General features: G+C 45.0%; 4 protein-coding genes across 5 annotated transcripts in view; 3 read left to right on the plus strand and 1 right to left on the minus strand.

The window, feature by feature from the left end:
- The window catches only part of LOC124648840, a 3,549-nt gene extending 2,431 nt beyond the window's left edge, over positions 1-1,118 (minus strand). Inside the window, exon 1 of the mRNA XM_047188535.1 lies at positions 936-1,118. Coding sequence (XP_047044491.1) covers positions 936-1,118 — 183 coding nt within the window. The remainder of the gene's footprint in view (positions 1-935) is intronic.
- Positions 1,119-17,169: 16,051 nt separating this feature from the next.
- Positions 17,170-51,929, plus strand: LOC124707823 (pyruvate, phosphate dikinase 2). The gene is made up of 19 exons (XM_047239516.1): positions 17,170-17,389; positions 43,863-43,919; positions 44,023-44,394; positions 46,079-46,241; positions 46,359-46,594; positions 46,759-46,887; positions 47,294-47,473; positions 47,870-48,013; positions 48,296-48,460; positions 48,612-48,773; positions 48,915-49,004; positions 49,170-49,308; positions 49,743-49,920; positions 50,167-50,296; positions 50,588-50,716; positions 50,956-51,093; positions 51,287-51,364; positions 51,446-51,537; positions 51,627-51,929. Exons 1-19 carry the CDS (start codon positions 17,180-17,182, stop codon positions 51,667-51,669), a joined length of 2,835 nt encoding a protein of 944 aa, XP_047095472.1. The 5' UTR covers positions 17,170-17,179; the 3' UTR covers positions 51,670-51,929.
- Positions 51,930-57,899: 5,970 nt separating this feature from the next.
- LOC124707825 (methyl-CpG-binding domain-containing protein 1-like) lies at positions 57,900-60,826 on the plus strand. Of its 2 annotated transcripts, XR_007005003.1 has the most exons (3): positions 57,900-58,003; positions 58,954-59,522; positions 60,520-60,826. XR_007005003.1 is itself a non-coding variant. In XM_047239518.1 (2 exons), exons 1-2 carry the CDS (start codon positions 57,950-57,952, stop codon positions 59,455-59,457), a joined length of 558 nt encoding a protein of 185 aa, XP_047095474.1. In that variant the 5' UTR covers positions 57,900-57,949; the 3' UTR covers positions 59,458-59,681. The 2 variants fall into 2 exon arrangements, 1 of the variants encoding a protein (XP_047095474.1); XM_047239518.1 differs by lacking the exon at positions 60,520-60,826 and having other exon boundaries at positions 58,954-59,681.
- Positions 60,827-69,056: 8,230 nt separating this feature from the next.
- Positions 69,057-72,089, plus strand: part of LOC124648841 (methyl-CpG-binding domain-containing protein 4-like) — a 6,272-nt gene continuing 3,239 nt past the window's right edge. The window contains exon 1 of the mRNA XM_047188536.1: positions 69,057-69,076. The gene's annotated coding sequence lies outside the window, so the exon portion shown is untranslated. The remainder of the gene's footprint in view (positions 69,077-72,089) is intronic.

Here is a 72,089-nt window from a genome sequence, read left to right on the forward strand (position 1 = left end):
TGCATGTGGCCATGATACCATGTGCCCACTTATGAGCATTTCTGACTTGTATATATAGTCGTATCACGATGATAATATGCTCAGGGACGACTTACCCTTCTTGCAATGTAGTGGCGTTGTTATGGTCTTAGGGAATCCTTCTGTATCCTTATAAAATTGTTATATCTACTTATAAGGATTTCAGAAACTCCAAAAAGAGCTGGAAATCCAGGGAGCTCGATTTTTAAAAATTTCAAAACTCACCCTTTCCGTTTCAAACTATTTTGAAAAAAATCTCGAAGTTACATAGTCCACCTGCCTCATTACACGAAATTAATCCAAGTTGATGCAAACCCCAACTTAGTCATTATAGTTATCAGGTAGTCCCATTCAACTCTATCATAAGCTTACATCCTGTCCAACTTAAGAATACAAAATTTGCTCTTCTTTGATTTGATGCACTTCATAAAGTGTAGGCATTCATAAGCATATATTATATTATGAGTACTAACTATTAAGGCGTCTAAGGGCCAAAGTTGACAGCTCCTCAGAAATGATATCCTACAAATTGAGTTTAGCCGATTTGCTACCGTTTTTAGGCTATTTTATATAACACATTGCAAAGACTAGTTGGTCTGCATTGTCAAAGATACGAAGGATCGGTTACATTGGGAAGCAAAACCAGATTTGTCGCATTGATAATATGCACTTTCTTCCCCTCGAAGAATACGGGGGACTATAATAGTGTTAAATATAAAAAAAAAACACATTACCATATGTTTTAATCCGAAATAACATGAGATATATCATTATCATAAAACCATTAATTAAATAATTCATGCAAACTAACATAATAGATGAACATATTATATCTAAACATGATAAACCGATCACATCTACTCCAAACGCTAGAACTAGGACTCTAGCAAGGTCTGACAAAGAGAGGACACAATTACATATAGTGCAGCTTGAGTAGCGGCAGAAGCAACAACATTGTCGGTGTTGTCTCCCATGTTGAGGTTGCCGAAGATGTTGTTGACGTCTCGGAAGAAGTCGTCGTTAGGGAATTCGTCATTAGACGAAGCCGTGTTGACAGTAGTCGCGCTAGAGCGCTCCCTAAAAACCGGATCGCTCCTCATCCGTACAGGTCCGTGAGAGGCGGGGTTTCAGAGGTCTATTGTCCCATCCTTCGGTGTAGGATGGAAGACTAGATAGGGAAGACGTGAGCGACGGTGCAAAGCTCTAGAAGACTTTGAAAACACGAAATAACTGATGAGAGAAGTGGAACGAAATCGGTATGACAACATGTCGGGTAGGTCATGGGATGCAGCCGACGTCCGAGTCAACATAGCAATCCGCAATCAAGAAAACGTGGGGTAACATGTCCGTTGATGACTCACAAATTAATTCATTAATATATTTTTTCACGAACAATAAAAATTATAAGCATCATGCATGGGTATGAGCTCGGCTCAATCGTGCAACCCGTGGTTGTTGCGTGTCGTGATGAGATAAGCAAGCGGTGGAGGAGGAGTGTGCGAGGGCTGCTCCTCTTCTCAAATACTTGTTGAAGTAGAAAAGCTCAGCCATACTTAAATGGGCCATATGAGAATTTTTAGAATTTTGTATTGGTCTATGGGCCAAGTCCTAAGTGACAAATTCCAACCAGTAGTAACCTCCCTACCACAAATGTCCCCGTTGAAAGAACAAGGATGCCGCCTACAGAGTGGGGCGGGGGATTGAATAGACAATTTTAAACTTTTTACGTTAGGGGCTTGATCAAGTGAGGAATGAAACTAATGTTATCTTGTCAAGAACGAAACCTACAAACTAGGGTTCACCTATGTGTACCAATGACTTACGGTAAGCAAGACAAACAACAAGGTGATAGCATGATATTTAACTTCAAACACGAAGTCTATCACAAAATAAAGTGCATAAGTAAAGGAGCTCGGGTTAAAAAATAAACAAGACATGCGAAGACGATGATGTATCCCGAAGTTCACACTCTTGCGGGTGCTAATCTCCATTTGAGAGGTGTGGAGGCACAAGAAACTCCAAATGCAACAACGGATCACCGTATTCTCCTCAATCCTTCATAACAAAAGGGAGAACCACAAATCCACTATGGAACCCTTGAGGGTTGTCACCGAACCTGTACAAGCTTAGGACGAGCTCCACAACCTAATTCGAGGTTCCCAAGTAATCTCCATGAAGGTCAGAAACTTGAGGAAAACTCCGCAACTCCACAAAATGCCTTAAGAACACAAAAGCCACAGAATGGAGGCTCCCAAGTAATCCGTCACAAAAGGCCTGAAGAACACCACTAAGTTCACAACACCACAAAAGGCCAACTACCTTTCTACGGTTCAAGGACCCAAGAAGAACAAGCTATGGGTACAAGCACCCAAAGAAAGCCAACTCACAAACTCTCACTTCCACATATCACCGTGGAGAACTCAAACCGATACACGAAACGCATTAGCAAGTCTCAATACGTTGCAAATGTATCTATAATTTTTGATGCTCCATGCTTGTTTTACACCAATCAATATATGTTTTATTTACACTTCGTTGCACTTTTATACTTTTTCCGGCACTAACCTATTGTGAAGATGCCACAGTGCGAGTTCCCTGTTTTCTGCTATTTTGTATTTCAGAAAAGTTGTACAGAAAATATTATCGGAATTGGACAAAACAAAAGCCGAAGATCTTATTTTTTCGTAACAAAGACGAAGTCCGGAGGAGAGACGAAGGGGCCCACAGGATGGCCAGACCATGCCTAGGCACAGCCTGGCCCTGGCCCGCATCTAGGGGTGGTGTGGGCCCCCCGGCCTCCACCGACCTCGCCTTTCTGCCTATAAGAAGCCTCCCGACGCGTGAACCCTAAATTAATCAGCCTCCGCCCACGAAAAGTTCTGTAGCTCCGCCGCCGTCGCAGACAAGATTCAGGGGACAAAAGTCTCTGTTTCGGCACCCTGCCGGGGCGGGAAATCCCCCCCCCCCCCCGAGCCATCCATCGACTCCACCGCCATCTTCATCGCCGTTTCTGACTCCCATGATGAGGAGTGAGTAGTTCTCCCCCGAGACTGGGGGCCTAACCGGTAGCTATGTGGTCTATCTATCTCTCCATGTATGATCTTTATGTGATCATGAGCTTTGTAATCTAGTTGAATAAGTAGATGTTATTCTTTAACTGTTGTGCTACTCAAGTGGTTTTATTATGTGATCTCCGGGGACACCTTGTCCAACAGTGTGAAGGTGACAGTGTGCACACCGTGTTTGTTTCTTACGCTTAATTTACAGAAATACTTATGAATTATGGTGACTAGTTAGTACCATCTTTGTATGCTTAAAGTGACAGCGTGGGGTGTCCATACATTGGAAATGCGAACTTTAAGGAATGCTTATGCAGACCTACACAATGAATTTGTGTTTATTATCAAACCGGAGAGTGGTTCAGAGTAGCATATTGAAGTGATAATATCTATGCATTCAATTATGGTATCATTGTTGAGAGTGTCCACTAGTGAAAGTATGATCCCTAGGCCTTGTTTCCAAGCATTAAAACACTGTTTACAACCAGTTATGCTACTTGTTTGCTTGCTGCCATTTTTATTTCAGATTGCAATTAATACTTACAATCATCCATATTACTTGTATTTCACTATCTCTTCGTCGAACTAGTGCACCTATGCACCTGACAAGTGTATTGGGTGTGTTGGGGATATAAGAGACTTATTGTATCGTAATTGCAGTGTTGCTTGAGAGGGATATCTTTGATCTCTACCTCCCTGAGTTCGATAAACCTTGGGTGATCCACTTAAGGGCACGTGCTGCTGTTCTACAAATCTCTGCATTTGGAGACCCAACGTTGTCTACAAGAATAGAAGCGTGCGTAGACATCAAGCTCTTTTCTGGCGCCGTTGCCAGGGACGTAAGGTAACAGGTACTCACATCCTCTTGCTACTAAGTCTTTTAGTTCCTGGTGAGTGCTCGAAGTTATTTCATTTAGATTCTGCAATTACATCTTTTTGTTTTTTATTTTTATTTTCACTGGTTAGACTTAATGGAAAACAACAACAAAATTAGAGAGCTTTATAGTATTTATCTTGAGTTAGGACATGATGTGTTTGAAGAGAAAAATAAAAAGCCTATGAAACTTTACTTGCATGCTAGTAGCACTGGTATTAGTATGAATTCTTTGAACACCATTATTTCTAATGTTATGGAAAAGTCTAAACTTGGGGAAGCTAGTTTTTATGAGAATGATCTTTTTTAGTTCCCCAGCTTTAGAGGACGAAAATTGCTATGATGATACTATGCCTCCAATATATGATGATTACAATGATGATTATATTATTTTCAGTCCACCTACTATTGAGGAGAAAATTAATTATGATTACAATATGCCTCCTATATTTGATGATTATGGTGATGAGAATAATAATGATAGCTATTTTGTTGAATTTTATCCCACTACAATTATTAAGAATGACTATGCTTATGTGGAGAGTAATAATTATTTTATGCATGTGACTCATGATAAGAATGTTTTATGTGATAGATATATTGTTAAGTTTATTCATGATGCTACTGAAAGTTATTTTGAGAGAGAAAAATATGGTTGTAGAAGTTTTCATGGTACTAAAACAACTCTCTATATGCTGAAAGTTTTGAAGTTACTCCTATTTTATCTTCCTATGCTTGTTACTTTGTTTTTTATGGATTTAATTGTGTACAAGATTCCTATGCATAGGAAGTGGGTTAGACTTAAATATTTTTCATATTTGCTCTTTGATGCTCTCTTTTACTTCAGTTCATATTTTTTATGTGAGCATCTTCTCAAACTACTGCGTCTAGCTGAAAGGCATTAAAGAAAAACGCTTATGGGAGACAAACCATTGTTTTATTTCTGTAATTTTTCTTTTATGTTGATTCTTGGAATTTGTTGCCTCTGTAATAACCTCTCCTTATCTTTTTATTTCCTTTTGGTGCCAAGAATAGCCTCTAATAGGAAGAAAGTAAGATTTGCGGAAGTTGCTGTCCTGAAAACAAATTCTGTGCTGCCACCATAAAAATTCGTAAAAATAGCCAGAGAGGAATTTTGAGCTGCCATTGTTTATTCATATGTCCCACGTTATTATCTAACTTTCATTAGTTGACCACTTTTCGAGATGAAAAATATAATATTTTCAAAAAAATCGATCTTTACCTATTGTTCTGTTTTGACAGATTTCTGCTACTATTTGCATTTGCTTCTTAATGTCTTTCTTTTTAAGTTCTTTTGAGCAAACAGATTTTTCAAGAGGTTGCTACAGTAGTTAAATTTTTTAGGTGTTTGATATATGTTAGAACTGAACCCAAGTGAATTTGTTATTTCGATTGTACTAATGCTGCTAATAAGAATTGGGTGAAGTTTTGTATGAAGAAAGTTTTAAATTGTAGGGAGAAAAGAATGATGTGATGAGATGAAGAACGGACAAAAGCTAAATCTTGGGGTGCCCCTACACCCCAAGAAATATCCAAGAGGTACAAGCGTCAAATCTTGGGATGCCCAAGGCATCACCTCTTCATCAACAAAGCAACATGTCATCTCTCTATGCGCTATATTTTTATTGCTTCATACACTATGTGTTGTTCTTGGAGCGTCTTTATTTATTTTTTAGTTTTATTTTGTTTTGTTTGCTGTAGTATATGGTTGGATCCCGGAATATTTGTTTTGGAGAGAGAGACGCTCCATTTTAATTGCATAGAACGCTCTAGTTTTCGTTGTTATTGTTCTACGAGTGTTCTAGTTTTCTAGTACTGTGTTTAGCTCTTGGTATTTCACTCGAATTTTGTTCAGAGCTCATTAATATTATTTATTTGTGTATGATTAGCTCTCTGGTCCATAATGTATTTAATCTCTGAGAGCTATTTCAAATAAGTTGATTGGTGTTGGATACGAGTAAAATGTTTCATGACTATAGTGATGCAAAAGGAAGGTTATCGAGACTGTGGCATAGACTTTGGCATGTCATGTTGGATGTTATTCTTGTCATATGCTTAGTATTTATTGTTGTAGCATGACTTATTGTATCGTAATTGCATGGTTGCTTGAGAGATATATCTTTGACCTCTACCTCCCCGAGTTCGATAAACCTTCGGTCATCCACTTAAGGGAAACTTGATGTTGTTCTACAAACTTCTGCACTTGGAGGCCCAACACTGTTTATAAGAATAGAAGCGTGCGTAGACATCAATTCCCTTAATCTTAAATTCCACCAAAGCTACAAAAGATATTGGAAAAATAAGAGAGGAAGAACAAAGGAGGATAACACCAAATTTCTCGAATATCTAGATCTAGGGATTCCCTCACGAAGATGATATTTTAACTGGTAGGATTGTAGATCTAGATCTCCTCTTTTTTTTCCTCAAATAGGTGCACAAATCATGGAGGGATTGTGGAGATATGAAGCTCAAGGGGGTCAACAATGGAGAAGAAAAACTTGCTCAAAAACTTGCCAAAGATGGGGAACTATTGGGGAAGAAGGGTGTCTTAAATAGGTCCTCCAAAAAACATACCACTATGAGGGCAACCAGGTGACCTTGGTGCACCGCGTAGATCCCATGCCGGAGATAGGCCGGAATCTCTAGCCCCCAAGGTTGGAATTTCCAGCCCCAAGTCTGTAGATTCCGCCCCCGAAAACTGACAGAAACATCAAAACAAAAACGATCATAACTTGAGCATCCAGACTCCTATTTTGATGATCTTGTGCTCATTTCGAAGCTAGAAACGAAATATAAAAGATCATGTAGAGAACCATCATAATATAGAAAGGTAGGATGAAATCAAATGATGAATTTTTTTACCTCTCTAAAGAGACTAATTGGTAAAATCTCCAATAGCAAAAACGTAACAAGTTTTCTATGCAAAATCTGTTTTTCATAAACTAAAGCTTGTCATGAGAATAATGGCAATATCTAAATAATCACATTGATAAGATCTAAATAAAAATGAATAAATATGATGTCAATGATGCAAAGGTTTGAGCTCTCCACGAATGATAAGATCAACTTACTCATTCAAGAGCTCTCTTGATAGTACTGCCAGCTATCCTATAAACCGATCTCCCAACTACACCACGAGACCGGTAAGAATGAAACTCTATGAAGAAAAAATCTTAACCTTGCGCGTTATACTTGAGCTAGATGATGAAGATCTTGACCACTTCAAGATGGAACACCTTTCTTGATTGTGCTTGCATTATGAAATCTTGCGGATTTCTCCCCCATAATCCACCGTGAGCGAGATTCTTCTTTAACATGCCTTCATGTATCCATAATCACCATATAGATGCCAAGCTTCAAGCTCATGATCTATTCGAGATGATTTATCTTGAACTTGAACTTGCACTTCATTTTGTTCTTTCTTCACCATGTTGATATATATCTTGAAGATACACATGAGAGCCCAGTCAATTTTCTCCTTCAAGACGTACACGCCCTAGGATCAAATGCTCTCATGACCAATCTTTGGATCACTCCTTGAATAATTCCTTGGTCATCACTTTATCATCTTATTTCATCCTTGAAGCCAACATATGATTCAAGGAATAGCTATGGATAAATCCTACAAATATAACTCAAGGCAACCATGTCTATTGGGATTGCCATTAGTTACAAAAACCACACATGAGGGTTCCATGCACTTTCACCACTTCACTTCCGATTGATTGGCTCATGTTAGTTGGTCCGAGAATTCTTATTAGGTTGTCGGTTAGCAACTTAGAGTAGTGGGCTTTAAATATTTTTTGGTTTGATCCAGTAGATCGGTACCGTGGTCTAGTGCTCGAATTTACCAAAATTAATACGGGTCATTACTGTTGCTACTCGACTTTTTGGGCATCCGTTAGTACAGGTTTGGATTCGGATTTTTCAGGTTGGGGCTTTGATTATCGTGTTTTATGCCTACCCTTACCGACAAACGCTGAAAACTTCACCCTTAAGAGGAGTGCAAACTCTGCCCTAGATCTTTCTAAGGTCACATTGCCATGAAATTTATTTATTTATGGAAGAAAAAAAGAATAGTGTGTATATTTAAAATATGGGAAAAATTGCTACAAGATACCGTTATTTTTTGGTCTTTGCTTAGTACCATTATAATTTTAAGGTACATTTGCCAAAACAGACTGTATGGCCCAAAATGGAAATATTATCGCTAAACTATTTGATTACCTAAAATGAAACCGGTTTTTCTTCCAACTAAAAAACAGAAACCAAATCAAACTTGGTTTTCTTTTGTACAACTATCGACGAAGGAAAGAAGCTCTGCATCTATCAATAATAAGCCCTTGCGGGATTTCGGAACCACCTTCCTCCATCTCGCTGGCTCCCGCTGTTCCGCTCTTGCTGCCGGCGAGCACGCATTGTCATCTCCCACGATGGTTCTCTCCCTGCATCGTTCCTCTTTGCGCCCGCACCATTGGTTACCGGCAGCAGGAACACAAGGTTCCACCCCGCCCAGGAGGGGTCGGCGCCCTTCGCCAGTGCCCTCGGCCGCTCTCGCCGGTGCCCTCACGCTGGACCACGATCTGCCGTCGGACATGGATGGCGACAGGGCTGAGTGCCCGAAGGAAAAAATTTCTGCCCATATTACTTCGCAGTTACATTACATGTAAACTGTACTACCTGTATCAGCTCTGGTTGCATATTGATCCAAGTTGAGTCTGAGCACTAGTCCTTTGCACACAAATGCTGAATATATGATCTAGTGATGCCTGCCCCTTTATGTACTTTATCAACATCGAAATTCGTATGTACAGATTATCAGGGACCCAAAAAGAAACAGTTCCAAGCAATCGATACGTACAGAGGACCGCCAGCCAAAATTTTAACTGGAAAAAACGTTCTAAACCGGACATGGATGGGTCATACTAAGAATAAAAAATAAAATTTCCGTTTTGGCCATACGGTGTGTTTTGGCAAACGTACCACAAAATTATAGTGGTACTGAGCAAAGACACGTTTTAGCGGTATGTTTTGGCAAAGACCAGAAAATAACGGTGTCCCACGACAAATTTTCCCTTAAAATATATGCATGTCCACAAGTTTTCACTATTAAGAAAAAATAAAAGGAAAGGAAAATAAAGATAGAGAAAATTTGTGTATGTATGTATAACAAATGCATAAAATGAAACTAAAAAATAAACCAAAAATAAGAGTAAAAGAAGGAAACAAAGAAAAAACATACAAAGGTATGGCAAAAATGTAGGGTTCGTAGCGTAGAAAACAAAAAAAAATCCTACCGCGAGAACGAATAAACCAAGATCCAATCGAGGAGAAAAACAAAGATCTAATCTACTAGATGGTAGCAACGAGATCAGATCTACATACCCTTGTAGATCGCTAAGCATTTACGAGGTTATACTCGTGGTTTATGTAGTCGATCACTTGCCGCTCTCAAGAGTCAGAAGAAGATCCTTTCAGTGCTACAATGAGGCAGCACCTCTGCACTTGGTCACACGTACGGTGTTAAATACGACGTCCTTCTCCCCGTTCCAGCGGGCAGCGCAAGTAGTAGATCCTCCTCGGAATCCCGGGAGCACGACGGTGTGGTGGCGGTAGTGGTGGAGAAATCTTGCAGGGCTCCGTCGAAGCCGTGCAAGAGGGAGGAGGAGGAAGGGGCAGCTAGGGTTTGGGGAGAGGGGGCTTGGGCTGCGACTTGTACTACTCTTGGGGCTCCCCTTGCCCTCCTTTTACAGGTGGAAAAGGCCCTTGGTCGTCCAAAACCTTACCTCAAAGTTTGGGAGAGTTCCGGTAGTTTTTTGTCGGCCGAAACCTACTAGAACTAGGACTTTTTTTTGCCAAATCCGAATTTGCCTTAGGAAAAAACTCCTTAGCCTTTAAGGAAAACGTGGATACACCTATTATGGAACCCTCTGGACTTCCTTAGACAGCCCGGGTCGTCCCGGACACTTCTGAAATCTTCCATAATATTCCGTACCCTTTTGGTCTTTCTAGAACCTTCTAGAAGCTTCGATCAAAACACCGAAATTTTTCCGAACCCAGGAAAATGACTTCCTATATATGAATCTTATTCTCCGGACCATTCAGAACCTCGTCATGATGTCATGTATCCCATATGAGACTCCGAACAACATTCGAGCTCTGTACCATATTCCATATCTACTTAAATGACATCAATCCTTAAGTGTGTCACCCTACGGTTCGCGAATGATGCAGACATGATTGAGACACCTCTTCGACCAATAACCAATAGCGGGTCCTGGAGATCCATAATGGTTCTTACATATTCAACGATGACTTCGTGATCGAGAGAACCATGTGCATTCGTTACTGAGTCCCTTTGTCGCGCGATATTTCACTTATCCGAGATTTGATCATCGGTATCACTATACCTAGTTTAATCTCGTTCCTGGTAAATGCTCTTTACTCGTACCATGATATGATATCTCTTGTGACCCCGTCACATGCTTGCAAGCTAATTAGATATCATTTCACCGAGAGGGCCCAAAGAATATCTATCCGTCATTTGGATGGACAGATTCCACTCTTGATCCTTGAGCTTCAATTTCCACTTTCAGAATACCCAATGCCACCTTTATAACCACCCAGTTACAAAGTGGTGTTTGATGTCATCAAAGTATTCCTCCGGTGTTAGAGATTAACATGATCTCATGGTCGAAGGATTTAGGTTACAATGCATTTGATAGCTACATCAAAATGAACTTCAATGTCTTGATCTTATTGCTACGCTTACTATGGGTGTGTGTCCATCATATCATTCTCCTAATGATATGATCTTGTTATTAACAATATCCAATGTTCATGATCGGGAAACCTTGATCATCAATTAATCAACAAGCTAGTTAAACTAGAGACTTACTGATGAGGACATCTCTATGATAGATACAACCAATACTCCTACAACCACATCTGAGGTACATTCGTTACTAGGAATCCTTCCTGATATATATGAGAATATGATGCTGCCTAAATCAAATGTATTTATATTATTTAGGAATGGATCTAGCATGGACGCCAAGCATTGGATTAGGAACGTGCATGGAGATGTTAGCAGACCTGCAAGGATTCAGGATGGTGTTGCAAGCGAGGATTTCAGAACATTGAAGCCACCATAGTGAAGCAACGATGCTTGGATGAATTATACAAGTTACTCCATCATAAAATTCGTCCAAAGAGTTATTTTTGGTGCTTGCGTCACCTTATTTAATGGGCCAGACCCATGTATTTTCGGATTAGGTATTATAGGGGATTTTAAGAGGCCATATAAGTGGAGGAAGGCCCATTTAGGGGTGTTTTTGGCCAACCCTAGCTGGTTGGACGAAAATCCCTTGACTTCCCCCATATATATCCCTCTATAGCCATCATTAGAACTTGGATTTTGATTAGACTAAAAGTTAGCCATTGCTGCAACTCTCGTGTACTTCTTTTGAGGCCAACGCCCAGAACAAGACCGACTATTTGGAATCCCACCATTATCAATCAAGCTTTCATCTCTATTCGTAATATTCTGATTGCATCTTTAGTTCTTACTTGTTCTCGATTTCAGGTAGGAATTAAGACCCTTGTCGAGTCGGCTGATCGTGCTCCCGCAAGATCGGTAACTCCGGAGATTGTCCTAGCGATTTCATTGGCGCACGAGCTTTGCACGTGTAGTCGGATCGTCAAGCACGAACTCCACCAACAAATCGATTTATCCCCATCTCATCGAAAGATCGGACACCTTTGCCCTATCAAGTGGTATCAGATTTCAGGTTGCTCGGTGAGATTTTACAGTTTTCCTAGTGTAGATTTGTTTTTACCTATAACCCAGAAAAAGCCCCACAAAAAGAAGTTAGATTAGTTCATCCTCGTCTAAAACCAGTCTTAGCCTGTTTGCTATCACCACTTTGTTTTTTGTTTTGTTGACTTTTCGTTGCATCGTCTGTCGATTTGCTGGTTTTAAAGTCTAGTCTTTTAGAGTTTCGAGTTCTAGTCACGTTTTCTCGTGCCACTGAATCTCATCCATCTTTTGTTTCCGCCTTGTCATCCTCATTGCTTCCGCCTTCTACCGCGTCCCATATTTATTTCTTGTCGCCATCTTATTCATCCACCACGCCACATACTTCCATATCTGTTCGGTCTTGTGTGCCGTCATCGCCCGCCATCTCACAATCCTATCAGATCTTCGTTCTTTTGATTCGGATAGACAACAAGCAATACCTAGTTGTTTAGATCTCACGGAAACAGCATATTTTTCCGTCGTCCTGTTTGGATACTAAAAAGGCCTGGTTCAAGTTTCCATAAAAGACAATTGTGTCGTAGTTTTGGAAAGTTATATTGTGAGAGCCTACTTGTTTTGCTGTCGGCTCAGTTTGGAAAGAAAATTCGTGGGTCTGGTTGGTGTAAAAGAAAGAGAAAAAAAAAGAGTCCGATCAGATCTCAAGGAAGGACAAGCCGTGTCTCTGCTTTGGAGTTTGGAAAGCTTTGTACGGAAACGAAAGGTGCCAGTTTTTGGTTCGTGATTAAACTGGCTTATTTATTTATTCATGCTCTGTCAAGCTTGATAGCTAGCGCGTACAGTTCATCCAACATATATTGACCACCCTTACACGTGTAGAGAAATCCACTGTTACTTCTTCAGGACATCTTCTCGGCATTAGCAAAGCACATATCTCCACGTTCTGTAATTCTTCGGTCAGTCTTTGCCAGGAAGTTACCAACACAACTGAAATCGTGTGCCTGCTTTCGCATATCTACTCAACGCTCGTTGAACCTTCCATGCCACCAGTGCGCGTATTTTTGTGCTACGGCGACAAATCATACGTAATCAGATATTCATCTTTGCAAAACTTGCGCTGTTTATTGGTGTCTTAGGCTCGCGTCTCTAGTACGGTCTAGCCTAGAACCAGCAATTGATAACTTTGAACGTATATTCAGCTTTACATTGATTATCGTGGTGGTAGTTCCACATATTTTGAGCCTACCTACAACTATACATATTTCTACATCGTGCAGTATACGTGTGCTTGGCAATCGCTTCGCTCAATCTTTGGAGTTACTTGATACTGTTGGTCGATCGCCGTCTCCTGTTTGGTAAGAACTTGTAAGAGCTTTGTATTTTGCTTGACGAATTGCGCGTGATACCACCATATTTGCGTAGCTTCTAGGCATATACACTTGCGATTTTTGGGTACTAACCATGACAGGAATTGAGGACCAATCCATCGACCCGAGTACCATGAAGACTACGGAGATACATGTGCGACCATTTACAGGAGATCATGATAAGGTTATTTCTTTACCAGTTTATGCGGGTAGATATAATACTGATGTTTATTTTGATTGGGAGTTTGAGGTCGACCATATTTTTGGATGCCATGATTTTACTGAACATGAGAAAGTAAGAACTGCTGCTAGAGTTTTTACGGGTCTTGCTTCCATTTGGTGGGATATGACTTATAAAGACACCGTTGATAATAAACCTACTACTTGGGGGGATTTAAAATCTGCTTTGCGACATAGATTTGTGCCTCTTTTTCATCAACGTGAAATGATCCGAAAATTTAAACGGTTCGAACAAGGTCGTAACACCGTGCATGTTTACTATCAGGAATTTAAATCTTACATGTACCGTTGCGATATAAAAGAATTTGAGGAAAATACTAGAAATATGTTTTTTAATGGCTTGAACCCTGATATAAAGGGTATGTTTAAATATATTTCTTGCTCTATTGTTGGTATGTATGTTCGTGCATGTTCTTTTGAGAAACACATACAGGTGAAAGTGTTGGACCATTACGACCCCTTCGGCTCATGCACACCAGTACCGGTTGTTTCCTCCAACGTCCCGAGCATGAATATTGTTGTGCGGATCGCACATCCGCACACTTGTGACCCGTCGCTGCCGACATATTTTGAGCCGGATTCACAAGGTAAAAGTAAAGGTACTGATTTTATATCTCCACATGAGATTGATGAATGCAATGTTGACTTAAATGTCGTCCAACCAGCTAGGGTTGCCAAAAACACCCCTAAATGGGCCTTCCTCCACTTATATGGCCTCTTAAAATACCCTATAATACCTAATCCGAAAATACATGGGCCTGGCCCATTAAATAAGGTGACGCAGCACCAAAAATAACTCTTTGGACGAATTTTATGATGGAGTAACTTGTATAATTCATCCAAGCATCGTTGCTTCACTATGGTGACTTCAATGTTCTGAAATCCTCGCTTGCAACACCATCCTGAATCCTTGCAGGTCTGCTACCATCTCCATGCACGTTCCTAATCCAATGCTTGGCGTCCATGCTAGATCCATTCCTAAATAATATAAATATATTTGATTTAGGCATCATCATATTCTCATATATATCAGGAAGGATTCCTAGTAACGAATGTACCTCAGATGTGGTTGTAGGAGTATTGGTTGTATCTATCATAGAGATGTCCTCATCATCCTCCCCTACTTGAATTGAAGTCGTCCTCGACGTAGTCTCATCTTTTTCACCAAGATATGCCTTCAAATTGGAGGTTGGGATGTCCTCATCACTTACTAGGGACTCTGGTTTGTTTATAAAACACACATGCATTAATGTTTTCTGTTAATGCAATTATAGCATGAGATATAAACATCCATCATAAACATTAAGATAGAATAACAACCACTTTATTATTGCCTCTCGGGCATATCTCCAACAGTCTCTGACTTGCACTAGAGTCAATAATCTAGATTAACATTTGGCAAAGATCCAACATCCATGGACTTTTGGTGATGATCATGTTTAGCTCGTGGAAGAGGTTTCCGTCAATAGATCTGTAACATTAGATCCATATGTATTTGCTAATCACTTTGCGTCTTTACGCAACACTCATCTCGAATGAGTTAGTATGGCACTGTGTAAGTTTGGTCTTACTCATTCAACAGCTCTCCACAAATGATAAGATCGACTTACTCATTCAAAAGCTCTCTTGATAGTACTTCCAGCTATCCTATGAACCGGTCTCCCAACTACACCACGAGACCGGTAAGAATGAAATCCTATGAAGAAAAAACCTTAACCTTGCGTATTAAACTTGAGCTAGATGATGAAGATGTTGACCACTTCAAGATGGAACACATTTCTTGATTGTTCTTGCTTGATGAAGTCTTGATGATTTCTCCCCCATAATCCACCGTGGGAGAGATTCTTATTCGACATGCCTTCATGTATCCATAATCACCATATAGATGCCAAGCTTCAAGCTCATGATCTATTCGAGATGATTTATCTTGAACTTGAACTTGCACTTCATTTTGTTCTTTCTTCATCATGTTGATATATATCTTGAAGATACACACGAGAGCTCACTCAATTTTCTCCTTCAAGACGCCCTAGGATCAAATTCTCTCATGATCAATCTTCGGATCACTCCTTGAATAATGCCTTGGTCATCACTTTATTATCTTATTTCATCCTTGAAGCCAACATATGGTTCAAGGAATAGCTATGGATAAATCCTACAAATATAACTCAAGGCAACCATGTTCATAGGGATTGCCATTAGTTGCCAAAACCACACATGAGGGTTTCATGCACTTTCACCAGTGCACTTTCTTCTCCTATCCGATTGATTGGTTCATGTTAGTTGGTCCGAGAATTCTTATTGGGTTGTCGGTTTGCAACTTAGAGTAGTGGGCTTTAAATATATTTTGGGTTGATCCAGCAGATCAGTACCGTGGTCTAGTGCTCGAATTTCCAAAATTAATACGGGCTAATACTGTTGCTACCCGACTTTTTAGGCTTCTGTTAATACAGGTTTGGGTTCAGATTTTTCAGGTTGGGGCTTCGGTTATCGGGGTTTATGCCTACCCTTACTGACAGACGCTAAAAACTTCACCCTTAAGAGGAGTGCAAACTCTGCCCTGGATTTTTCTAACGTCACATTTCCATGAAATTGATTTATTTATGGAAGAAAAAAAAGAATAGTGTGTGTATTTGAAATATATGCATTACACAAGTTTTCACTATTAAGATAAAATAAGAGAAAAGGAAAATAAAGAGATAGAAAATTTGTGTATGTATGTATAACAAATATATAAAATGAAACAAAAAATAAAATAAACCAAAAATAAGAGTAAAAGAAGGAAACGAAGAAAAAACATACAAAGGCATGGCAAAGAAGCGTCAGCCGGTTCACCGCGTGGCAGGACGTGGTTGTTGCTGCCCTCCGAAGTTTAAAACTTAGATATGTTCATTTGTGATTTTTACAACAATGAAAATATGCATTTTATGGAGTAAGTTTCAAACTTTATAACGTTTTCCAAAAAAAAAGGATACTATAAAAACGAAATAAGTAGCCCAGAAGTTAGGTTGGATGTGTCTGGCCATAAATTTGGTTAACCACTCTTGAAGTGGCCGACGTGAAGGGAGCGATACACATCACCGGAATTGAATAGTCGAGATAAAGGTTATTAAAAAACTGGGAATGAATTGCAAACGTGTGTTCATACGAGCCAATGCTGATCGGAACATGTGTTTAGCACGGATATCTTCCCATTTCCCTTAACGACTTCAAGCATTTGTCAATGTTTTGATCTTGGCTATTCCGGAAGGATTGAGCTTAGCTGTTCAAACGTTGATTCTCGTAAAGAGGAGTCCAAACACTAGCATGAATTACTTTTTCGAACGTCACATCGGCATGTGAGAGTGGTCCTCCTAGAGGGCCTAGGACCGATGCTGCCGAGGGGCCGTGAGGTTGATGAACCACTTGCCGGAACCGGGGCTCTGGAATTTCCTGGAGCCGGGGGTTTTGGCGTCTGGAGCCACTCGTGGCGACCACAAGGAGCAGGACGGGTCCAAGGCCGGGATAAGGTGAGCGCCCGCCGCGATTGGCTCACCTGTGACCACCGTCGCGCCACGTGTCATGTACGGTATATTCCAAGGCAGCCTGGTTCCAAAGCCGCCCGATTCACCCGTTCGTCTCCTCTTTCTCCCCGCGATCTCACCTCAGTCACACACACGCGCTGCCGCCCATACGCACTGACACACGCGTCCACGCGCTTCCTCCTCCACGCTTGTTGGAGGTACCTCGCCGGCGCAGCAAGCTCCGATCAGGTACGCTGATTAATTCCTCTCCGGCGATCACGCGGCCAGTGAAGAAGTAGCATATGAACTGAGGGATGTGATTGTGGCCTTGTGGGTGCAGGATGCCGTCGGTTTCCAGGGCTGTGTGCCTGCAGAGGCCGAGCACGAGCGGCGGCAGGAGGAACAGGGAGGCGGCCCGATCAGTGGCCGCGCCGAGAGCCCGGCAGGCGAAGCCGAAGGTGATCCACTCGGGATCGGGCTCGGCTCGGGGCCAGCATTGTTCGCCGGTCAGAGCAGTCGCGGCGCCGCCGCCGATACCGGCGACGAAGAAGGTACGTAGCAGCTCGCGACTCGTGTGTGCGCGCCAATAGATCGTTATCGCTTCCGGTTGACTTGTGCGGGCGACGTTGCTCTTCGATCAGTCGATTGACGTTCGTAGTTCCGTACGATCACACGGATTTTAGCGACTGTTACCCAGGTTCTTGCGTATAGCTTGCCAAGTCGAAGATGCATCAAATCGAAAAACGAGTTGGCCAAATGTAGTCTACCGATCGCGCCTTACGCACCTCGCCGGAGCTACGGCTGGCCTTTCACACAGACATGAACGCGCCTCCAGATTGCCAGTGGCAGTGTTTCTTTTTTCTGCAAACTAAAAGTGAAAGGCGATGGAACACTACTCCACCATATATGCCTTCGTTTTTATTGGCGCAGTTTTGTAAGTAGTGGAATTAATGCTGAGTTCCAGCTAAGTGGTAAGGCAAGGCGAGTGCGCAGTCAGCCCACCCGGGTTTGAATCCCCATCTCACGGTAATTTCGCGGGAGGGGCGAACTTTAATCAGGTTATCATCCTAGCGTCCATCCGCGGGGAGAGTCTCGTTTCTACCTAACAACGTATAGCCAAGGGAGGGATCATTCCCCCGTTGGTCAACGTTTTAACGGAGAAACAGAGAAAATAGTGCGTTGTTCTGCGCTTCCAAATGGATGAATCATAACTTAGAAAGAAGGGTGTGACAAATTTCTAATCGTTCGAAAATTAGCTTAATTCTCAGCCAAAGTGATATCATCCCATAATTCTCAGTACAATTTAAAAATCTCAGTTGCAACACCACTTGCAAAGGGAAGTATCGATCCCAGTTGCAACTTTACTTGCAACTAAAAATTCTACTTGCAATAGAATTTTTTTCATGAGTTGCTAACCCATTATAACTGAAAATCTTAGTTGCAACTTCACTTGCAATTTATGAAGCATACAAATCACGATGCAAATCTGTTGGTCATGAACTTGACTGAGCACTAAGTTAAATCTCAGCTAGTTGAGAAATAGTAATCCCGTATAAAAAAATGGTGTGTCGTGTCTCAATCGATTCAAAACTCTCAATCAATTTAGATAAGTAAATATTCTATTTTGCACTTTTATTATACTGAAATTGCACCACCAAGACTCAGAAAATCATCTAGTCCCTCCGTCCACAAATAAATAACTAAGATTTGTCTGAATTTGCATGTAACTACATGCTGAAACGCGTCTAATAAAATACATACATATCTAGATAAATCAATCTAAGTCACGGAAAGAGCAAATCGATTGAGATATATGATACCCGTTAAAGAAAACTAGGAAATATGCCCGCGCGTTGCGGCGGACTGAGTTTTACTATATATTGTTTACGAAAATGCAATTAGCATCCTAACCATTTGAGAATATATTTTGTCAGTTTTTAGCTGTCTAACACTGTCCATAAATCTCACCTAAAATGAGAGATCAATGGTCTTCATATTTGTTAGAAATAATATGTTTTGATTGAAAGTCGTGGCCATATCTATCACAAATTTTCTTGAGAATCAGTGTCAAGTTGCAACCTGGCACGGGGGGGGGGGGGTGTTTTTTGGTGACACTGATCCAGTAATCCTCCATCGACCGATCGGATTCTTGATGAAACAACCAACCCGACTTGAGTACATGTTGACTTTTTTTTATCTCGCTGTTACCCTGATCTAGCGCCATGTGTTTTTTTCTACGGAATAGCTAGATGTTTTTCTTACCTCGGCCAATCCGATTGATATGAAACTCTCGGCGACAACTTGGAATTCCTTCCGGGTTCGATGGAGATGTGGGAAAAATAGATTATGTTAATTGTCATGACTTGCCTACTCTAACACACGTATTGACTTCTTAAACGTCTATTGAGCAGCAAAGGCTCGTCCAGGTTTTTTGCTTTTCTGATTTTGTCGCTGCTGGCTAAAGCACGCACCGGTTATTTTCTTTGCAAATGCATGTAAAATGCAAGGATCTTTATGTAAAATGACCGAAGTGAAAACTATGCATTGACGGCCATCTGATTCTGCGTGCACTTCCAGATCGGGGGAATAGCTGGCCGCTCTCTGCCTCTCGATGTTCTCCGCTCGCGTGCAGCTCAGAGCGCGGTCCTCATCTGTACGCACCGCCCCACCCGGCCGTCCTCCTCTCTCCTATTCAACCCACGCACCTTCTTTCCAGCGGCAGTCGCCACGCCGCCAAATCCTCCACCTCACCCCTCTCGGAAGAAATCAATCCGGCCTGTATCTTGCTCCTCGCGCCTCCCGACTCCTGAGGCCCGCTTCTACTCGAGAAATGGGAACGGCTGCCTAGCGAGCCACACGCACGGGCAAAGGTACACGCGGAGCACGCCGCGGACGGCGAAGCGGGAGACACCATCGTTGCCGGTGGGTCTTGGTTCTGCTCGGAGCCGCAGCCGCGCAGCTTGGAGGAGCCACGCATCGCTAGTCCGGTCGAAGAAACCAGCCGCGCGGGGCAGGGAATGGGACGTATCGGGCCGCCTAGGGACGAATCGGGGTGGAGAAGGCCGGCAAGGGACGGATCGGAGCGGATCTCGCCTGCGAGAAACAGATCGTGGACGTAGCGCGCCAGCGAGCAGAGGTCGAGCGGATGGGGTTGGTGAGGATGAGGAGCTCCAGTCGGAAGGAATAAAACGCGAACCGGTACCGTGGCATTTTGATGTATTATGCAATTTGGTGGGAGGGCAAAACGGTCCAAATAAAAGTTGGACGAAAATTTTGGCAGAAACCTTAGCTCCTTTATTATTAGGTATAGATAACCATATCAAAACGTGTGCTGAAGCTCGTGTAGTGGCACTCCTGCTAGTCACCTTTTTTTTTTTTGAGAACCCTACCTACTCTTTATTTAGAAACTGACAAGTTCACAGGAATATATAAATCGGCAGGAGGCTGTAGAAGCCAGATCCTAGTTTAATATTACTACGAGCAAGATGGTGTGCCTCGCCATTGGAGATTCTAGATTCATGTTTGAACGACGCTGCTGAGAAGAGGCCAAGAAATGTTGCCCTTCATCCCCAACTTTAGATCATAAACGGCCCATTGGGCCCACCGTCTATCAATCTGGCCTGCCATTGACAGCCTGACCGATCATCAGGGAAATAACAGAACAAAATATAGGAATCTTGCTTCAGCGCATCTCCAGCGGCGCGACGCAAACGGACGCTGAGCGACCGTTTGTGTCCGCCATGACCGAAAATGCGTCGTGCACCCTCTCCAGCGGCGCGACGCAAAGTGACCGGGCCGTCCGCAGAGACGCAAACCTGGCCCAAATATGCGCCAGGTTTGCGTCTCGGCGGACGCTGCGCGGACGCGCAAAGTGACCGCTTGGTCCTGGCACGGGCCCGCCTGGAAGCGTCACAACTGCTTCGTCTTCGGCGGCATTACTTGCGGGCGGCGCGCCACGGCCTTTGCAGGGCCGCGTTAATGGCGTGCCTCGGCTTCCGCGAGCGTGCGCAGCTAGTAGACGTGCGCAGCTAGCAGACGTAGCGTCGATGCGTCTTCTCCGCCGCATCGTGCAGCGAGGCGTCGCTTCGGCGATCTGCGGCCGCCTCGCGTGCCGCGCGTAGTAATGGCGATGCCCCGCGTGGCGCGACCGTCGCCCGCCTCCGACCTATATAAACAGGGGCGCCAGCATCTCATCTCCTCCGCACTGAACCCTAGCCGCCGCTGCCGTAGCGCCACCCATTAGATCCACCATGAGCAGCGCCGGGCGCGGCCAGGCTGCCGCGCCTCCACCTCCACCTTCACCTCTCACTCCACCTCCCCCGGCCTCGAGCTCCGACGACGGGTTCGACTCCGACGACAGCACCGACCTCCTCCGCCCGGTCGGGGACGCCGCGGACTCGGGCCGAAGCGGAGAAGGAAGCGAGGAGGAGCGGGCGGCCCATGCGGCTGCCGACGCCGAGCTGGAACAGCGAAGGCTGGCGGCCGCCGCTGCAGCCGAGGACTCGACTCGGAGATTTCATGGTCATCCGATGACCCCGATGCGCCGACGCCGGAGGAGAAGGCGGCGGAGCAGCCGGGCCCTCGTCGAGTCTTTCGAGACGCTCAAGGACGAGGCCGCCAACGCGAGGCCGGAGCGAGCACTGCAAGAGGACGCGGCGGCGCACCGAGCCATAGAGGCCGCGCGGGAGGCGGCGGAGAAGCAGGCCACGGAACGACGCAACGACGGTGCCGGCCCGTCAGGAACCAAGTAGTCTAGGTCTTGTATAGTTTTTATGTACTTTCTATGTTTGGTTTTCATATGAATCAATCGCTCGTGGTAGAAAACCAAAGAAATTGTATGAAGATCAAACTATGTTGCAATTCAAAAATGGGTCGGCCCGGTGGGAGCACACCCAGACGCAAACGGACGCGCGGTCAAAATATGTCCGCTGGGCGACGCAAACGGACGCTGCCGACCACTTTTGGGCGTCCGAAATGCGTCGCGCCGCTGGAGATGCCCTCAGTTAGAAACACAAACCAAGTAGACTTCTATCATTTGAAGTAGGAGTATATATATATGATAGAACTGAGATTGGACAAATGGAGGCAGAGCTCAATGGAGCTCTTTATTTTTAAAATTTAAAAGTCATATTTACATGTTCTAAAAAATTCTGAAAAAAGTACGAATGTAACCCATGATGTGTCCTACAAGCGTCCAAAATCCTAATCTGGAATTATTTGTATTCTGGGATCAACAAAAATAAATCAAAATCTGACAAATTTTATAGTTTTAAAATGTGCACTATTTCTATAGTCAGTTCTACACTTTTGACATTTTTACGTAGCCTCAAATTTAGAGAGTTTCGCATTGAGATTTTCCATGCTTGAAGTATACATCATGGACTACATGCATACATGTTTTTAGGATTTTTAAACTTTAAAATAGAATATTGAAACATTGAAAATAAAAGGCTCCCTAAAGTTTGGCTTCCATTTGGAGTTTCTGAGACGCTGCTGCATAGCTTGCAATGTAGAGACTGACAACCATATTGCTCTGCGGTTAGAAAAGTATAGGGAATTTATTTTTGCAGCAGAGGCGTATAGGCAGCACTTTGCTACTCGGATTGCAGTCCAAGCCCATTGTATCACCAAAACCAGAATAACAAGGATAACTTTGCCCCAGAGAAAGAACTAAGTTCCTTTCCATGTTACAAGAGAAGAACAGAACAAAATGTAAGAACCTTTTCTTTTGCTGTAATAATGTAAGAATTTTTGTTCAATAGGGACACAAAAGCTGCCACAATTCCGTTTGATAAAATTGAAATAAGGCGCACTGCTGAATAACTCACTTGTGGACAGTAGAGTGCTACAGAACATTTTGCTGTGCACTGGGCAAACAAGTAAATATTCTCATGCTGCACACAGAGGATAAACACAGTGATCTCTGTTCGGATTGCACCTTAACAAGCCCATGGTTTCACCAAAACCGGAAAAACAGGCATGACTTGCCCCAGGCAAAGAGCTAATTTCCTTCCATGGTTCAATACATCAGGAATGTGAAAGGAATCGAGCGAGGAATCCACAGTTAGACAGGGCCAAATGCATTTTGGCAATCTAGCAATTTGCTTAAGCCATCATGCATGACCAGCAGGCAAGTGTCCAAGGCTGTGATCACGCAAGTAAAACCAAGAATTGTGTGGCCTAGTACAAGAAACCACTTCTCCCGAAGAAAAAGTACACGAAACCACGGGCAATTCGACAACAGCAGCCAATTAGCCCCATGTTTTAGCAGTGAATGCATGAATGTCATTTATCCCTGTTGCCGAGGTTTATTTAGCAGGCAGCATCACGAAATAGCCGCATATATATATCGGTTATGCTATGAGAATTCCTTAAGTCTCAGTCACTCACAAAAATGCACTTGAGTTGCATTTTTCTGTCAGAAAAGTGCAACTGATCTGAGTTGCACATTTTTTTGAACTGCAGTTGCACTTTTCTAAGGTGACTGAGACTTAAAAAATTCTCAGTTGACTGAGACATAGACACACCCCATATATATAGGGGTGTATATGTAGATCATATTCCTAGCGTCTCGGTTTGTTCGCCTGTTTATCTTTCTGATGACAAAATGCAACAGGAGTAGCACTAAACCGTTACTCCCTCCACTATAAAATAAGCAAGTTTAACCATGTTTATTTTCTTTAAATAATGTTCAATTTACAACATACTACAGTTTACATAGTATGAAAATTCAAATATCTGATGAATCTAATACTTCATCAACTTAAATATAACATATAATTTACATAGTACTTCATCAATATCTGGGTAACATTAAATTGGCGTTCTAGATTTTTGTATAAATATGGCTATAACTTAAAGTAGCTCGATTAAAAAGTTCTCAACGTAAATATTCAAAACAGTATTACCAGTCAAAGTACGACATCTGTTCATGAACGGAAACCAATTTCTGATCCGACTCATCCGTATCAATTGTTGTTTGATGGGCGAGAAAACCACCAGTGTTGCTTAGAAAACCAGAGTGTTCAGTTACCCACAGGTTCAGTGAATTATTACTAGTAGTTCTATAGATAGTTAATTCACTTCTGTCAAACTTTAGCGACTGACACGTTAGTGATGCAGCCAATGTCCCCACTGTCTCACTTCTGTCAAACTTTTGTCACACGGGGCTGGTACAGTATTTGCAAACTACACGGGTATATGTCTCGTTGGATTTGCAACTACACATTCAAAGTTGAAAGTCCTGCACAGGACGCCGTGAAAATCAACAGTTTTGAAATGGCCGATTAGCTGAAAAACATGTAACACGTTAGGGAATTTCCAACGCCGCGACGCATTTCGGACGCCCAAAATATCCGCGGGCGTTCGTTTGCGTCGCCTGACGGACGCTGAAATGGTCACGCGTCCGTTTACGTCTGGGTCTGGCTCCAGCGGGGCGCAGACCAGATTTTTAAAAATAGATTGTAGCCTCAAATTTGCATGAAATTACAGCCGCAAATTGAGGTCTGCAATATGTTCATCACACTTTGCACAAGGTACAGCGCAAAGTGGAGCAAAAGGGGCACAACAAGGTCTGAACAGCAATAAAAAAAAAGTCCAAAAGGAGACCAAGGTGCTGGGCGCATGGCGATGGCGATCAGGCGTCTCGCGCGCGATTTCGGTGCGCCTCTTCATGAACCATGCCCTGGTGTCGTTGTCGACACCGCTCAAGTCGACAAGCATGATCCTTGTATCTTCTGCACGCAATTTGGCCTCGACGTCTGCCTTTTTGGCCTCGACGTCCATCCTTTGGACCTCAATGACCTCCTTCGCGAGGTTGTGGTGGATGGCAGATGCGGTCTCTTTTTCCAGACGCCTCTTCTCGTCCCTAGCAGCCAAGGCGGCAAGATTCCCGGCCATTAGCTTCTCCATGCTCTGGGTGAACGCAATGGCCTGCGCCTCCCAGGCTAGATCGGCCTTGGTAGCCTTATGGCCTCGGGGACGAGGTGGAAGGGTTGGACGGCCTTGATCGTCGTCTTCGCCGTCGAGGTTGATCGCTGTCCCATTCCTCACAGCTTCGTTGTAGGACGCAAAGCTTGTCATCCACTTGTTGGCGTCCTTGAGCACGTCCCAGCAATGGACCATATGGAAGCCCTTCTTATCCGTCGCCCTGAACTTCTCCAAGGCGCGGGATACCTGCAATCATAGCCGCCAATGATGTACATAGAATGATGCAAATAGTGTAGAATGATGATGGTTGTATCGTGTTTACCACTGTCATGACGCCAGCGCCGCTTACGGGGTTGTTAATAGCATGTTCGACAGCCGAGCAGAACTTGCTTGTCTCTTGTTTGATGTAGTTCCATCTTTTTCGGAGGGACTCTTCCGTCCGAGGGCTTGTGATATGGTAGGGCGGGTGCATCTTGGTATCGTTGTACTCCTACAAGACCTTGGCCCAATAAACCTTGCCCTTTTTCTGCACGCCATTAATACAGTCATGGCTCGTTGCCAGCCACGCTTCGCACAAACACTTGTCCTCGTCGTCCATGAAGCCTTGTGTCCTGCGGCTCACCCCCTTCTTCTTGGTAGCAATGTCCGTGGGGACATGTTGTGTTGACGCGTCGTCGAAGTCATCGACGCAGCGTCTGCTGACGATCAGCCGTGCGGCTTCGATGTCCTCCGCATCTTGCGTCGGTGCCCACCCATCATGCGGTCCTGTCCCGGGCCCGGCGTCGCCAACGAAGCCACCGCCGAAGATCATGGCCTCGATGTCTTTTTCATGCTGGTCAATCCAATAGGCCTGCGAATTACCAGACATCAGACGCATGATACACGGCAGTCGCACACACTGAGAGAGCTCACGTACCGGGTCGTCCATCGTCGGGGCAGGCGGCGCCATTTCGTCGAACATGATGCGGGGCTGTGTCATGCTCTCCTCCGGCACCTGGCGTGTCTTGTGTGTCGCGCCCGGGCAGGAGTCACCGCTTCTCGGCGTCCGGTTGAGGTCGGGAACCGCCGCCCCCATTGAACTGCTCCGGCGGCACGCCGGAGGCGAACCGCGACGCCGGGTGGACCTGCAAGGGAGCGGGAGTTCCAGGACGCAGCTGGGAACTTACCGAGCTCACCGACGAGGCCGGAGGAGCGACGCCAGCGATCCCCTCTCTCTTGACGAGCATGTAGCCCTCCGCAAAGGTCGGATGGAGGGCTACTTGCGCGACGCCGACTTTGATCTGCATCTGCGAGGCCTGCTGGTTGGCGGCTGCGACAGTCTTGATCTTCTGGTTCTTGCGCCGGCCGCGACGCTTCGCGGCCTCGATGATTTTCTCCTTCGGGGAGAGCACCTTCTTTGCCGCCTTCGGCTTTGCCTCCCGGCCGCCGCCGGTGGCCGCCCGCTTTGCTTCCGCCGGAGCTGCAGCCTCCATTGTGGCTATGGTCGTGGCTACGGGGGAGTGTGGGGCGGCGGCGGGTGCGAGGGTTTGCTCCGCATCCATGGCGGTGGCTGCGGCGGCGAGGACGTCCATCGCTTCTGGACTGCTCGCGCCGGTCTAGTTTGATATTTCTCGCGGGGAATGGCCACTGGCGGGAATAATATCGGCCTCCCTGCCACTGACGCGCGGGTCCTACATCTTTTTCGGCGGACACTCGCCGCGACCACGGAGACGCAAACCTGGCGCATATTTGGGCCAGGTTTGCGTCTCCACAGACGGTTCAATCACTTTGTGTCGCCCAGCTGGAGCAGGGTCGAGACGTATTTCCGGTCACGGCGGACGCAAACGGTCGCTCATCGCGCCGCTGGAGATGGCCTTATGCAGATAAGTTTCGCTAGGTAGGATTAACGCGCACATACTACATAAATTCAGACATTCTGGCTGGCATTAGTTAACTGACAAGTGGTCTGCATTTGTTCCTTCAAATGAAAAAAAAATACTGTACTGTATCGTTGTACTACTTGTCTTGTGTTCTCTGTATCCATGCGGCATCCTCGGCCGGCACTGGAACGCTGTGCTCTGCTCCCACTGCACTGCACACCGACGCGCCGCGCTGTACGTGACACAGAGAGCAGAATACCAGGGAGCCTGAGAAGACCCGCCGCCGGTGGCCGGTGGGTTTTTTTTTTTTTTTGCGAATTCAGGGAGCTTTATTACTTACTCGACAGGATTGTTTGCTTGCGTGGCGCGCGCGCGTGATCCGCACAGACTGGGTCGTGCACGACAGCACGGAACCGCGGCGGCGTACGTGCCGATACTATCCGCAACCACCGTAAGATCGAGCAGCGATCCAAAACTACAAGTGCTTTGATCGATCGAGGCCACCGTCGTGCCTTATCCTCGTTTCGTTTGACCTTCGCTTGCTATATCCCACGATTCTTGGCTTGATCCTTTTCGTGGGCGTCCATATATTTTTCTTGCGCGTACGCGTGCCGTAATTGCCAGCGATCACGCACATGTTTGTTTGCGACCAAGCACGTTCTTCAGGGTAGAAGATTAATCAATTTTTTAGACAGCACGATGGTATCATGGTAAAGACCTGTGACGCAAATCATATTCGCGCCATTTTCCTCATAGCTTCGACCAGAGGCATAGCTAAGCAATTCATCCACCGCTGCAGATCGAATACGTGGCAAAAAAAATTACGACAGCCTTTACCTCGAAAAGAAAAAACCTACCAACCGAACATTTTTACTGGATTGTATGCATTTTCTTCTGACCACCAGACGCTTGAAACGCGACGATATCCTTACCTAAACGAAGAGATCGGTTGCTGCTTGATAACTGACGTCGTAGTCACGACTAGTAGATGGTCATTGCCGGCATGTAAACTCCTCAGAAAAAAATGCAGATATCAGGGGAGCGTGTGTAGCTGAGCTTGCGATCGAATCCATCCTCTGACGGACGCGCACCCAACCCATCCTGCCACGACGGACACCGCTATCCCTTCTCCCCCCGTACTAGTCGCGAGCTGGCCGTGTCGATCGGTTCTCCGTTCCTTTTTTTTTTTGCGAATCAGGATTTCATTCATTCATCAGCATTTGCACAATCATGCTGGATGCAGTTAGCCAGGAAGGCCGGCACCTGGGAGACCCAGATACACTCCGGCATTGCACTAGACATGTTTTTTGCAGTTAAATGAGCTGCCATATTTGCCTTACGGCTTACAAAACGAAAATCAAAGGAGATAAATTCCTTGCTTAAAGCCTCAATATGATTTAGGATCGGCCAGATCGCAGCACGATTCTTTTTCCTGGTCTTCCAAAGCTCCACCAAAGTCATGCAATCAGATTCCAGGATAATCTTCATGTCAGTCCCTCCCGGGCAAAGTTTCACTCCTTCACAGCAAGCTATAGCTTCAGCAGTGAGAGCATCGGGAACAGACTCCAACCAGGAAGAAGCAGCCCGGAGGAAAACGCCATCAGCATTACGAACTACACACCCAGAAGCACCAACAAGATTGATAGCATCAAAGGCTGCATCAGTGTTAATCTTCAGAAAACCAGCAGGAGGCGGAATCCATCTCGCAGGCCTCTGCCTTGTCTTGGCGCCCGGAGGAGGTTTTGTAAGCAGCAACAAGTCAGAGGCGGTGTCGAGAGCCCACTTGCAGGCCTTCCCAATATTGAGAGGGGTCTTGCCGTGGCGTCGATTGTTCCTAGCAGTCCAGATCGACCACATGCCGCAGAGGATGGCAGTCACCTCATTAGCTGGGCAGATTTCTTTGATCAGGATGTCACTGGCCCATGTCAAAGGATGCAGATTAGGCAGCTTAATGTGGCAAAGGTCCTTGAAAACCTCCCAGAATTGTCTCGCCAAAGTACACTCAGTAAGGGCATGAAAAATGGTCTCATCTTTTGCACCACACTCAAGACAGGTGCTATGAACCTCCATATGTCGATTATATAAGACCTCACGGACCGGAATAAAGCCATTTAGCACCCTCCACCAGAAGCACTTGATTTTAGGTGGGACAGTAAGTTTCCAGAGGATCTTCCAAATCGGATTCGCCTCGCCAAAAGAGGGACAGGAGAAATTACTTTCATACCGCGAGAGGGTTCTATCAGAGGAGGCAAGAATCCTATAAGCAGAGCGGACCGAGTATAGACCATTTTTCTCCTCACTCCAGGCCCAAGTGTCCTCATCCAAAAAACCCCTTGGAATACGCTTCACAGCCAGGGCATCAGGAAGGAGAAGGTTTGCATGCAGGGCATCATCATCCCATGCGCCCGACTCCACCTCAATGAGCTCCGCCACAGAGGAGGCAGTGGCACCTGGCTTCATACACATCGGCTTAAGACCAGGGACTCCAAGGATTCATCTATCCAACCAGATATTGGTGGAAGAGCCATTGCCAATCCTTTTGATGAGGCCCAGCTCAAGAGCAGACCTACCCCTAAAAATTGCCCTCCAAGTGTGAGAACAGTTCTTTTTCTTTCGAGCACGCATAAAATCTTCCCCATGGTAGTATTTGCCTTTCAGAACCCTAGCACATAAAGAGTCCGGGTTAGAGATCAGCCTCCGGCCACCGCTTGCCAAGCATCGCAGTGTTGAAGAGTTGAAGGTCACGGAAGCCCATGCCGCCATGGCATTTAGGTTGAGTCAAAGCGGGCCAATTTCTCCAGTGCATTCTCCTAGCCTGACTGTTTCCTCCCCACCAGAAAGAGGCTTCAGCCGCCGCAATTTTCTTGCAAGTGGTCTTAGAGAGGGCGAAGCAGCTCATCGCATAGGAAGGGATGGCTTGGACAATGGATTTAATGAGAACTTCTCTGCCAGGGGCCCCAAGGTTCTTCTCACACCGACCACCCATAAAATCTCTCACACGGGTCCAAATCTTCTCAAAAGGCCCAGTAATATTCCTACCCAAGGCCGTTGGCAAGCCCAGGTATTTTTCCTCTAGCGCCTCCTTATCAATTCCCAGGCTTTGCAACACCACATTGCGTGATGCCATGTCGCAGTTCTTGCTAAAGAAGACAGCAGACTTAGATTTGTTGACCAATTGATCGGAGCCAGCAAGATAAGTATCCATAATCTCATGGATTCTGATGGCCCCCCTCTCAGTAGCTTGTGTGAAAATGATGCAATCGTCGGCGAATAGAAGGTGAGAAATCCAAGGTGAGTGCACAACCACCCTAATCCCACGAGCCGGAAACATAGGCCCGAGTACTTCGAAGGCGGGAAAAACCCTCGGCGCACGTAAGGAATAAATATGGGGAAATGGGATCCCCTTGGCGAAGTCCCCTCGAGGGTAAGAAAGAGTCGGAGAGCCTCCCATTTAGTTTGACCCCGAAAGACACAGAGATCACACATTTCATGATTAGTGAAATAAACGGTCGGGCAAAGCCCAGTTTGACCATGATCTCCTCCAGGTAGGTCCATTCGATGCGGTCATAGGCCTTAGCCATATCAAGTTTGATAGCACAGTCAGGGGATTTCCCCTTCTTCCTCTTCAGGTAATGAATGCACTCATAGGCAGTTAAGATGTTGTCAGAGATAAGCCTCCCTGGCACAAAGGCGCTCTGCTCCTCAGCAATGATCTCATCCAACACAGAACGAAGCCGATTCGCAATAGCTTTGGAGCAAATTTTGTACAACACATTGCACAGTGCAATGGGGCGAAACTGAGTGAGATCTTGGGATGCTTGATCTTAGGAATAAGCACAAGGATGGTGCTGTTAAGGTCTCCAGACATCTCACCACCATTCAGGAAGTCCAGCACAGCTTCACACACAGTATCCTTGATCACGGCCCAGTGCCTCTGGAAAAAACCGGCGGTGAATCCATCCGGCCCCGGGGATTTGTTAGGTTTCATCATAAACAGAGCCGTTTCAACCTCACCAGGGTCAAACGGTCCGCACGAGAAGTTATTCATCTCATTGCTCACTTTTCCAGGAACGAATTGAAGGATGGCATTCGAGTTACAATCATCCCGAGCTTTGAAAAGATTCTTGTAGAAGCTTTTCGCTCGGGATTTCAAGCACATCTTGATCACTGCAGGTCGAGCCATCCTCCAAGGTCGGAGAATGGATCCAATTCCGCCTCGCCCTCGCTCTACACTTAGCGTGAAAATAGCCGGTATTCCTATCACCAGCAGCCAACCATTGGATCCGAGAACGTTGGCGAAGCATAACCTCTTCCCTAGCCAGAAGCTCAGAAATGCGCCCAAGGAGGGCCTGTTCTTCCCTCGAAGGGCCCGAGCGCCAATTGCGTCTGCGGACGGCCTCAAGTTGGAACTGAAGTTTCTTCAGGTTGTTTCTAACAGAGCCAAACACCTCTTTATCCCATAACTGCAGGGAGCTTTGCATATTCCTGAGGCTGGTTTGCACCCCTCTCAACCCCGGGCCGCACTTAGCCCAAGCGTTGTTGACCTGCTCCACATAAGAGGGGTCTCTATGCCACATATTCTCATACCGAAAAGGCTTCAAAACTTTGTCTGGACGTTGTCTGGGCCGGCCAGCAACCTCGACCAACAGGGCACAGTGATCAGATTCAGAAGTTTGTAGGTGCTTAACATGCGTGGCCCCAAAACGTCGGAGGAAGCGGTCATCACCAAAGACACGATCAAGCCTTGCTTTCACATTGTCCCGTCCAACCTGTTTGTTGTCCCAGGTGTAGGGCAGCCCGGAGTACCCCAGATCAGTGAAGTCGCAGTACTCCACCGCTTCCCTAAAACCTGCCATTTGCCAGTCCTCACGCTCATGTCGCCCAAAATGCTCATCTTGGGCCAGGACCTCGTTGAAGTCACCCATGCAGAGCCATGGCATATCTGAGACACTCCGAAGGAAATGCATCAAATACCAAGAATCTTTTCTGTTTTCACGGCGAGGTTCGCCATAGAACCCTGTGAAGCGCCACTCGCCTTATCATTACTAACAAGGACATCGATGTGAGATTTATTTTTGGACTTCAGTCTCACCACGTTGCCTGATCTCCACAACAGTACAAGGCCACCACTCTGGCCTTCACTGTCAACACCAAGCGCATTCTCAAAACCCAGTCTCCATTTCGGACACTCAGCTCGTTCTGCTTGTCATCTTTGTTTCGACATGAAAAAGCACTTCCGGACGGTGTCGCTCCGCGAGGACGCGAAGCTCATGAACCGCCTCGGGCTGCCCGCAGCCCGGCAGCTTCGAGGCCTAAGATCATCATTGACCTGGGTGGGGCTGCACCACATTGGCAGCCACCACCGAAGAAGAGGTGAAGGAGAAGGCCTCCATCCTTTGTTTTTTGATACCTTCTGAGCTTGAAACACCACCAAGGCCAGCAAGCGATCCATCAGCCCCACCATGATCAACCAAAGGCCCCGTAATGGACAGGACCTGGGGAGTGTTGGCCTTCTCCAGAGCCTGCACTTTCGCGCTAACAGTACCAGACAGAGACTTGGCCGTTGTTGTTGTCTTTGTTGTCTTCCTCTTTCGGCCAGAGCCAGTGAGAGTCTTGTCTTTGCCGGGGAAGAGGGATCGGGCAATAGACAGACAGACATGGGCCTCTTGCCCACTTCCCTTATCCTTCATCGGGCTAGTAACTTCTTGTTCAACTTTGTTTTCAGCAGAAAGTTGTAAGATAACGTTGCATAGAAAACACAAATTTTCCTATCACGAACACGCAATCCAAGCCAAGATGCAATCTAGAAGACGGTAGCAACGAGGGGATGATCAAGACTAACCCTTGAAGAGATTCCAAAGCCTATAAGAGTAGGCTCTTATTGCTGCGGTAGACGATCACTTGCCGCTTGCAAAAGCGCGTAGAAGATCTTGATCACGATCGCTTCCGGCGCCACGAACGGGCAGCACCTCCGTACTCGGTCACACGTTCGGTTGTTGATGAAGACGACGTCCACCTCCCCGTTCCGGCGGGCAGCGGAAGTAGTAGCTCCTCTTGAATCCGACGGCGACGACGGCGTGGTGTCGGTGGTGGTGGAGAAATCCGGCGGAGCTTCGCTTAAGCGTGCGGGATGTGGTGGAGGAGAGAGACCGCTAGGGTTTGGGGAGAGAGGGGGTTGGGCGCCGGCCCTCTAAGGGGTGCGGCCAAGGCTGAGCCAAAGAGTGGCTGCCCCTCCCTCTCCTCCTCATTATATAGGTGGAAGCCCCAAGAGTTCTAGTCCAAGTCTTCGAATAAGACCCCAACACTAGAACCTCCCATATGTGTGGAAACCTACTCAAGGAGGGAGTCCCACTCAAGGTGGGACTCCCACCTTTCCTTGAGGTGGGGTGGCCGGCCACCTCTAGGTGGAGCCCACCTGGGACTCTTCCTTTAGGGTTTGGCTGGTCAAGCTTGTGGAGTCCTTTCGGGACTCCACCTTCCATAGTGCGTTTCCTCCGGACTTTTCTAAAACCTTCTAGAACCTCGCCATAAATGCACCTGGATCATTTCCAAACTTGGAATATGACTTCCTATATATGAATCTTATTCTCCGGACCATTCCGAACTCCTCGTGATGTCCGGGATCTCATCCGGGACTCCGAACAAATATTCGAACTCCATTCCATATTCAAGTTCTACCATTTCAACATCCAACTTTAAGTGTGTCACCCTACGGTTCGTGAACTATGCGGACATGGTTGAGTACTCACTCCGACCAATAACCAATAGCGGGATCCGGAGATCCATAATGGCTCCCACATATTCAACGATGACTTCGGTGATCGAATGAACCATTCACATACGATACCAATTCCCTTTGTCACGCGATATTTTTACTTGTCCGAGGTTTGATCATCGGTATCACTCTATACCTCGTTCAACCTCGTCTCTCGACAAGTACTCTTTACTCGTACCGTGGTATGTGGTCTCTTATGAACTTATTCATATGCTTGCAAGACATTAGACGACATTTCACCGAGAGGGCCCGGAGTATATCTATCCGTCATCGGGATGGACAAATCCCATCGTTGATCCATATGCCTCAACTCATACTTTCCGGATACTTAATCCCACCTTTATAACCACCCATTTACGCAAGTGGCGTTTGATGTAATCAAAGTACCTTTCCGGTATAAGTGATTTACATGATCTCATGGTCATAAGGACTAGGTAACTATGTATCGAAAGCTTATAGCAAATAACTTAATGACGAGATCTTATGCTACGCTTAATTGGGTGTGTCCATTACATCATTCATATAATGATATAACCTTGTTATTAATAACATCCAATGTTCATGATTATGAAACTAATCATCCATTAATCAACAAGCTAGTTTAAGAGGCATACTAGGGACTTCTTTGTTGTCTACATATCACACATATACTAATGTTTCGGTTAATACAATTATAGCATGATATATAAACATTTATCATAAACATAAAGATATAAATAATAACCACTTTATTATTGCCTCTAGGGCATATCTCCTTCGATCTCCCACTTGCACTAGAGTCAATAATCTAGTTTACATTTGTAAAGATATAACACCTTGGCCTTCCGGTGCTTTATCATGTATTGCTTACGGGAGAGGTTTTTAGTCATCGGATCCGACACGCTCGTAAACGTATGTATTTTGTAATTCATTTGCGTCTCAACGCATCACTCATTTCCAAATGAGTTGGCATTTAAATATGTTTGATCTTCTGGTGGAACCTTAATTCCACTGTCTGAAATATGTCACTAATATTGTCACACACAATATAGCTTCAAAGTTCCGACTCTGTCGAACTACACCAAGTTCTCAAAGAACCTCTTGACTTAACATCCTTTGTCATTGTCAAAACAATGACATACTCCGCCTTCTTTTGTAGAATCCGTCACAATATTTAGAACTCTTCTAAATCTAGCATAGACAACTTCTAGCTCATTGTGCTACCTTTTAAACAACACTTAGTCTAATTTGAGATTGAAATTATATTTTATATGTGACAAAACCAATATCGGTGTAACACCTTACAGCGATTTGTTTGTCATTTCTTCATACAAAAATATATATATATATCCTTAGTTCTTCTAAAGTACTCAAGGATATTCTTACTAGTCGTCCAATGATCATCATATGAATCATTCTGGTATATGCTCATAACACTTTATAGCACATGATATCCGATTGTGTACATATTATTCGTGATCTATAATCACTCATGTGTTTTTACTCATTGAGTGTCAGATACACTCAAATCTTGTTAAACCTTCACATGACAAGAACATTTTCTTAATATTTCTATATTGAACTACTTCAATATCCATCATATGTACTTTGACTTAAACTTATTTATGTGTTTCAATCTATCTTCATAGATCTTGACACTAAATTTGTTTCGGTCCATATCCTTTCATTGAAGTTAATTCTCAATGAAACCTTTTTAATCAAGTATATAATTACATCATTTATAACCAACTATATGTCACCTACATAAAGTATTATAAATGTGTCTTAGCGCTCCCACTTAATTTCTTGCAAATGCAAGCTTCTTCATCGTCTCCGATGAAATCAAAAACTCTTTGACTATTTCATCCGGTGAAGATTCCAACTCCGTGATACTTACTTCATCCAATTGAAGCTTGTATACCTATCTAGTATTCCACGGACCAAGCAAAACTCTTGGTTGTATCTTGTATACATACTTCGTTAAGTAGTGTATTTTGCCATCCTACTAGCATATCTCATAAAAGAAATATGTAGTGATTACTAGAATAATCCACATAGACTATAAGCATTGCTACGGAAGATCTAATCTTATCGTATTCAACTCTTTGAACTTTGTCGTAAACAATTTTTCGATAAGTCAAGCTTTCTTCAAGGATATTTCATCCAAGTCTATCAATTTCATAGATCCATTTACTTTCATAAAGTATTCATCTATCTTGGATTTCATGGCGCATGGCCATTTTAACTGAGTCAGGGCCCATCATAACTTCTTTGTTTTGTAGTTGGTTTATCATTGTTCAAAATCAATCCTTTGTCCACAAATCATTTATTTGATCACAAAGTAAACCATACCTACAAGGTTCAATATGTACTTCGATCTCCATGGCTAAAACACTTTGTAGTCATGAGAGCCATGATCGTCGTGGCCGCTTCCGAAACCAATTCCGATGCTGCGCTACTCGATCATTATGCTCGGGTTCATAAACCTTATCAAATTATATTGTCCTCCCACTCAAATACTTCACTCGAAACAATTTCTCGGAAATAAGAAACATTGACAAACACTTTTGTCTTTGTCTCGTGGGAAGAATTCCCAATTAAATCTCCGGGATAACCAACAAAGACATTCATCCGATTTTGGTTGACTATTAGGGTTTATACCCATGCCATAACTTGTATGGTGTCATTTCAACGGATCATGATGATGCTCTATTCAGTGTAAAAGCGGTAGTCACTAAAGCATAATCCACAAAAATATAATGGCGTCATAATATTTTATCTCATCATTAATCCAACAAGGTTTGGATACATATCTCGGATACTATATCATCATTATGATACTCCAAGAAATGTGAGTTGTAGAACAATTTCATAACTCTCTTAGATGTTCGCTAAAACTCGTAATTCAAATATTTCTACCATGATCAAATCATAGATATTTGACTTTTCTATTACGATGATTTCCACTTCATGCTGAAATTTATTTGAATCCATTCAAATGTTTCAAACTTCTTCCTTATTGAATATATCCACATAGATATACTCAATTCATTGTTGAAAGTTTTCATGAAGTAGAAGAATCTCCCGCACACAACTATGCCCAGTGAACCACATACATCATCATGTATTTTCCACTAAGTTAGTTGCCCATTCAACTTTTGGCCTATGAACGGTATTTTAATCATTCTCTTTAGAAAATATTTGCAAGCGCCAAATGATTCAAAAATCAAATGACTCCAAAATCCATTTGCATGGAGTTTCTTCATGCGTTCCTTTCTAACATGACCTAAATGGCGGTTCCACAAATAAGTGGAATTCAAATTATTTGCCTTATGGCATTTTAGCGTCAGTGTTATGTATGTGTGTTTCACCATTAAGATTTATAATAACTTATCCATCGTACATGGAGTAATGTCATAATTTGAACAACTCATTGTTTTAATTTGACCAGAGCAAAAATAACAATTATTAAGTTCTTTATTATAAATTCTAAGGGCTAGATAGAATGCCAACGACGAACATAATAACACTTTATTTTGTTCCAGACGTGCATTCCTATCATATTCCTTGTCAGTCACTTAGGCCATTGTATTCTTGTATTGCGTTGTTTTGTATGACACTTCATACCAACCAATATAGTACTAACACCCAAGAATTTCATAGTGTGACTTAACTAGGAATACAACCATAACATGTATATCATTTATATACACCTGAGCTAGACTTTCTAGTCTTTTCTTTTCTTTTGCCAAAATATCTTTTGCAGCTTTCTCTTTTAGCTTTCCTCATTATTCGGAAAAACATTTCAACATCAATAACTTCTAGGTTTGTTGGTCAAATACCAATAACCTTGAGGTTCTTACTTTGAAGTTGATCATCATATGACAAGTGTTTCAGATTTCACTATTAGTAAATTTGTAATACGATGAACAATTTCACTCATAATTTTATCCATCAATTCATGATAACTTTCCGAGACCATGTCTCAGTACATGCTAGGCTCATAAAGTTTAAACCTTAGTATTCGCATATGCAAAACTGGCTTGCACCCGTTGGAAGCACACGTAGAATCTATAACACCCGATCATCACGTGATGCTTCGAAACGACGAGTCTTAGCAACGGTGCATACTAAGGACAATCACTTCATGGATATGCGAATATTGTTAGTGCCCCAATAGTTGGAGGATTGGGACGCCTTGCGTCTTCAACCTTCGTACATTCCCATAAAACTTATGAGTTTATGTAGTCTCATCAAATTTATATTCTATCATCTTGCAATAAGGTCTTAGATATCACATATATCTCGTACCTTGATTATTTCTGAAAACTAAATTTTCAGCTCCTTACTTTTCAAACAGATTTGAACTTCAAGTTTCACGGGAGACAAGATAACTTTAGGTACTAATTGAAACCATAGCTCTCTGAATCAACAAAGTGAGTTTCACTAAATGTTTGCAATAGGACTTAATCATTTCTTGATTCATTAACAATACGGTACTAATCCGTAAAGTTTCTAGTCAGATTTTAACAAGTATTTCTATCTCAATTATAAGACTAGCGCATAGTAGTAAACGGATGCCAATACTACAAAATTAATTCAAAATACTACTCGGACTATGTTTATGATAATTAGTTCATGTTTTAATCTAATTACTAATGAACTCCCACTTAATACAACATCCCTCATAGTTGTAAAGTGGTACACGATCCAAATCCACTACACCAAAACCGATCATCACGTGAGATGATGTAGTTTCAATGGTGAACATCAACATGTTGATCATATCATCCATATGACTCGTGTTCAACCTTTCGGTTTCCATTGTCCCGAGGCCATGTCTCGTACATGCTAGGCTCGTCAAGCAAACCCAAGTATTCCGCGTGTGCAACATGTCTTACACCCGTTGTATGTGAACGTTGAATCTACCACATCCGATCATCACGAGATGCTTTGAAACGACGAACTGTACAACGGTGCATACGAGGGGAGAACACTTTATTATCTTGATATTAATGTGAGGGATCATCTTATAATGCTACCGTCGCGATCTAAGCAAAATAAGATGCATAAAGGATTAACATCACATGCAATTCATATGTGATATGATATGGCCCTTTAGTCTTTGCGCCTTCGATCTTCATCTCCAAAGCACGGACATGATCTCCATCATCAACGGGCATGATCTCCATCATCGTCGGCGTAGCGTCAAGGTTCATGGCGCCGTCTTCATGATTGTCCTCCAAGTAGCAACTATTACAACTACTTTGAAATACCTCTCAACATGAAATTTAAAGACAACCATAAGGCTCCCGCCGGTTGCCACAATACAATAATGATCATCTCATACATATTCATCATCACATTATGACCATATCACATCACCAAACCCCGCAAAAACAAGTTAGACGCTCTCTAATTTGGTTTGCATATTTTACGTGGTTTAGGGTTTTCGATATAGATCTAATCTACCTACGAACATGAACCACAACGTTGATACTAATGTTGTCAATAGAAGAGTAAATTGAATCTTTACTATAGTAGGAGAGACAGACACCCGCAAAGCCTCTTATGCAATACAAGTTGCATGTCGAACGAGGAACAAGTCTCATGAACGCGGTCATGTAAAGTTAGTCCGAGCCGCTTCATCCCACTATGCCATAAAGATGCAAAGTACTCAACTAAAGATAACAAGAGCATCAACGCCCACAAAACCATTGTGTTCTACTCGTGAAACCATCTATGCATAGACACGGCTCTGATACCACTGTAGGATAACGTTGCATAGAAAACAAAAAATTTCCTATCACGAACACGCAATCCAAGCCAAGATGCAATCTAGAAGACGGTAGCAACGAGGGGATGATCAAGACTAACCCTTGAAGAGATTCCAAAGCCTATAAGAGTAGGCTCTTATTGCTGCGGTAGACGATCACTTGCCGCTTGCAAAAGCGCGTAGAAGATCTTGATCACGATCGCTTCCGGCGCCACGAACGGGCAGCACCTCCGTACTCGGTCACACGTTCGGTTGTTGATGAAGACGACGTCCACCTCCCCGTTCCAGGCGGGCAGCGGAAGTAGTAGCTCCTCTTGAATCCGACAAGCACGACGGCGTGGTGTCGGTGGTGGTGGAGAAATCCGGCGGAGCTTCGCTTAAGCGTGCGGGATGTGGTGGAGGAGAGAGACCGCTAGGGTTTGGGGAGAGAGGGGTTGGGCGCCGGCCCTCTAAGGGGTGCGGCCAAGGCTGAGCCAAAGAGTGGCTGCCCCCCTCCCTCTCCTCCTCATTATATAGGTGGAAGCCCCAAGAGTTCTAGTCCAAGTCTTCGAATAAGACCCCAACACTAGAACCTCCCATATGTGTGGAAACCTACTCAAGGAGGGAGTCCCACTCAAGGTGGGACTCCCACCTTTCCTTGAGGCGGGGTGGCCGGCCACCTCTAGGTGGAGCCCACCTGGGACTCTTCCTTTAGGGTTTGGCTGGTCAAGCTTGTGGAGTCCTTTCGGGACTCCACCTTCCATAGTGCGTTTCCTCCGGACTTTTCTAAAACCTTCTAGAACCTGCCATAAATGCACCGGATCATTTCCAAACTTGGAATATGACTTCCTATATATGAATCTTATTCTCCGACCATTCCGAACTCCTCGTGATGTCCGGATCTCATCCGGACTCCGAACAAATATTCGAACTCCATTCCATATTCAAGTTCTACCATTTCAACATCCAACTTTAAGTGTGTCACCCTACGGTTCGTGAACTATGCGGACATGGTTGAGTACCTACTCCGACCAATAACCAATAGCGGGATCTGGAGATCCATAATGGCTCCCACATATTCAACGATGACTTCAGTGATCGAATGAACCATTCACATACGATACCAATTCCCTTTGTCACGCGATATTTTTACTTGTCCGAGGTTTGATCATCGGTATCACTCTATACCTCGTTCAACCTCGTCTCCGACAAGTACTCTTTACTCGTACCGTGGTATGTGGTCTCTTATGAACTTATTCATATGCTTGCAAGACATTAGACGACATTTCACCGAGAGGGCCCAGAGTATATCTATCCGTCATCGGGATGGACAAATCCCACTCGTTGATCCATATGCCTCAACTCATACTTTCCGGATACTTAATCCCACCTTTATAACCACCCATTTACGCAGATGGCGTTTGATGTAATCAAAGTACCTTTCCGGTATAAGTGATTTACATGATCTCATGGTCATAAGGATTAGGTAACTATGTATCGAAAGCTTATAGCAAATAACTTAATGACGAGATCTTATGCTACGCTTAATTGGGTGTGTCCATTACATCATTCATATAATGATATAACCTTGTTATTAATAACATCCAATGTTCATGATTATGAAACTAATCATCCATTAATCAACAAGCTAGTTTAAGAGGCATACTAGGGACTTCTTTGTTGTCTACATATCACACATATACTAATGTTTCGGTTAATACAATTATAGCATGATATATAAACATTTATCATAAACATAAAGATATAAATAATAACCACTTTATTATTGCCTCTAGGGCATATCTCCTTCAAAAGTCCCATAGAGTGGGCTCGGGAGTCACTCCTCGTCGAAGAGCCACTCCAGTCAGAAGAAGCGGCAGCTTGACCAAAGGATTGTACCCTTCTTCTGTGTTCATCCGGCACCCTTAAGTTCCTGTCAAAAGGCAGTTTCCCCATAGCATCCCCTGTCTACAGTGGTTCTTGCACTCAAGTTCACCGTGGCCAATGAGACCACAACCGAAGCGATGAGAACGGCAGCCTTCTCATATTGGAGATTAAATCTTTCATCATGACCATCCCTCCCGACAATTACCCGACGGCGCGCAGAGGTTGGTCGACCGGGATAGCAACACGGGCCCTCAAGAAAGTGCCAGAGGCTTCCCCAAACTCGTCAACGTCCACAGAACATTGCTTATCAATTAGCTTGGCAATCTTTAGACCCTTCTTGTCGTTCATCCAATCGAAAGGCAAGTCCATAATTCTTGTCCAGATTGACATAGTGTCAAAACGAACATCCGAGGGCCGGAGCAATGCGTCCGGCTCCTGCGAGAGAACAAGCATGTCTTCCAACCATCCATGGTGTTCCCGCCGGCGCCCGGCCTCTATCGACCTCCGTTTGCAAAATCTGCCACAAACACATTGTCACCTCCTGGTTTGATGCGGAGACCCTCAGGATTGCCCCAAGCAGGGTCTCATGGCAAGCACGGATCGACCGGATATGCACCACATTTGGTGAGAGAACCTTTCCTACCGGCGACCATTTCTCCGGCGTAGAGCCGCCGTCATCCTCGTCATCACTCATCTCCACAACATCGGGTCACGTCGGCAAGCAGATTGAGGCGCCCCATCATGGAGTCCACCCCTTCCGCTGCCTTCTCCACCTCCTCACCGAGCTTTCCTTTCATCTTCTCCCGCTTCCCGACATCCCCGACCACTTGACCTCCGGAATCGAATGCGGCGGGGGAACCGCCGGAACAGCACCAACCCGGCCAAAACAGGTACACGAGGATAACACTCCGCCGCTAGTCAAGACTGGCGAGGAAAAGGGTTGCAAACTCACCAGAATCAAGCGAGGCAAAGTAGATCAAGGCAGCGCCGCCGGCGGTGAGGAAATCACCGCGGGGGAAGGGAGCAGACCGTCCACGAGCTAGGAGAGGTAGTCCATGGAGCGGCCCTGAGACGGGGCGTCCGCCCACCGGAGTGAGGAGCGGCCGGAGGCTGTGGTGGCTGGGGATCTGGGCGGCGGCGGCGGTGACGAGCTAGACAGTCAGGAGTTCGATTCTCCTTGGCAGCGAAATTTCAGTTCGTAAGTTTGTGCCTGATCTGAAGTCGGTTCTCCATTCCTGTTGACACATTCATCGAGCTGGTGGCAACTGACGAGTGACGTGGACCTTACATCGGGGGATACCACATGTATTCATGGCGGTGACGCATTTTTTTTTTTGAGAAACACATTACAAACGCATACACTCACATATAAACGCATATACCCACCCCTATGAACGCACAAACGCACCCCTATCCCTATGAGAAACTCCGGAAGATTGAGCCGGCGGATTGAACCTTAAAATTGCATTTTTGAAAACAATCTTTTATCCTTTATCGGGGGATACGAAGATGTTATAACTTATAACCATGAAAAATATAGTTTAACAATATTTTTTAAAAAAGTTAATGCAACATAAAATTGTAGCAAAGCAATATATTCTTTTGCTGCAAATTCATTTGCAACAGAAATCACCGACGCCTAAAGAAACATATGTTAACAACATTTCGAAACCAACATCGAATAAACTAGGTAAGCACACAACTCGTAGGAAATGTCATGGAAACTCTACAGCGATTTCCTTTCGCAACAAAACTCATACGAGCTTGCTACAATTTAAAATTACGTACGAACTACTCAAAAGACTCCACGAAATTATGGTGGTTTTTTTCTTTTGAAATTTACTATCCTAGGCCCACACTAAGAGCGTGAGCAAAGAGCCCGAAGCGGAGCGCGTGAAAGAAGAAGACCGTGCGGCGCGGAACACGTCGCCCTCTAAGATGCCACTTGGAACGTTCACGCAAGGAAACCGGCTATTTTAAAGTTTAAACCCTAGACTCTAAATTCCTATCGTTTGTACTAAATTCCAGTCTAAATTAAACCCTGAAACTACTCGTTTACCTGTTACTCGCCCACATGCCATATTCATCTTCTTCCCCGATTTCATCCTCCATTCACTCCCAATCCATCTCGACCAGACCTCCCCGAGATGAATTTTGCAGCAACTAATAATGAAACAGAGCGAGTAATTATTTTGTTCTATATTTTTATGTGTATCATTCAGCAGTTTTTGTTGGGCTCTAGAAAAAAAACATGAAACTATTGAGACACCATCCTATATAGCCTACCACACGGACAAGAAATATTTTCCTTGCCGCATAAGGAGAAAGCCAAAAAGCGGGCAAGCAACATACATCACAAAAAAAGCTAGCAAGCTGAGGCCAACTCAACGCAGTGGTGGCACCAAAAGGCCGACGCGGCGCATCGATAAGCGGGACCGACACAAATTTATCTAGAAGTAGACGTCACAAATTTATCTAGATTTGTATTTTTCTATGTATTAAAACACGTCTAGTCTAGATAAATTTGCGACAAGTAATTTGGAATATAGTCCTTTAGTGCATCACTAAGCTTGGCACTGAACCTCTCAAAAAAAAAAGCTTGGCACTGGACCAGCCGGCCCCTCCCTGGGCTGCTCCGTCCCCCGCACGCGCCCATTTTTCGATGACGTCTTATCAGAGCGCCACGCCACCGCCCCCCACCCTCCCTCGTACGTTGCTATAAATAGAGCATGGCTCAGCTCCATGAGCATCCAACAACAAGCTCATCATCAGCGTTCGTCGTCACTGGTTTGTAACTTTGCATTGCACTAATGGCTCCTGCTCAATGCGTTCCGTTGCAGCGGGTGTTCCACTTCGGCAAGGGCAAGAGCGAGGGCAACAAGGCCATGAAGGAGCTGGTAACTGATCTGTAATCTTGTTCATGAGAAGCTTCATTTAGTTATTCCCCATTGTATGTAGCTCGATCGATAATTTTATATGCTTGTATATGTTGATGTGCAGCTGGGGGGCAAGGGCGCGAACTTGGCGGAGATGGCGAGCATCGGGCTGTCGGTGCCGCCGGGGTTCACGGTGTCGACGGAGGCGTGCGAGCAGTACCAGGCGGCGGGGCGGGCGCTGCCGCCGGGGCTGTGGGAGGAGACCCTGGAGGGCCTGCGGTGGGTGGAGGAGTACATGGGCGCCAGCCTCGGCGACCCGGCACGGCCGCTCCTCCTCTCCGTCCGGTCCGGCGCCGCCGTGTCCATGCCGGGGATGATGGACACGGTGCTCAACCTGGGCCTCAACGACGAGGTGGCGGCGGGGCTGGCGGCCAAGAGCGGCGACCGCTTCGCCTACGACTCCTACCGACGCTTCCTCGACATGTTCGGCAACGTGGTGAGTACTCGATCTATACTACTGCAGTACACACTCGGCTCTGAATTGCTAATTACTTGAGCTGATTAAGCTCGATCCGTCGTATACCATGCACGTGGACTGGTTGCTTGCCCTGCTGGGCATGGTAATGGTAATTTGCGTGCATCGACCAACCGTTGAAGTGGGAGCGACGGATACTTTAGGTTTGACACCGGTTGCGTCGCCCAGACGGTGGCTGCTGCCGCAGCTGTTGCTTTCTCAGAGTGATGACAAAGGTGTTTTTGCGCCTTTTTGTGTTGCTTGCGAGGTATCCTTGGAGTACTTAACTGGTAAAAAATGAATATTGGGCTAAGTACTCTTGCCATCTTGGCCAGTAGAATACGCGTGAGTTGTCCAAAAGAAAAAAAGAAGAATACGCGCGGTTGGTGATATATTTGTGTCTAAATATACCGCACACAAGTAGAATAGGGAAGGGAAAAATGGGAAACTAGTTGCTTAATTTAGAAAAAGGAGACCAATTCTTTTCTTGAAAAGAGAAAGAAACTACTGATGCAGACTATATTATATTAGTCCTATATTTGCAAACACATTCGGTCACGGGGTATATGAAAGGAATTACCGATGAAGGCGACCTGTGTTACAATTTGACACTATTGGTTCACTCTGATAAGACAGGAAAAGAGGAAGGAGAAACTTCCTTCTTTAGCACAGCATGTTCATTTGTCATGAAAAGATATACGAGTATTTATATTCTTTTAAAATCTGAAACAATTAAAAGCAGTTTGTTGGGCTGACGGGAAAACATGACAAAAAAACTGCTCCAACAGAGTTGATAGATGACATATCTGCGTTATCTATCTTGTTTGTCCTGGAGGTTTCAACAAATTTTCCAAAGTTGGTGTTGTCCGCTAGCTCTCGAGTGAAGCCATAGTTCAATGATACTAGTACTACCATGTCACTCGATGTTTCAGTCACCCCCGTCCTCACAAGCGATTCGACATGCCGAATTTCGAATGACCACTGAGTTCTAAGTTTCGACAGTGTAATTTCAAAACTCGGAGGGTTCAGATCTTGTGCTTTTTTTTGCGAATCATTCAAATCTTGAGGTGAAATCACCAACGTAGTAACTGTAACTCTGAATCGGCCCGGTCGGTCCCTGACACCTTCGACACCGTCACGGGTCGCCCTGGTCCGGTCGGCCCTCAAGTCGAACCATCCTCTCTCGATGCTTACCCAATGTCCACCGACGACTGCACTTCACCAGTTCACCGACGACCGCGACGAGCGCGCCGGGCGGTGCCCGCGCGGGGGAGGTCACCCCACGCCTGCGCGCCTCGTGGAGGCCGGACCTCGACCCCGATGGCTAGATCGGTTTCGATTTCCCTGGCCGCGATGCCCTGGTAAAAGAGGAAATACTGTACTTAATCGTTAGGAACGAATATATTTTATTTTAGCACAATACTGTGGGTCGATGACAGCCAGTAGCTTGGGTTTGTCAAATTCCAGTCACTCATAATCTGACATTTGGGTTTGCATTGCATTTTCTGGCGTGTCTTCTTCGCTAAATACTACTGTAGTAGGTTATTCTGTACGAAGAGACTGGGCATTTGGGCGAAGGTTTATTCTGTATTACTCTGTACGAAAGCATCAACTGGCAAGGACATTGTTTACATTGTTTCTTAGGAGGACATTTCCTTTTTATCAGGTCATGGACATCCCTCATGCACTTTTCGAAGAGAAACTGGAAGCCATGAAATCAGCCAAGGGGGTGCACAATGACACCGACCTGACTGCCAGTGACCTCAGGGAGCTAGTGGGTCAGTACAAGAATGTCTACGTTGAGGCCAAAGGAGAAGAATTCCCCTCAGGTTTGTCCATAATGTTCCACCCTGTTTTTATTATCTGAAGTCTGTATCTTGAAACTGAATTTGTGTTTTATTTCACCTTGCTGATATGCCTATATGCTGTCTCTTGTCTTGGCATAGATCCAAAGAAGCAACTGCAGTTAGCAGTGCTGGCTGTGTTCAACTCGTGGGACAGCCCAAGAGCGAATAAGTACAGAAGCATTAACCAGATCACCGGACTGAGGGGCACCGCCGTAAACGTCCAGTGCATGGTGTTTGGCAACATGGGGAACACCTCTGGCACTGGTGTCCTCTTCACTAGGAACCCTAGCACCGGAGAGAAAAAGCTTTATGGCGAGTTCCTTGTAAATGCTCAGGTACGATGCGGTTCTGGTTGCTCCAATTCGCTTCTGAATTCTAGCTGTTGTGTTATGCATGTGCACATCTGGATGAGCGAGCGGCATGCTGCACAGTCTGGTCGAGTGACATTGCGTAGGCATGATAACACAATTTATGGATACTGCATATATATCTTATGCAGGGTGAAGATGTGGTTGCTGGAATCAGAACCCCAGAAGATCTTGATGCCATGAGGGACCACATGCCGGAGGCCTATGTGGAGCTTGTTGAAAACTGCGAAATACTGGAGGGCCACTATAAAGATATGATGGTATGCTATTCTAGTTCATTTTGTATTCCACTCTTTCAGTTTCAGTGTGATATGTCCCTTCTGTACTTGTGAGTTGGAAAGAACTGCTTTACCCAAAGATTTGCCGGAAGCTCCTGCAATGGGCCTGTTACTGTTGTAGTTTTAAGTAACTTGGCTTTTGATCCCTAGTACGACAAAACTTATTTTGAAACATCATGAAAAACTTAGCGAACTAGTTAGTTTATGTGATGATATCAGCATGATCTTTTCATATATTCAAACACCATCGCAGTGATTTCTTCAATAACTTGACTGCATGAGTGCTCTTTGATCATGATCCTGCTCTCGATGTGTTTCAGAAAAAATATTAATTTGCATCTCTACTACTTTCATGGTGATTGACTTGTATTTTCCATATGTAATGCAGGATATCGAATTTACAGTTCAAGAAAATAGGCTCTGGATGCTACAGTGCAGAGCAGGAAAGCGCACGGGTAAGGGCGCTGTCAAGATTGCTGTAGACATGGTTAATGAGGCTCTTGTTAATCGCAATACAGCGATTAAGATGGTAGAACCAGGTCACCTGGACCAGCTTCTTCATCCACAGGTATAAAATAATCAACACCTCTATTATCCTAACAAATTGTCTGCTCTTTCAGCATTTATTTGAATTACTTATTTATGTTACACAAGACTACATCGCTTGCATGCTGAGAATGCACTGTTAACCATTGAAGATATTAGAATCATTAAGCCTATGTTTTCTAACATACAACTGAACTCTGATGTATATGTATAATTACATTCTTTATATCAAAATTCGATTTTGTCATTTTATCTCATATGGGATCAACTTCAGTATCAGTTTTTAACATGCAAATTCAAACTCAGTCACTTGTATTGATATCGACAACTTTATTTTGACACGCTCATTTGAGATTCACTTAACAACTGATAGTGGCAATACATTGACACATTTATTATCCTTATGTTACGAAAACAGTTTGCGAACCCTGGGGCTGCTTCATACAAAGGCAAGGTTATTACCACAGGCTTACCAGCATCACCTGGGGCTGCTGTGGGCCAAATTGTATTTACCGCTGAAGATGCTGAAGCATGGCATGCCCAAGGGAAATCTGCTATTCTGGTATTCACATTTCCTTTTTATCCTCCTTTTCATGGCAAGTGGTCTCCTTCATTTTATTTCATTTTTAGTTGGACCTGTGCTTCGGTTGCTTTGTCCAAGATTTTTTGTTAATCGTCTTTGGGAGATCTTCTTATCTCATGTTTCTTGTTAGAATAGTTGATTGAAGGGTTTCTTATAGGAAATTTCAATTACTGACAACTTTTTTTTTGACTGCACATGAAAATTTCTGCATTGTAATTTAGAGTTTGTCCTGATATATTTTTGAACTTTCTGAATGTAAAGGTGAGGACAGAGACCAGCCCAGAGGATGTTGGTGGCATGCATGCAGCAGCTGGAATTCTTACAGCAAGAGGCGGTATGACTTCTCATGCTGCTGTTGTAGCGCGTGGTTGGGGCAAATGTTGTGTGTCAGGGTGTTCAAGCATCCGTGTAAATGAAACTGAAAAGGTGATTGAACTTGATGCTGCACATATCCAAGAAATGCTTTGTTAGACACAATGCTTCTTTACAGCCTAAAATTCGTAATAAAATCATGATAAGCTTATGCTCATCATTTTGTTTTATAGAGTTGCTTACTTTGTTCATTCTTTACTCACAGGTGGTAACAATTGAAGACAAGGTGCTCTATGAGGGTGACTGGCTATCACTCAATGGATCAACCGGTGATGTGATCCTTGGCAAACAGCCACTTTCCCCACCAGCCCTTAGCCCTGACTTGGAAACTTTCATGTCCTGGGTTGATGAAGTTAGGAAGCTCAAGGTAAATTTCTTAGAAATAAAAGAACAAGAAATGCCTCGAGAGGAAATTAACTATAAATTGCATCCGTTTTGTTATCGGGTCATCTCAAAGCATTACACAAGTTTCAACAAAAAAATCCTTATTATGCTCTTCATGTTTTAGGTTATGGCTAATGCCGATACCCCTGGGGATGCATTGGCAGCAAGAAAAAATGGGGCAGAAGGAATTGGACTCTGTCGGACAGAACATATGGTGGGTGTTAACTTCTTAGTTACTGTTTCTTTCTGTTTTGTTAGGATACTTAATTTCTTACCTTAATAATTTTTCTGTAGCCCAACAGTTCAAAGTGAACTTTATGGAAGCAAGTCTACTCTCCTTGACAATAAAAAAGTTTCATGTTCTTAATGTCTTTTGCAGTTCTTTGCTTCTGATGAGAGGATTAAGACTGTGAGGCAGATGATTATGGCTCCAACTGTTGAACTGAGGCAGAAAGCACTAGATCGTCTTCTGCCTTATCAGAGGTCTGATTTTGAAGGCATTTTCCGTGCTATGGATGGTATGTGAAGATTTTCTACATATTTGTATATTTGTTTTGTCTAAATGGATCAGGTGCACTCGAGTCTCGAGAGAGTTCATTTAACATGAACTGGCCTACTTTCTTAAGTAAGCGAGCATTGACTATCGAATGTTATCATTAAACACAAAAGGTAGATAAAGTTGTGAGATTAGGATGCAAATTACTTTCAAAGAATAAGGTATTATTTGTCATTAATCATTCAGGTTAAGATATAAAGTTCTGCCTGACTTGTCCAGTCCCTTGCAGGAGTGGTATTAGGTATATGAATAATATGATCCATGTAAATGAATTTGAAAACAAGCAATTACCATGGATTGGCAAACCATAGAGCGTTAGTTAAAACTACATCTTTTGAAAGGGAATAAACAGTTTTGTCACACAGAACCGTCTGAACATCAGTGTTTACATTTCAGGTCTCCCGGTGACTATTCGGCTCCTGGACCCTCCACTTCATGAGTTCCTTCCAGAAGGGAACGTCGAGGATATTGTGCGCGAGCTATGTTCTGAAACCGGAGCCGCTGAGGATGATGTCCTTGCAAGGATGGAGAAACTTTCAGAAGTAAATCCAATGCTTGGTTTCCGTGGTTGCAGGTTGGTGTTTTTGCCTTGTTGTTTGTTTAGTTATTATAAAGAGATTGGATTATCCATTAATTCATCAGAATATAAATCCATTTTTTTCCGGCTAAACAGAATATATCCTTTCGTGTAATCTTTTCATAGCTTATTCACTTTTGAATCACGTTTTTTCCATGTTCATTTACATGACTGTTCTCCTCTGTCTTATTAGTAATATCTTTATTTTCCCCTTTACTAAGGTTGGCAATGCTGATATTTCAGGCTTGGTATATCATATCCTGAATTAACAGAAATGCAAGCCCGAGCCATTTTCGAAGCTGCTATAGCCATGACTAACCAGGGTATTCAGGTTTTTCCAGAGATAATGGTTCCTCTGGTTGGAACACCTCAGGCATGTCTTCTATTCCTGCATATTTTATTGCTGATGTGAAGTGTACATGCACATTGAATGCTGTTGAAAATGTCATATACATTTAATGAGAAAATTAGGTAAAACATTTTATGCCTGTGTAATTCCAAAATTATGTGCGGTCATACAAATATACAACACATTTCTACGGAAATGTTGACTTCACCTAGAAATTGGACAGTTACATTTCTCTTGAAATGCACTTGGTTTTGTTGTTGTAATGTGATCCGCCACTTGACTTTGTTCCAGACATTTGACATTTGACTTTGCCAGGAATTGGGCCATCAAGTGGCTCTTATCCGCCAAATTGCCAACAAAGTTTTCACCAGTATGGGGAAAACCATTGGCTACAAAGTTGGGACTATGATAGAAATTCCTAGGGCAGCTCTCGTGGCAGATGAGGTAAACAGCTGATGATAGCTCCATTCTTTCCATGAAAAAACCATAATCTATGGCCAATTACTGTTCAGCATGTAGACCAAATAATACATGCACTGATTATGGGAACTCTCAACGTTACCAAGGTTGATGAGAGTTTTCCAAGTGCAAAGAATAATTTTATCAAAAATTATCAAGGGAAGCTACACATGTCCCTGTTCCTTGAAAGCTATATGGCCTGACATCGTCATGTTGGTTGACAGATAGCAGAGCAGGCCGAGTTCTTCTCTTTTGGAACAAATGACCTCACGCAGATGACGTTTGGTTACAGCAGGGATGATGTAGGGAAGTTCCTCCCCATCTATCTCGCTCAGGGTATCCTCCAGCATGACCCCTTTGAGGTAAATTTGTTACAACCGGGACCATAGCCAACTTCAGCTTTAAGTAGCACTCGTATTTTTCATCATTTACAGACTTGGAACAACTCACATATCTACTCATTCTGCATGTTCTTCTCTTTTATTTATTTATGTATAAGCACAATCATATCAGATTGTACTTATAAATTTACCTGTGATGAATTATATATACCAGGTGCTTGATCAAAGAGGAGTGGGGGAGCTGGTTAAGATTGCTACCGAGAGGGGTCGCAAAGCGAGGCCTAATTTGAAGGTCAGTATTGCACTGGAGGATACTGCAAGTGCTGCGCAATTTATCTATAGTTCATTTGGCTGATTGGTTGTTTCCAAACAGGTGGGCATCTGCGGCGAACATGGTGGAGAGCCATCTTCAGTTGCTTTCTTTGCAAAGGCTGGGCTGGATTATGTTTCTTGCTCCCCTTTCAGGTTGGCCGAGATGATCGAAACTCTGAAGATTAGTACTAGCCTGACACCATATATCTCACTTAACATTTTGACATGGAACTTGTTGGCAGGGTCCCAATCGCTAGGCTAGCTGCAGCTCAGGTGCTCGTCTGAGTGGTGCCTCCTCATGGTACCGGATCACCAGCTGTTGGTGCATCCGGATGGTGAAGAAAAATAATACATAGCCAGTGACTGGTGGAAACTCTGCTGCCTGACGAAGGCCAACGTATATATGTAGTCTGCGCTTGTAAGCCTGAAGTGGGTGGTCGTATGCATTTCCCTTGAACTGTCATGGTAATGTAACCAAACAGCGATGATGACGAATAGAGATCGAATAAAATGTGTTGATTGCCTGTGCTATCAGCCCAGGATGATGATTCTTTTGACCGGTGGCTGCTATGAGCTGCGATTTTTCTTTTCTTTTTTGTTTTCTTGACACGAAGGCAAAAGTTAATTAGGAAGGGAAGGTAAAGCCGGGCGAAAACCATACAGTATGGGCATTTGATTCAATCCCACCTTGTAAACTAATTGCCTTTCCATTTCGTTCAAGTGGAATACCAATGACCAAAATATCTCAATACTGCTCATACCTTAGAGCACCTCCACTCGTTTGGCCTCTCCACGCCCGAAATCCGGGGTAAATTTCGTCCGGATTGGACGTAAAATTGGCGTGGGGAGGACCACTTTCCCAACCGCGATCTCAGGCGAAGACGCCGATCTAATTTTGAAAAACGAAAGCTTGACGAAATACGGCTAAAAATGATTGAATTTAGACTAAATTTAATGATATTTACTATATAGAGGGCGAAGTTCATACATAGAGGCCGAATTCGAATATATTTCGAATTCGGCCGTGGGAATACAACTTTAAATATTAAAACATGGCGCTCTACATGCCGAAATGGCGGTAGAACACCGTGTAGTCCTTGTCGCCGTCGCCGCCATCATCGTCGGAGCCGTCGTCGTCGAAACGCGGCGGCGCCGCCGCCGCCTGGCTGCTGGTGCCTTGGCCGGGGTCTCCCCACTGGCCACCGTGGCGCGGCAGGGACGGCGAGGGCTTGTACCACTCATCGTCGGACTCCGTCTCGAGATCGATGACGGGGACGAGAGCACCAGATGGAGGAGTCGCAGGCCGGCGGTAGCGAGCGGCCTCCTCGAGGAGCCGAGCCTGCCGCTCCGCCTCCTCCTTCTCCCACTGGTCCCTCGACCAGGCGCATGCCTGGTCGAGGGGCATGGCGTTGTCGGCGGGGACGAGGTCCTGGAGGGACCTCGCCATGACGGCCTCGAGGATTGCGGCGTCCTCGGCGTCGTGGACCTCCTCCACCTTCACCGGCTTGCGCTTCCGCTCGCCGGAGGTGCCTGGTTCGCACTTGGGGCGAACCAGGCGGAGGCGGCCGCATGGCGTCGAGGACTCGCGGATGACGATCCCGCCGCTGCGATCACAGTTGCGCGACGGGGAAAGCGGCTCCGGTTTCACCGGCGCCAATGATGGCGCCGACCTGGAGATCGGCGTCGACCTCGACGCCGAACCAGACGACGAGGAGCTAGCAGCCATGCGCCATGGCTGCCAGCTGCCCCGGCGGCGGCTGGCCGATGCCCTCGACGGTGGGGGCATCGTCAGAACGGGCGCGTTGCCGCCCTCGATGTGATCGATGACGGCGTCGAGCGTTCGGCCCGGCACGCTCCACCAACTCTTGCGTCCCGCGGTGTTGTTGCGCGGAGGCGGAGTCGGCGGGCCGTCGTAGGAGGCGAGCTCCTGCTCCCACCGCCGCAGGAAATAGGAGTTCCACGCCGTGTAGTTGTCGGGGTGGTGGCGTGGCTCGGCGCGGTCCTGGTCCGACAATGTCAGTCGGACCTCCTCGATGGCGGCGTTGAGGGCGTGTCCCTAGGGCGGCGGCGGGATTGGCACGCCGCCCGCACTTAGCCGCCACCCGCCACCGGGAGGCCTCGTGTCCGGCGGGCAGGGGTACCCCGCCTGGTAGAGGAGGTGTCCCTCCCACGCATGGAGCGACCGGTGGGGAAAGCCTTTGTTGGCCGCGCCGTCTTGCTCGTTGAACGCCATGGATCTCGTCGAGGGAAGAGTGGCGGATAGGGTTCGTCTGGCTGGGGTTTCGTCGTGGTGCTACGCGTTGCGGCGAGCGGGGATTATTTAGGCAGGGCTGGACCTGGCGATTTAATGCCACGTGGATGCTACGCGTCCGCGGCGAGCTGACCGGCGGCAGCCTTTACTGCGCGCGGAAGACGATGCGCGTGCCGCTGACCGGCCGGGTCCACTGCGGCGAAGCCGAAGCGAAAGCGCGGGGCAGATTTCTCGGCGTTTCACGCGCTTTCTCTTCGTCCGGACTCCCCGAGCGCGCCCCGGTACGCCGGGGTTGGCGTGGGCTCGCCGGATGGATGAAAGCCCAAATCCGGTGAAAACGAGGAACAGGGGCGCGGCTGGGCCATTTTTCGCCGTCCAGATGGAAAAATAGCCAGCCGGGGGCCTATTCGGGGAGACGAGTGGAGATGCTCTTACAATGGTAGTTCAGTTCTCCTTGGTACTGTAATTAGTTTTTTTTTCTCCTCCTGGAACTGGAAAGTAGGCCAAATTGGATGCTTCAAGCGTAGTCAAGCAACGTGTTTCAGTATCACAGTTACTTCAGCTGCCAAATTCACGGAAATTCTTCTCTGGACCATAGCATCAATGAAGCTGAAAATTTGCTTTTTCGGTTAGAGAGTATTTGAAAACACAACCAATTTATTAAATATCGCGCACAAATAAATATGTTTGCTAAAATTATTTTCAAATTAAAATTCAACAAACAACAAACTAAACAAATATAAGTTGGGCTAGATCAAGGCGCCTCTGCATTTGCTGATATCCTTTGACCCTCCGCAAATGATCAACGAGATCATGTTGCAGTTGATCGTGAACATTGGTGTCACGGTGCATGGCAAGGAAATCAGCAAAATCTGTAGACACCTCGTGATCAACCTCCGCAAGAGAGCCTGACACTCATAGGGATCAACATGTGTCCTGGCCCAATTCTCACAAGGCCGCATCACCTCCCACATTTAGTCGTGAGACCAACTTAGAGTAAGGTATCGAAAACAATAGCAAGTTGAGCTTGGAGCACACCAAATGCTTGCTCGACATCCTTCTGGCAAGCCTCCTGTCGCTAAGCAAAGTGGAAATTCTTCTAACCTAATGACACCAAGATTGTTTTGACAAATGTCACCCATTTTGGATATATACCATCATCTAGATAGTAGCCTTTGGTATATTGGTGGCCATTGATCTCATAGTAGCATGGTGGAGCATGACCTTCCACTAGTTTGCTAAACAACGGAGATCGCTGCAACATGTTGATGTTATTGTGTGATCTCGCCATGCCAAAGAAAGAATGCCAAATCCATAGGTCATAATCTGCCACAGCTTCAAGCACCACACTACAATATACACGACGGCATTTGTATATACCTTTCTAAGCAAATGAGAAGTTCTTCCATGACCAGTGCATACACTCGATGCTTCCAAGCATCCTAGAAAATCCTCTCGCTGCTTTGTGGGCCATGATCCTTGCAGTCTCTTCTTCAGTTGGCCCTCTCAAGTAGTACTTGCCAAACTTTCCCACCACACCTCAGCAAAACTTATACATGCACTCGATGATAGTAGACTCACTCATGCGAAGGTAGTCGTCATGTGTATCGACAGTTGCTCCGTATGCAAGCATCCTCATGGCGGCGGTGCACTTCTAAATCGACGAGAACCCGACCGTGCCAACATCGTCGTGCTTCAGCTTGAAGTAGGGGTCGAACTCTCGAACGACGTGGAGGATATTCATGAACAAACCCTTGCTCATCCTATAACGGCGCCAAAAATTGTCGGCATGTGTTGCCTCCTCTGCGAAGTAGTCGTTGTGCAGCATGGTATGCCCCTCCAACTTCTGTCGGGGCTTCAACTTCTTTCTTCCTGGCTTTGAACCTCTGCGGCGCGGCCTCTTCTTAATCTCCGTGTCGGCATCAAGCATGGTTTGAAGGGACGCGATGATCGAAAAATGCTCCTGAAGGTTGTCGTCAAAGGCTTCCTCTTCCTCCATCATTTGCACGATCATCTCGTCCTCGCTATCTACGAGGACAACGACCAGTCGCACCTACTAGACAAACCGTCGAACACCTTCTGTGCGTAGAGGGGGGGCGGATTTGTAGGCGCGTTCTGGGATGCGTTGGCGAAGCTGCAACGGTGAAAAGGACGGCGAGGGAGTCAGTCGTCACGGATGTATCCAATACAGGAGAAATTGTCCATCGAGACGGCCGGCAAATCGAGCGGCGGCGGAGAGTTGGGAGGCGTGGGAGGGGAGGCGCGACGAGAAATAAAGGTGGGAGGCAACCGTCCTAGATGTGGTCGCCGCCAGGTGGGTACCCGCCTCGTTTTTCGCTATGTTCGGCACGCTCGCAGTATCCCCTGTGGAGCGGGATGGCCTCGGGGCGCCGGACACCGTATATGACCGCGCCGGGCAAAAATACCCTTTGGGACGAGCGGCTGGGGGAGGTAAAATAGCTGGAGCGTCCCAAAAAGACTTTGGGGCAACACGCAGGAACATAAAAGAGAATGTTTGTTACACCGGAAAAACAACTTTATGGATTCCATTCTGCAGTACCGAAATGATTTAAACGGGAAATAACGAATGTAGAATTACCTGATATAGCGCACTCATGTCGATAAAATGGTTTGAACTATTTACTAGAAAAAAAGGCACTTAAAGCAACCCAAGTTTGCCAGAGCATTTCAGCATTACAATGTCAATATTAGGTGCGAGCAAGGCTCGTGCAACGGAGTTTTTTTTTGACAATCAATACCACGTATATTCATAATAATAAATAGTACATGGTAGAGATACATGAGCTGTCTCCAACGATTACAAAATAAAGTCTAAAAGATACTAGCAAATCTTCGAGGTCTTGAAACTCTTTCTTCTTCCAAAACACAATTTTGTACTTTTCAGAAGGCAGCCAAAGATAGATAAAAAACCATAGACTTGTAAATATCAACGAAGGCTCTCCCATAATTTTAATTTGAGCAACAATGCCAAGGCTGCGTGCACGTACGTAACCATTAAAGTAGTCAATCAACATCGGCAAGAGTACCAACACCAGTATGTCAGGAAAATAACAACCGATCAACCTTGTCGATGTTGATGGAGTGCCAAAAGTACGAATCACCATTATCGAGGACGTGTCAACCGGGACAAAAACTGCGAGGATAATCCTCCTCGCGGCAACCATGAGAAAAGATCAAAGATCGATCTGGCGAAGCAAGATCTGAACACCAATACCTAGATAATTGTAATCTTTCAACACCACCATTAACGTCGGGAAGGAGATCTACTCGTCGAGCGAAAGACCGAAGATCACTTATTGCAGACAATACCATCTTCATTACGGGGAAACCAACAAGAAAACGGTGACCAAAACCCTAACATAGACTACTGAAAAGATTACATTTATTAAAAACTCCATGCATAGATCGGGTTCCCCACTCCTCCCGACGCCGACGAAGCAGGCCGGAGAAGGGGGAACCGATCTATGAAGCATGCTGAAGTGGAGGCGGCTAGGATTTTTTCTCTGAAGGCATGTGCAACGGAGTTAGCCAACTACGCCACCACCCCTGTTGGGGACTTATTCGCAAGTACAAGGTTATAAGTTAGTAAATCCATACCATCTCATCCCCTGTTGTCCATCTGACCCAGTTTTCCGACGACAACGAGTAGTGGCCTAGGGTTTGAAGTCCTTAAAGTATCGTGTGCATTTTTTCGTATTATAACTATGTAAATTATGTTGTCTTATCTAAAAAATATATAGAAACTAATATATTTACGTTGGGCCGCTAGGTAGCCTCTCGATCTAAACAGATATATGAAGCACCCAAGCTAATTTTGTGTCCACGACCTAACCCAAACGGATCAAAATAAACACTTTTTTGTGTTCGAAATAGGGTCGGGCTGGGCTGTTGGAGATGCCCAAAAGGAACATGACGATTTTACAGGTCTCTGCTTTGAGATTGTTGAGGCATTTGACATTTATCTAATATAAAATTAATAATTGAAATAAAAGTGAATTTTTTTGTGAAACTAAACTAATACATGTGTAACATTGTGATAAAAAGTAAAACTGTTTACGCACTGCTAAGGTCACTGTGGTATGTTTTACAAAATAATCGTATTTCAATTATATTTAAATTTTGTTCGATAATTATGTGAGAGGATTAAGTCAGTACTCAGTACACGGCTGACGGTCACTGCAATAGGTACCGGCTACCATAAAACGAGGGCTTTCGAGATCCACTCGACCACTCCCTTGTCCCGTCCGTTCCCATCGGAACGAGATTCCGACGCCCTCCACCTCACTGTCGAGCATGTCCTCACCGGCACCGGCACCGGTTCCGGCCTCGCCGGGGTCCTCCTCTCAGGTCCGCCCCCCTTATTCGACCTTCGCCATCAATGTTCGACCGATTAATGTCTCCGCACCTTTGATTCCTCTGTCCTATCCCATCCGCCTGGTTTACTCGTTGATTTCGGGGTGGCGGGTGGGTGGCTGTGATGGCTATGTAATTCTGAGGCTCCCCATCAGCGGCTGGTTTCGTTGCTATTGTGGGGGTAGGTTTGGTTGCGTCTAACTGTTTCGTTAGGTATAGATGAGTGGACTGTGAGCCTGATTTGGCTGGTACGGAGCAATATCCACATGCTTGATCCTTGAACAAAAATGTTGGCCTAGAAGAATCAGCAATGTTGGCTGCCAAAATTGCTTAGGTGGATTCAGAGTAAGATTGGATGATCCCGCATACATGAACCTTTATGGCCCTTAATGCATCTATCAGGCTGAAGTTTATTGTTAGTACCGTCATGTAGCTTTGGAATATTCTCTGTATGGTAACTGCAGGCATCTGAAGACTGTTTAACTAGTTATAGGGAGGTTGGGAACTTAAAAGAACAGCAAATGATTTGGGGTTATTTTCGAAATTCATGGCTGGGATCAAACGGAATATGCAGGATAATAAAGAATTGTGAAATTTTTCCAATTACTAAAGGGGTTACACAGTTCTTAAGATTTCATGACAATATATACATAATCTACACCATCACGTAACTAACAATAGTGTGTAGTGGGTCCAAAATAAAAGTAGTTTTAGAATTATTATACTTCTCAATAGAATTATGGAAGCCCAATCCACCAAAAAAATTGATTACTCTTTAGGCTCTGCTGAGGACAACAGGACTATAAGATATGGCTGTGTTATGAATGTTCAGCGAAAGAAAATAAAAAGGATTTATGAATAAAAATTATGATATGGACATGCTTTTTTGTTTAAATTGTAGGAATGGTTATGCTAACTAACAAGAAACCTTCTGATTTTGGCAGAGAAAACGAGGTTCAACAGAATCTGTTGGCATGTATGCAGTCCAGTGTTGTGAGTGTTATAAATGGCGTACTGTTCCAACGAAAGATGAATTTGAGACACTTCGGGCGAACTTCACTGATGACCCATGGTTCTGCAGCAAACGACCTGACTGCTCATGTGAAGACCCTGCAGATGTTGAGTATGACAGCAGCCGCATCTGGGTCATCGACAAGCCCAACATACCAAAGCCTCCACCCAAGACTGAGAGACTAGCGATTATGAGAGGTGATCTCACTAAAATGGATATCTACTATGTCCTGCCAAATGGGAAGCGTGCAAGGACCTTAGGGGATGTGCAGAAGTTCGTCGATACAAATCCAGAGTACAAAGACAGCTTATCAGCTGAAAGCTTCAGTTTTACAGTACCCAAGATTGTTGACGAGACTGTTTCACATAGCTCTGCGCGGAAGACTAAAAAGGCTAAAAAAGAGGACAAGACAATTGCTTCAAGCAGCAAGAACTAATATGACAGCAAACAGACAATAGTTCATGTGCTTGCTTGGATGATCCTACCCTTTCTACCTTGAAGGTAGTCAAGGCGGTTTTTCTCTGGGATGTTACTCTTAGCACCTGATTGCACGTAATCTCTTCTTTTTTATGCATCAACTTATGGTGACATTCTCAGATGCTTGAAGAAGGCTGTAGTTTCTTTCAGAACTAAATATATTACAGATATATGCTTCAGTTATTAGCCTTTATACATTATCTTCCAGGTTGTTTTTCGCTACATAGACGTGCATGGAGTTCTCATTAGAAAGCAGACTAGTAGGTCTATTCTGTCCAAGCCGGGGTATTAATTCAGTGCCATTTGATAGTTCAAAGCCTCTAGATGATCTTCCTATCGTCAAGAAAAATACCGAGTCATCTTACATGCATAAATCTGTACCATGCATGCCATGGCCACCGCAGTTTCAGCTAGATGATTCTGAAGTTTTTCTTGCCACTGTTGGGTAAATTACAGACAAGCAATAATTTGTCCAAAAGTTTAGCTAACAAAGTACTTGGTCTGGTGAACTTGGGCTCGACCAAACAAGTTAGTCTATTTCATACCTTTTGCATATCACCATCATAACAAAGAAAACCTGAGTCACCTGCTATTCTGTTATGTAGATGTCCTCTTGGTCCCCCTTTTGATGGCAAGATGTCTCCATAATTTTTATGCCATTTTGGGCTGGACTCGCCCAAGATGGTTTATTAATCTTCCTTGGGAGATATTCTTGTCTCCTGGTTCTTGTAGGAATAGTTTGTTATAGGGCTGCTTACAGGCAATTACCTTTATAGTCAACTTTCTTTGATTTCACATAAAAAGCTCTGCCATACAATTCTTGAGTTAGTGTATCCTCATACATGTTTCATGTTTGTCCAATCTTTTTGTGGTATATGTAATAACATGATTCATGGAAATGGTCGTGTCATAGCATGGATTGTCAAACCATACGCCATAAGTTATAGATTACTCTTTTTGAAAGCTAATTCAGACTACAGTTGTCACACAGAACCATCTGAAATCAATGTTTGCATTTCAGGGCTGCTAATCGCTAGGCTAAATGCAGCCCTGGTGTTCGTCTGAGGAGTGCCACCTCATGGTCAACCGCCTGCTGTTGGTGCATCTGGATGGTGAACCTAAATAATACATAGCCATGGACTGGTGGAAACTCTCCTGAGGTCATGCTATATGAAGTCCAATGTATATATGTCGCCTGTGTACGCAAGCCTGAAATGGGTTGTTCTCTGCATTTCCCTTGAACTGTCATGGTGTGAAGCATTTCATTCAGTCCCAGGTATCTTTTTCCATTTCGTTCGATCTGGAATATCAAAAACCAAAACCTAAAAGTAAGTTATGTATCCTTCATCTGCCAAGTGGTTAGTATAAAACAACCATAGGCTGAACTCGATCTCTCAAGGGCTAAATTACAGTAACCTGTGAGGCTGTTTATGGTACAATCCCAAATCCAAACCCAAGTCCAGAGATACCGCAACGTTGCCATGGTCATTGAGTTCCTGGCTCTTACTCTTGTTGCCTTGGAAGACGTCGAGCTGCTCCCGTTCTACCTCCGGGCAGCTCCCTGCCGTACTTCTACATCTCTGACTCTCCATCCGTTCAGCCAAGAAGGCGGCCTGCAAGATCTACTGGCCACCTTCTGTATCCGGTGCGTCAGTCCGCGTGAGACGGCAAGTGAAGTTTATTCCCCTCAACTCATGCAGCCATTCCATATCTTCAACAGTGATCGTTCCTACAACGGGGTTCCAAAACATGTTCGTGGCTCCAATCGAGCCGCAGGAAATGCAAGAACAAGAGGAGTTGCAAAGGTGAGTTCCGAACGAGTTCTTGGTTCGACAAAGTGATACCTCGCCACTAATGGGCAATATTGACTTCATCTCGCCCTAGCACCTGACCTGCGAGCTGACCTTCTACACATTCCCGAGCAGCGACCCTGCTTTGCTGCTTAGGGAGCATGAGGATGAGCATTATCTAATTAGCCTAGCTAAGCTTAATTGTAAAAATCGTTTCATGCTTATATATGGGGTCTGATTTGTGCCTCTGTTTGGCCTACTGGACAGCCGGGTCCTACGTGGCAATCTGGCTTACTAGCCTCTGAAATATAGACACATGCTGGTGTGGATAAAGCAAATGATAAGGCCTCCGATCTTTCAACATATGCCGAAAGCAATGTTTAGGTTATTTCGAAATTCCAGTGGTAGACGAAGGATCTCAATCAAAAATAGAAGAAGGAATTGAAAGACCTAACTCTTCTGGTGGTTGACAAACTTTCTTGCTGATGTTCTTGTTGTTCTAGGAACGGTGGTTGGTTACTATGAAGGATCTCTATCAGAAATGGAAGAAGGAATTGAAAGACCTAACTCTTCTGGTGGTTGACAAACTTTCTTGCTGTTGTTTTTGTTGTTCTAGGAACCGTGGTTGGTTACTGAGAATTGCTCTATTGAAGCTGGGTAGCTTCTTTTATGCACTAGAACAAGAACTGATGATGTGCATATGACACCAGACGTGATGACTACTATTACTCTGCATGGCTGATTGAGCTGCTTGCTATGAGCTCCACCTTGGCTACAATTTACCAATCTCCCCATCGAGGAATGAGGATGAGATGAACGGGTTTGATAGGGCACGATTGAGAAAAGACAGACCTTCCTAAAAGGTCTCTTTCATTGCGCGGCGCCAATGGCGGGTAGGAGGGCAGCCAGCTGAACGAGCGCGTCCGCATGGTGTACTCATGTTCCTGTTTTTTTCCTATAAAAATATACATGGAAATTTCTCTGTGTATACAAGTACAAAGTACAGTACCGCAGTATATAAGTACAACTATACTACAAAAATACAGGAACCGAGAAAAAAGAAGTATCCAAATACTTTTCACATGTTCAATGAACTAGACACATTTACTCCAAAATTTTGCCTAAACCTACCACGAGTAAGAACGAGTGATTGCCCTTCTCCGACCCTTACTGCCCAACCAGAGAGCGGACGGCTAATGTGTTCCACTTATTGAACAGGGTCTATGGTCGGTCCGTGACCCCTGGACGCCGAAGGTGTCCTTGGGGGCAGGAGAGAGTGCGAGTGTTCTCTAAGCACAAATTATACACCGAGACATGCATAGTGCAAACGAGATACACTGAAGTACAATAAGTATAAGTACTATACTAAAGATCAACCACTTCAATTTTTCTCAGAATTTTGAGGGGATTTGGGAACTAATGTGGTGGTGACACGTATGCATTGTATGCGTTTTATATTTTGGTGCTCTGTAAGAATATTAGGAGAGTCCTTTTCTTTCTTGGTGCATCGTTGTTGGGCTGTTTTGGGACTCCGGCCATGTGCCTGTAGCTAGAAGGGCATATGGGACACTGTTTTCATGTAACATATCTGCTTAGTCGCTATTGGTGGTGGGTCCAACCTATAATCGTGGAATACCTCCACCGTCGATAATTATCTTCCTGCATATTTGGCTTTCATACAGAGCCAACTAGATGTAAAGAATGCCATGAGATTGTGGATGCTACTCTGTAACCAACATCTCTCACCCTGTTCTCCTCGGAAACTATTTTGTTCTCTTATAAATACATTTGTAACATGTGTTTGTATGGTATTTAGAATTTTGTTTTGAAATCTTAATTCTAAACTGTTTCCTTGACTTACGGTATATGCAATCTGTTGCTACATGTGACTATGAATTATTTGGTTGATAACCATTTTGGATAAAAGTATCTATCGTTGTATCCTTCAACCGTGTAGACACTTCTATAAATAGGTTGCGGTTCTTCACGAGTTGCAGAGACAACCATGAACGGAGTGCAGTTGTGCACCAGTGGATAACCTGCATGAAAGAAGAATATTTCATCATAAAAATCTAATGATTTCTACGTAGTCATAGCGACTAAATAATGATAAGAAATCCCACTTGAATAAGTATTTTAAACCTATTTTCCTCACCATTTAGCCAATTACCGAATATATTAGCAATGCTACATGGTGGGTATAAGATAGAACCTATTTGGGTGACTGTGTTATATAGATCTAGCAAATTTACACTCAAAGAAGAAGTGCTTGATTTTTGGCCACAGAAGACACACTTGTACTTTCATGTCAATTGTGTTTCGCAAGGTTGTATTTATTGAGGATTGCACGTCTATGAATATACCACACAAGAACCTTAGAATTCAGCAGAATCATCATTTTCTAATTTATTATTATTATCAACCTACACATTTGGCTGGATTAATGTTCTATATATGGAATACACGAAGAATCTACCAATCCCAGGTAGATTCCACTGAAATTCGTGAGTCTCTTGCGACAATTAGACCAAAGTCAGACGATGCATCAAAGCATTCCATGATGCTAGTCTGGGACCAACAAGATTTCTTCTGGATGTCACATTTGGTGGTGAAGTTTTCAACAACTTAGCGATTTTATCGCTTTTTCTGATACACAGTATTGTAAAGCTGGATATTGTTCTTGGTGTAGCATTACCTAGCCACTTATCTCTTATAACCTTATTTTCGAGCCATCCTTAATTATGAATGAACCATATTGGAAGAAGTATTTCATAGTCACGCCATTAGGCTAGCCTAGAAGTACAAGTCCCTGGGTTAAATCTGACACAACACACGTGAGACTATGTATTTCCTATTTAGTAGGGTTTGCCACTCCCCTTCTTTGGTAAGAAGTTTGAAGAGCTAGTTACCTTGGAGGGCTCTGTTCTTGACCTCAAGGTCATAAATCCCAAGTACTACTTAATTTTTATACAAATATGTGCGATTTAGGAATCTAGATATATATATTAGAGGGGGGTATATTTCCTTGTTACTTTATAAGAAATGGATCACTCAGTTGTTACCTTAGTCCATTTTTGACTTCTTGATATGTATTGCCTCATTGATCCAAAGATGATACATTTTACCCAAGATGACCCATTTCTCGCTAAACTTAGAATGTTCGCAAACTCAAATTTATTGCACTTAAATCGACATCTAAATCTAACTCATTGAATTACGCATAACTTAGATCAGTTTGAGAAATTTAGTAAAATGCATTTCCTCATATTTTGTGTATGAATGAAATGCACATACCTAGATTATACCCCTTCCGTTTGTCTGAACTACGGGACATGACACACATTTCCTTCTTGTGCTTCCATGTATATGTAGAGAATATTATTTCTTCCTCTATGACTTTCATATTTTCATATTTACATATTACGACCACAATTACGATGGCTTGCATTTGCTTTGTTTATTTTATTATTTATGTGCATCGGTGCTCTAAGAAGGGGTAGCTGGTTAAAATGTATTGTTTCACCTTTTTTCAGAATGCCATTTTACTAAAAAGAAGAACATCCTCAGATTAGTGAATATTGAGGATGCACATTTTTAGTACTGCGGTATTACTTAACATCGACAGTTAATGGAAAAGATATTATCTCCCATTTACAACAATTGAAGATATGCATAAATATCACCACATACATAACTTATGCCAATCAAAACTCAAGATCATGTCAGGCTAGCCATAGTGCTAGTATCTTAGCTAAGTCCCACAAAAATGCTGATATAACAGCTAATTAAGGAAGAGAGAGGATATTAGAGTAACATAGGTGGATACCGTATCATAACGCATATTACGAGAAAAATTAGTGCTAAACAAATCTTGTACTCTCTCCTTCTCAGTTTACTAGTCTTCCCTGTATCCATAGATCGCCAATTTAACCTATATAATTTATATTATATAATACAAAAAATATATCATTAGAAAATAGAACATCTAAATTTTCTAATGATATTTTTTATAACATATAACTAATGCTAACTTGATTAAATTTGCGACTTAGAGGTACACACAGGCCTAATAAACTGCGAGAGAGGGAGTATAAAAATTTACATTGAGATTCTAAAAAACAATAAATAATAGCATAACTATGATACTACTCCATGATACTACTGTTGCGGTCAGAAACCCACCGGCGAGCAGCGACGGGCAACACAGTAGAGCCGGGAGGCTCCCAGGACTGCGGCTGGCCCTGGTCCCTCGAGCGACGGCCCGCAAAGACTCGGCACGCACGTCCGATGCTGGTGCAGGGCGTGCCACCTGACCTATACCTGGTCAGGAAGGTGATGGATTTGCCTCGCTTAGTTTCCTGCATGGCATACACGTAAACACTAAATACGAGCCTCGATCGGCTCTCAGGTTGTCCTGTGAATCGGCTCAAGGAGCCGATCCACCCACGATTCGTACGAGGTGTACGATCACATGGTGGTCCTGCTTGATCAAAATAAAGCTAAAATGACCTACTACGATTTAGGGTTTTCACCACATAATCGGAACATCCTACACGTGATTGAGCCTGGCGGCCACGCACGGTGATCATAAACCGACCCTAGACAAGGCCTAAAAACCAACATGAAGTTGATCCCCGGAACATCCTGTCTAGGGCTAGCAAACTACACCCTACGCGCCACTGGATCCTTCAACCCGTTTGTAAGGCCTAACTATGCGGATATTAAACTAATCCTTGAAGAACAAGGAGCAATCATAACGGATAGGATCTACTAAATAATGATCAAGCGAGGTGCCGCCCTTACACCTAAGATAGGTGTAAGGGCGGCTAGACGTCTAAGGGTTGCACGGACGAAAACATATGATACGATGAAACAATGCTAACCCTAACACGTCTATGATAACTACGTTGCTCGCCATCAACAAGGCTTCAGCACGAGCAACGCATGAACAGCGAATAAACGTGTATCGCCTAGATCGCAAGATGCGATCTAGGCAGCATGATGCTTACCCGGAAGAAACCCTCGAGACAAGGGAGTTGGCGATGCGCCTAGATTGGTTTGTGGTGAACGTGATTGTTGTTTATTTCAGTAACCCTAGATACATATTTATAGTCCGTAGACTTTCTAACGTGGGAATAATCCCAACCGTGCACGAGCCAAATTCTATCTAACCGACACGTATCCTACTATATTTACAGATACACGGGCAAACTAGCCCAAACTTTGTATACCAGGCCGATTCATGTATTTCTTCCATGTATATTCTTCAAGCCCATCTTTAATCGTGGCCCACCTCTAATCCGGTCAAATTCTGGTGATAACACATGCCCCCCCTGGTTTTGGAAATGACAATTCCAAAAACACTCTGTTTTTTCTTCGTGGGGTCATGTCATGATGCCTTGCCTCCTCGACTTCATCACCAACCTAAAAACCCCCTCTTATAATGAAGGAGTACTTTCATTTAATTTTGCCGATAGTCAAAGTCAAACGCTCCCCGAAAGAGCCGATGGCATCGCATCAGCCTCTACCATAAAACACGGGTAAGGCCAACCTAATTGCTCCTCCAAACGGTAACCTGCGACCTCCGTCTGAGAAAGCAAACTCAGATCCCCAAATCGCCGCCCAAGCAGCTCCACGAATCTCAGATCTCAACCACGCCGTCCCAATTCCTCAGCGCATCAAATGGCGGAATCATCCAACGCCAACGCCATGGTCTCCGGTCTGAAGGTAATCCTCAACCGCCTCTTCGCCATTCGAATCAATGTTAGGATTAAACGGCAAACACCTGAATTAATGCCTTATTCCGTTATTAATTTTAGGTTTCAGATATCCTGCTACCGCACCCTTCTCTCCCAAACTCTATGTGTCTTGGCCCCCGTTCTTCCGAGAGTCCCGCTCACCTAATCTCATGCGAGGCCAATAGAATCCCCTTCGTGAACCAGAATTTAGATCCGACTTCCCGGGCCGACCGCTCGCGAGCCCGGCCTAATCCTCCTGAAGGTTGGGTGGCATGGTACAGTAGAGTGTCTAAAACCCACTATGCCACTTGGGAAACGATAGGGATAGCCGATGCCTTGTCATTATCATTGTCTCCTCTTGAAAAGAATGAGAACATCCTGAAAACCATCGGCTACTTTTGGTCCGATGCACTGAATTGCTTCATGTTCGGCCATGGCCCCATGACACCAACTCTGCTGGACGTGGCCATGATCACAGGCTTGGACATTGCATCCTCAAGCCCCTCTGCCTTTAAATTGCCAAAGGTCCCTTTCACCCTCTCCTCTAAAACAGAGTGTACAAGCTGGGGCGCCTACCTCAGGCGTTATATGAAAACCAAAGGCCCTGTGACAGAAAGAGAGCACACGGCCTTCTTGAACTTCTGGCTGGAGCACTTCATATTTTGTGGTCCTTCACTCGCCCCAACCAAGAATTACCTTTCCCTGGCCTATGAGCTCGCCAAAGGTACTCAACTTGGCCTCGGCAAACTGCTCCTTGGAGAGGTCTATCGATCTCTTCAACTGATGTCCGTCAAACTGTTCTCCCAAAAGACAGTTAAAACAGGAGGCCCCTGGTGGTTTATTCAGTTATGGGCTCAGCTGTACTTTCAAAACCAGATCCCAAACTTCCCACCTTTGGCCACCTGTACCTTCCCAGATGCTAATGGGAAGGATATCCGATGCACTAGCTATGGTCAAGCTCGCATAGTCTCCCGAGCAGCGAGGCTGATCCCCAAGGAAGCAGCAGAGTGGTTCAAGATTTTCTTCCAAGGCTTGGACAACCCCCTGTTCTTTCCCTATACTGAATCGGCAAACTTTGAGAATCCAGTCTCCTTCCGACTAGACAGCTTTCCGATGACGCTAGCACCCGGCACTTGTACTCTATCATGATCCGTCCTTGCTTTCTCCCAGTTGGCATGAGCACCTCAAACAGGATCATCAAGCCCGGTTATGAGTCTTACCAACCGGTGGTAGTAGCCCGGCAGCTTGGTCTCGGGCAAGTGCCCCCACACTTCTTTCTCCACCACCTGACAGCAAGCAGAGCTGAACTGCCTGACATTCTTACTGGCCAAAGGTGCTATACCTTCTTTGACGCTCTGGCCATTCCAATTCCTCATAACCTCTGTTTCACCACCACTACCGATGGTTTCGAGACTTGGTGGTCCATGTGGAAGACCCACGCCTTCAGAAGAGCTCTAGGACCGTTGCTGAAGCAACTTGATGCCGAATATGATGTTCCTGCACACCAGGTACCATTACATATAAATTACTTGCAATGGCTCGTGATGATTATCTGTAACCTGACTCTATTTCTTGGCAGCAACAGGATGGCCCAGAGCCCACGCAAGCCGATGGCTCCCCCTTCAAGTTCCTTCCACCAGCCCCGGTGGTTCTCTTCTGCCAGAGCTCGCCGCCCTTGAAGAAGGTCATAATGCAGAGCCAGCCGATTTCACCGAAATCGGCTCCCACGAGTAAAGCATCTTCGGGGCCAGTTGCCCCCCGAGCCTCAACCCAGGCGAGGAAGGCAGTGAGGAAAGTAGCTGCCAGAAAGACCCTGAAGCGCAAAGCTCCTGTCCAAGCAAGCTTGCATGTAAGCTGACTCGTGCCTTGACCAAATTCACCTGTCTTCCCAGTCTTTTGTAACATGGTTGTACTTCTTCTTACAGACTTCTACTGAAGAGAACTCCAGCGGGGAGGCACAGTCCAGCCCAAGGGACTCGACCCCGGGCGATTCTGGGAGATCCACCACACAGAGCCAGACGGACTCGCCAGCGTCGGCTTCTAGGAAAAGGTCGACTCCCGAGCCTGCTGCCCTTCAAGCTCCGATCAAAACAGGGTTACGCGTGAAACGTCGATGCGTCAAAAGGGCTCGTAAAGACCCACGAGTTTCCTCGCCAAGCCAGGAGGTTTCAAATGTAATTACTTCACCAGCTCATATTCCATGCCGTCCCGTTGCTACTTGGATCGGCTCACCATTTTTTTTGCAGACTAATGGGACCTCTAGCGGGGACGTTGAAGAGGTACCGATGTCACCCGCCACGTTAGACCTAGCCACCTCGACGAGCGCGGCTGTCCAAGTGGCTAACCTAGCCAAGTCCACCGAAAAGCCGATTATCACAGCATCGGCTGCTCCTCCTTCTTTGGGAGAGGTACGCTCCACTCTCTCGGGCCTACCCTTTTCTTTGTTGTATGCTCATACTGCTCTTGTTCGTCTGTCAGGGTTGTGATCTTTCAAGCTTACTGACGTTCGATCCCGACTCCATCGAGCCAGCTACTTCCAAAGCAGGTGAAGAGCCAAGCCCTAGCACGGTCCATGGTCCACTCCAGCGTCTCAAGGTTTTTCTCTCCTCCTCCGTTGAAACCCTGGTCAAAAACCCCGAGGCAGTCAAGGGCATCCTCGAAGACATCCAGCCCCATCTCCCGGTGACACTGCAGGTTAAGCTTTGGCCAGCTGTGACTTTGTCGGTCTTCAGGTCAAGGGTGCAGTCGGCTCGTCAAAGAATTATTCTTCATCGCGCCCAGCTTCCGTTCAGAGCCGATATTGCAGACAAGTGTCAACGGCTCAACGAGAAGAAGGCCGCTTTAGACGCCAAAACCGACACTTCTACCAATAGTGCCGAGCTCGAGATCCTGCGCAAGGAACTGGAGGACCTTGAAAAGAGGGTCGTGGAGACCAAGCAACTTATCCAAGACAAGGAAACCCTCATTGCTCGCTCTCAAGAGGAAGCAAAAGGCCTCACAGCCGATCTGAAGACCGATCTGGCTAAAATTCGTGCCCTGAGCAGTCAGCTGGTGACGGGCAAAGACGAGGACGACGAGGCTGAGATTGCCGAGGTGGATCGAATCCGTGCCGACGCCCTTCAAGCCCTCAACGCGTTTCTTCAGTAGAGCCTCTCTGTGTAAACTGATAAATGTTTTGCTGAACTTGTCTAAAGTCGACGGCTGTGCATCGGCTTTTTACATTCTGAAGTCGATGTCTGTGCATCGGCTATGATTTGCATGTACTGATTTTTTTTACTGGCCGATTTTTCTATCGGCCCCCAATATTTCACTGCACATGTATCGCACATGTTCATCTGATTAGGTGCCCCCCGAGCCGAATCTGCCAGGTAACTGCGGATATCGGCTCTGTAGTTAGCCAAGGCACTGTATCTGAACGTCGGCTCCGTTAGGACTAATGTTGACTTCTTCTAGCTCATCAGCCGACGTAAACCTGTTGCCCGTTAGATCGACGTTGAACACAGGCAGAACGTATGGTGAGGATAATTTTGGCCGATTGCTGGAATCGGCCTCCATGTTGATTGAATCGCTCAATGAAGGTTTTGCAATATTCGTCCATAGATTTTTGGGAAGTGTCGGAGCCGATCGCGTGGAACGGCTTCCTCCTTGTCCTCGTTACGAGAGCAGCTGCCCTCGTCTCTGTCCTTACCAAGGTGGTGTCCAGGTCCGACCATGTTGATGTTGAACGAGATTCTTGGCTGGCACCTCCCAGGGTAAGTGCACTCCACCATGTTAACGGCGGGGAAGGGGTGTGTGTCGACTTTCATGGCGTACTGGCTGAAAATTAGACGCCCTTGTTCTATCGCCATCCGGATCTCGCCGACGCCACACCCTGCAGTCGTTGGTGGCATGGGTGAACGTGTTATGCCACTTGCGGTATGGCTTTCCGTTCAGCTCTCGCGCCGTGGGGATCTTGTGGCCTTCGGGTACCTTTAGCTGCTTCTCCTTAAGTAAGAGGTCGAAAATTTGCTCAGCCTTGGTGACGTCGAAGTCAAACCCTCTTGGAGGACCTTGTGGCTTAACCCACTTGCAGGACACGGGGCTTGCCCCCGAGTCCATTCAGCCACTGCTACCTCTTGATCTCCCGCGAGCCTTCATCTTCATCCGCCTCAACCAGGACCACCGCACGCTTGAATTTATCCCGGAATACCTCCGGGTGGCGCTGTTCATATAACGACGCCTTCCGCACCATGTGCGCTAGTGAAGGGTAGTCCGCTTGGGAGGCCACATCCTTGATTGGTGATGCGAGACCCACCACCGCCAACTCGACCGCTTCTTTTCGATCACACGAGCCGAATAGCATCGGTTCCTAACGGTCCCGAAGCGCCGGATGTATTCTCGACACTCGTTTCTCCGCGCTTCGTCGTACTTGTGCTAGATCGGCAATGCCAGCCTCGGAAGCCTCCGAGTGATACTCGCATGTGGAACTGCTCCTCCAACCGCTTCCAAGTCCGGATTGAGTCCGGTGGCAGCGATGTGTACCACCCGAAAGCCGATCCCGTGAGGGACCGTGCGAAGAACCTCACACGCAGCTCATCCGATGCCGAGATCGTGCCCACTGTGCCAAATATCGGCTCACATGCTCGATTGAGCTCGGAACCATCCGATCCACTAAATTTGGAGAATTCGGGAGCCGATATTTGGGTGGTAGTGGGATCAACTCGTACTCGTTGGGGTACGGCTTGGAATAGCCGATTGCCCTCATTTTCGGCACCATGCCGAACCGGTCTCTCAAGATTGTACTCGATCCGATCCGCGGTGCTGGCCGCAGGAGTCGAACTCCGAAGATTCGCCGGAGTGGCATATTTAGCCAGCCACGCTTGCTTCTCAAGCTCCGAGCCAACCGCAGGAGTTGGGCTCGGAGGTTTATCGGAGTGGCATACTTAGCTAGCCACGTCCGCTTCTCAAGATCTGTTCCCGAAGTTCCTCCCGCCGTTCCGAAGTCCCCGTAGTTGCGGCCTGGTTCGTGAGTGCCCGAGTCATCTGCAGTCCGGGCACGTATGTGCACGTGTATCCGTGAGGGA

This window comes from Lolium rigidum, chromosome 4, assembly GCF_022539505.1.
Source record: "Lolium rigidum isolate FL_2022 chromosome 4, APGP_CSIRO_Lrig_0.1, whole genome shotgun sequence".
Taxonomy (NCBI): Eukaryota; Viridiplantae; Streptophyta; class Magnoliopsida; order Poales; family Poaceae; genus Lolium; species Lolium rigidum.

Coding starts and splice junctions, on each gene's coding strand:
- LOC124707823 (XM_047239516.1), top strand. CDS start 17,180: ATGCCGTCGGTTTCCAGGGCTGTGTGCCTGCAGAGGCCGAGCACGAGC. Junction 47,474..47,869: donor ACCAGCTTCTTCATCCACAG/GTATAAAATAAT, acceptor TTACGAAAACAG/TTTGCGAACCCTGGGGCTGC. Junction 51,538..51,626: donor GTTTCTTGCTCCCCTTTCAG/GTTGGCCGAGAT, acceptor ACTTGTTGGCAG/GGTCCCAATCGCTAGGCTAG.
- LOC124707825 (XM_047239518.1), top strand. CDS start 57,950: ATGTCCTCACCGGCACCGGCACCGGTTCCGGCCTCGCCGGGGTCCTCC. Junction 58,004..58,953: donor CGCCGGGGTCCTCCTCTCAG/GTCCGCCCCCCT, acceptor TGATTTTGGCAG/AGAAAACGAGGTTCAACAGA.